General features: G+C 35.7%; 1 protein-coding gene and 2 long non-coding RNA genes across 3 annotated transcripts; all 3 read left to right on the top strand.

Moving 5' to 3' along the window:
* Nucleotides 1-5,123: 5,123 nt before the first annotated feature.
* LOC147079903 (uncharacterized) lies at nt 5,124-22,718 on the top strand. The gene is made up of 3 exons (XM_085948759.1): nt 5,124-5,282; nt 17,847-17,999; nt 20,258-22,718. The coding sequence occupies exons 1-3, from the start codon at nt 5,226-5,228 to the stop codon at nt 20,366-20,368; spliced, it is 321 nt and encodes a 106-aa protein (XP_085804885.1). The 5' UTR covers nt 5,124-5,225; the 3' UTR covers nt 20,369-22,718.
* Nucleotides 22,719-25,810: 3,092 nt separating this feature from the next.
* Nucleotides 25,811-33,175, top strand: LOC147079902 (uncharacterized). The gene is made up of 3 exons (XR_015070873.1): nt 25,811-26,061; nt 27,599-27,751; nt 33,054-33,175. It is a non-coding gene; the product is annotated as an uncharacterized LOC147079902 (long non-coding RNA).
* Nucleotides 33,176-38,600: 5,425 nt separating this feature from the next.
* LOC147079901 (uncharacterized) lies at nt 38,601-44,941 on the top strand. The gene is made up of 3 exons (XR_015070852.1): nt 38,601-38,851; nt 40,389-40,541; nt 42,796-44,941. It is a non-coding gene; the product is annotated as an uncharacterized LOC147079901 (long non-coding RNA).
* The last annotated feature ends 27,148 nt before the right edge of the window (nt 44,942-72,089 follow it).

The following is a 72,089-nucleotide window of genomic DNA, read 5'->3' as shown; positions in this document are numbered from 1 at the left end:
AACTGTCACTTTGACTTTTTTTGTTGAACAGTGGCTCTTCAAGGGGGACTCAGATCTTAGCTTTCATACTTCGGACATCGATTCACAACATTGCACTATTGTGGCCTCTGTGCCCTCATGCGACCTCGTGCGGTGTAGTTAATTAGAGCTCTTTTGTATTTTTTTTCTTTTGTGAACTTTCGTCGATATTAACTTTCTGTTTTGGAACTCAAATTTGGTGTGAAATCTTTTTTTCTTCTTTTGTGTCTTTATTGAATGATAACCCTTTATGTAAGGGAGTGATACATTGATTAACTTTATATATAAAATTATTTTATATTTTTTTTTTATAAAAAAAATTCTGACTTTATTGGAACAATATACGATTTCTCAAGTGACTATCGTGTTTTGATTTTATAACTACTTTCCTGAAGATCACCACGTTGCCCCCCTATTAGATGACCTCCACTTCCACCATCAGATCTAATCGAGGGATTCGGAGGCTAACACTAAACGTAACAAATAATCCAGTATATCAGCTATTTTCAAAATTTGTTTGCCGCTGGCTTCCTGTAAACCAACAAGAACCGTGTTTTATTTAGACATGAATTTTATCTCAGTACTATACGACCCGGAGAGGTTCGACGGTCGTTAATATACGACCATGTAATATTTCCGGTACATTTACGGTGAAGCGTGATACGGCGAACTGCATACGTATAAATTTCCGGACACGCAATAATATTAAACAGTTAGTTATGTATAAAGGCTGGGAATAATATGTTGATTAAAACGAAAAAATCATTATATTTGCTGTGTTTATTAAATTCGTAACATTAATGTACCTAAATAATATGGGCTCTATGTTACGACGCTACTCTCTGGGTAAACGTCATTTTTTTTTCTTCTACACTTGAAAGTATCTAAATGCCATTTTTTGAGCATAGACAACCATGGCTATCCAGCTATTATAATCGTAGACAATAAAAATAACCGCTATTATAAGCGAAGACAATAATTACGGTCACAGAGAACAGTGAAATATTAATTAACTTAATACCTAATTAACAATACAATTATTATTACGTTGGCTACAATACTTGTCGTTTATTTCTGTAATTGGGGCCCAAATCATGTCGCTGAAATGGATAGATGATATCCTCACTATGGGCTTATCTCTCCAAGAATGTAAGATACCTAATATCTCCTTTTATACAGATAACCAACTCGCCCTTCCGTTCAAAGACTGGACTCAAGTTGAAGACCTCTATTTATGCGAATAGTCCCACAGACTAATGTTTTTCACCAGCCAACCCGACACTACTGTAAACTGCCCAGGTGCTGGAGTTTATTCTGCTGTTGACCACGATTCAGTCACACGAGCACTAGGTACGCCTTGCATGTCCTCGCCTACCACGAACGACCTCACCCACTTCTTCTTCCACACCGGTCACTCCGTTGACCTCCTTTGTGTCCGAGATGGACCAGGAAGTGGGTCCTCGGGCGTGTCGACACCCGAGTCCATACGAATGCGTAATCCTGCTCTGATCATCTGTTCCAAAGGCCTCCATTTCAGCGTGAAAACAGGCTGGAATCAAAACAATATTCCACTTTAGTAAACTGAATTTATTCCTTGGGAAACACGGGCATTGTCAAAACGTTCGATTAATTTATATAAATTATATTTGGTGATTAAATTATTACCTTGTGACGTATGTATTAGTTTATAATAGACTACCTTTGATTACACAAAAGTGTCAAAATTACAAAAACATTCAACATTCTTAACATTTATCTTTTTATTTATGATTTTGAATATATCAATGTCAGTTGCATACGGGAAAAGCAGTAATTAATAATTATTCTTAGGTACCTACTGTTTTTTAACAATATGATCCGCAATAAAAATAAATAAGTTATAAGAATACAATTAGGTATGCATATTTTTGAAAAATGCAATATATTTTTATGCAACGATATTTTCTTCAAAAGATAATATTGGAATGACATTTATATTTATTTTGTATATAGGAGTTACCTTGCAGGCACTTAACTCTTCCTAATAATATTTGCATAGGTATTATGATTTTTTTCTTTTTCTCTGTTTCTCCAGATGGTGCAACGTATGCTTGTAGTTCTGGTAGGTATTATGTTAGGAGAGAAGTGTTAGACAAAAACTTCATATTATACTCTTCAGAATCGATATCAAATGAAGTTTTGTAGGTAAGTTATTGCCTCTGACAGCTTCGACAATTGTTTCACGCAAATGGTTTTCTTCTGAATGTGTGAGTTTATGAGTTCTTAAACAACGTACCGACATACATATCTGTTTACATTTATATTTAAATTCATCACGTTTATGAGTTTTTAAATGACATATTTGTTTGCATTTAAAATGAAATAGATCACACGCAAATGGTTTTTCTCATGTTTCGTTTTATGAACTTTAAGATAATGTTGTGCCGAGGCTCCGTATAGGTAGTCAATTTATTTAAAAGGTTATTCACCATTAAGTATCTTTACATGTGTTTGACGATTACTCCGTCGCGAGCATCCAATTGAACATACATTGCATTTATAAGATTTTTCACGAGTATGTTCTATATATGTAAATATTCATTTCATGTGTTTTAAGACAACTAAGTCGCACGGATTTATATGAATATACATCGCATTTTAAAGGTTTTTTACCAGAATTGGTCATTTGTTTGTTTTTAAGATGACTAAGTTGCGAGCATCTATATGAGCATACATTGCATTTATAAGGTTTTTCACCAGTCACCAAAAATGCCGGCGCAGCTTAAGAGTTGGCCTATTGCGTCGAGGGTCTCAGGTTCTAATCCTCGGTCTAGCAAGTACGCATATTATTCGCGAGAATCTATATGAACATACATTGCATTTATTAGATTTTCTTCAGAATGCGTCATTGTGTCTTTAAAATTTAATTCGCGAGCATCTATATGAACACAAATCGCATTTGTGAGGGTGTGCACCAGTATTAATTGTCATTCAACATATTTTAAGACTACAAGGTGTTTTAAATGACATATTTGATTACATTTCAAATCACAATCATCACACGCAACTGGTTTTTCTACTGAATGTGTAAGTTTATGAGTTCTTAAACAACGTATTCAATACATTGCTGCCAAAAGTTAGTAAGTCGATAGTTTAGGTATTTTGAGCTTACCACGGATAAGATGTCTTTACTTATATACGTTTGCTAGAAAAAAAAATCAAGATCATCCGATTTTGAGAACATTGTATTTTTAGCTATTCATTATGTTGATAAAAATACGTAACTCTTGATTTTTCAATTTCCCAACATCAAAAGACTGTAGAGATGTTTACAGTATATAGAATAATGTAATTACATTATTTACAACAGAAGGTATATCGAAGAAATATCAGAAACATTATCAAATTACATAAACTTATTCAATGAAAGAACTTAAAGTTCTAATGTGTAAGTTCATAATATGAACTTACACATTCAGGAGAAGACCCATTTGCGTGTGATGAATGTGATTTCCAATATAATCAAATATGTAATTTAAAAATACCTAGTAAGCTTAAAACATATTATGGAATGGCAATACTGATAAAAAAAACCTTATAAATGCGATTAATGTTCATGTAGATGCTCGCAAATTAGTTGTCTTCTCCTCTCTTCCATCAATAAACGTACAATATCATAGATAAATTATTTCTCTTACCTTATTGAATCCCGTTCACGAGAATTCTCTCTCACTCTGGAGATGGTTGGATTGATAGTTATTAACTGAAATTGGTACTCATAATCCGGCATTGTTACTTGCATACTTATTATTCTGCCGATAAGTTTCCATTTTTGACAGCTTGCAATACTGTTCAATATTGATAGGTAGGCCCATAGACTAAGGTTGGCCTCCGCCACGACGTGAAGTTATCGGCAGAATATTATAATATATATTTATGTATCCCTTCGCCGGCCACGGCCGATTAATAACGATTGATCGTTTCAATAATAATATATAGTAATATTTTGTTATCATGTCGAAGCGTAATGAAATATGCAAGTTCCTATTTCTTTCGAGCGTTGATTATATTTTGGCTTTGATTTCTTTTTAAATAAAGCTACGTCTTTTTCAACCTTGTAAATGGCTAATTTTGAAACAATAATAATTAATGTCGTCCACGAAAGCCGACGATAAGCGCGGTTGCAATGCAGATACGTTTCATAAAACACTTATTTACATATTCCAAAGTTTTTTCGTCGGCCTTCAAGACAAGTAATAAGATAGTAGTTATAATATATTAAGTTGTAGTCTACCCCTAGGTTGAAAGCATAACCGAGAAAATTAAGATTTAAAAAAATTATGAGGTTAGTTTGGTATATGTAATATGAAAACACGCTTCATGAATATTTATGATAGGTATATTATACCGAAAGGTAAGTTTTAAGTAGGAAAAGTGGCATTTTAATGAAAACCAGTGACGTTTAATTTCAATCAGTGCTAGCCGTTTTATCGAGGCTATTTGACCGGGCCATTTGTTTGTGGAGGCGAAATGTTTTTGGGGCTCATAAACTGGAGCCTGTTTTATTTATTATACATTTAATTAAATGAATACAAATACGGAATACTGACTATGGATAAATATTATTATCTTATAAAAACAATCACTAATCAAAGAGTAAATAAATGCCATTCGATGGCTCATTTCATCTCACTCGTATTTCTTATTTTATTGATTAAATTTGAGTCGGAATAATCTGAAATAATAACAATATCGTTTATTTAACACGGCTAAATTATCTATAACGTTATTTTGAAAAATTTTCCTTATTTTCGCATACTTACCTACCTATTTTAAGCGTTTTTATATGAAGGTTTAAGCACGAGTGTCTTTGTGTCGAAGGTTACTTTATAATTATTTAAATTTTATGAAATGCATTGGCGAACTCTAATATGCTATACTGATTTTTGTAATCTAGTTTTCATTGTAAAAGATTTTTATATATGTACTTATAATAGCGTGTTACCCATATAATAGCATTTTTTCAAAGATTGTCTATGCTCAAAAAGTGTCACTTAGATGCTTTCAAATATTGAATAAAAAAATCTGACGTTTAACCAGGGAGTACGCCAACGTTAATATGGACATAAAAGAAGAAGCAAAAGACGAGGAATGTCTTGTAGGAGTCCAGCGATCTGGTCCAACTTGGTTTGATGTGTCGATAAAGCGTTCGGACTCTCCCGTTGGACATGTTTATATACCTAAAGCAAGAGAACGTTGACGGCATTCACACAGCTACGTTTGAGGTAAGTTATTGAAAACAAATTTAGAAACCTCGTAATTGATATTTTTAAACGTTGAAATTGCAATGAACGCATACCACACCAGTTTACGCAATACAAATTAATATATTTGCTCAAGCTATCCATGATATCCAAATAAGACGATGGCGGTTGCCGGAATTTATCTATTGAGGTCTTCTAATTGAGATGATAATTGAGATAAAACATAACAAAATTTATTGTAACCCAGAAATAAACAAAAACCCATTTGTTTCTGGGCTTCTCAGTAGGAAAACGTCGATGAAATTGAGATACTTTACAAGCTGCTTGTTGGCGAATTTGAAAGCGGGCGAGTCAGCTAGTGAGATTGTGATATTGATACACAAAACTTTCCACTCGCTCAGAAGCCAACAGGCTAGCGAATTGAAACCGTCATTTTTGGTACTATTTTGACAGGACGTATTGAGTAGTTCGCTTTTTTACCGAGAGGTCGCCACTATCGCTCTACTGCGCAGACGCATATCAGCCCACACGCCAGCGTGTAGCGTGTAAAGTAGTCCGGCTTTCGTCTTTTCTCGGTAGATTGTTTACAATCTGCTTGTTAGCTTGTTCGATGATGACATTGGGCGAGTTTACAAGCAGATTGTAAATTCGTTGGCTTGTAGCTTGTAAAGAAGCTTAATGTCGAGCCAAGTTTAGGACGCAGATACAAGATTGTTTATAGAAAAAAACACGCAATCCTACCGTCTGCTAACTGTTTCGATTACTTCTGTCATCATGTTTAGTTTTCATGAAAACATATTGACCATTGCCGGCCACAGACGGACAGTTCTCGTAACAGGTTGAACAGTTATCTTTGGTAGATAATCTGCTGCGCCCATAGACGGACACTTTTCGACCTTTCAGATGTTTGCCATGTTCAAACTGCCAGCGACCCCCTACTCCCGTGTTTTTGTAAAACTGTTGGAATTTCAACTAGCCGAAAGTTTTCGGGTGACGTTAGATGTTGGTAACGTAAAGTAGAATATACCGCGCGATACAACTTCGGCTGGTGTTGCTTGTTATAAAATACAAATTCATTTATTATTAAAAATGTAATAATATTATGTACGCGGAGATCGCAAATATTATATTTTATTTATTTTTACGAGAGTAAAACAAAGTAATAGTTATTTATGTAAACATATTATTTTATACAATATAATATAAATGTTAAAATGAAAGGAGTTTTACCTACCATTAAAACTCTTATTATTCTTGTTGACTCTGAAGTCCCTTGAGATGTTGATCGTATTTTTGCCTTGTGTTCTTCTGCGCTGGCCCCTTTTTACCCCCTTTTCTTCTCGATTATTTACCTCTCTGGTTGTTCATCTTGTTTTTTACCGGCTGGCAGGACTGACGCTTGTATCGCGGCGTGCTTTGTCTTTGGTATTCAATTTGATATGTCTCAAGGAAACCAGGTAGGTGTTCTCTGGACTTCAGAGTCAACAAGAATAATAATGGTAGGTAAAACTCCTTTCATTATTCGCTATTGACTCTGAAGTCCCTTGAGATATCTGTTTGTTATCACCTGGTAAAGCAAGATAGATCCTGCAAGATAAGGTGGATGAACCTAACATGAGAATTAGGTATAACATCTCCTTGCTTTTAGGCTCAGTGTACCGGGCTGAATAGAGAGGTCAACATATTTTGTTCTCCCGCTGTAGAAGTCTGTGTGTCTATCGGTCTCTGGTAAAATGTCTTAAAAGTAGCTTCTTGGCGCCAATTACCTCTCTGCAGGATGTCATCTATGGGGTAGTTCTCTAACCAATTTAGAGAGGCGACTGCTGATCGAGTACTGCCTGGTGATTCCTGTACCCCTGCATCAGCGAGTACTGACTTCACCCAATTTCCAATGACTGCTCGAGTCGCAGGTTTTGGGGAGCCTCTTGACGAGATAAATAATGCCGGAATATTACCACCCTCTTCTCTTCTCTCATTGGAAACGCAGATAAGTTTTCGTAGCCAAAAAACTGGATCGATGTTTTGGCAACTGGAAGCGCTTAATTTCCATCCAGATTGGCGGTGCCTTGATGTGTCCGTCTTGGAACCAAACACTGGCCATAGAATTATATGGTCGCCATTATCGACTAGGCCATTATCCGCTATACTGAGTAGGGTAAGGTCATGAACCCGTCGTCCCGATGCGAGTAATAATAGTATAGCTGTTCTGCGTGAAACCTCATATAGGTTGTGTACTAGTGGTGTTGTTTTCTTGAGGTAGTCCACGATTATTCTAGGATCCCAAATCGGTGGTTTTGTAGGTCTAGTCTTGCGGGTGGATATGGCTTTTAACATATGACGCACTACTATGTTACTGCTGATGTCTTTACTGATCATAGGTTTGCAAAAGGTAGCTATGGCTGACTTATGTACAAGAATAGTGTTATATGAAAGACCTTCCTTATTGTATAAGTGACCCAGGTATCTAGCCACTTCAATCGGCTCGGGGGTATTATAGCTTATCTTGTTGGCCATGCACCATGTCTTCCATTTGTCCCATGCCGGTCTATAAGTCTTCAAAGTGGATGGTCGCCAGCCAGAAGTGAGAAGTGATCTGTCCTCTACCGACCAGCTAGAAATTAACTCTGCCCACCCAAAATTATCCATAACTGGAGTGATAGGTCCCGGACTTGTGGAGGTGGATGGTTTGTCACTGTATCCACTAGAAATGACTCCAAGTGCGGGATCGGGTAGGGGGGTTCCAGTGATCTCTGCTGTAGGTCTGCGCTCCAAAAACACTTCTTCCACCATGGGGCCACTAGTAAATATTTTCCCCTTGCCATGTTCAGGTGTGCCAATACTTGTGGAATTAGATTCGGTGGCGGGAATATCCAGGCTAGTTTGAAGTCCCACTGTCGACTGAAGGCATCGTGGAACAGTGCAAGAGCATCGTTCGGATTTCGTGAGACATAGGTTGCGACAACATGGGCTGTGTTGGACGCGAACAGGTCTACGTCTGGGAGTCCCCATCTTTGAAATAGGGGAGCTGTAGCCGCCATAACTAGGTGCCATTCTGGGATAATTTTGCTGCGTGAGAGATGGTCTGCCACGCAGTTGTATTTTCCTGGAAGGTATTGTGCAGTCAATGATATACTGGCCTGGTTGGCGATTTCCAGGATCTGTCGGCAAAGACTTAGTAGGCTTGCGGACTTTGTGCCCCCTTCGTTGTTGATGTAGGCCACCACTGTTTTGTTGTCGGTTTGTAGGAGTAATTCTGATCCCCTGAGCGTTTGTTCCCGGAGTTGTATGGCTGAAAGTACCGCAAACAGCTCTTTTCGGTTGGAGTGCCACGTGGATTGGCGTTTTGTCCATGTACCTGATAGGTGGTACTCGTCTAACTGCGCTCCCCAGCCTGAATCGGCTGCGTCTGTGGTGAGGAAGTGATTGTAGGTTGCCCTGTGAATCTTTCCTGAGGAGCCCACCGCTCGAATCCACCACATGATGTCCTCTCGAGCTTGTGGAGGAATCGATGCTGATTTGTGAGGGTGGCTCCTCGATAATTGAGCGCTCGTACGTTGTAGACGTCGGCAATGCAACCTCCCCTGTGGAGTGACGAAGGTTGCAAAGTTGAGTCGCCCGAGGAGGCGTTGGGCCTGCCTGAGCGACCAACTGCCTTTTTGGATCTGCAATTGCAGGTGGTGACGAAGTGATGTGCACTTCTCTGTTGATAGATATTTCCGATTGTTGTGAGTATCCCACGTGATACCCAAGAACTCCCGCTGTTGGCTTGGAATCAGACAAGATTTTTTCTTGTTGATTATCCAGCCTAGAGCTTGCATGAAATCTATCATATAAGTCAGTTGCGACAGGAGAATCTCTCTGGACTGATTTGCCATGAGAAAGTCGTCTAAGTAAGTGACGATTCTCATACCCTTTCCCCGGAGGTGTTCGGCCACCCAGTTTGTTAACGAGGCAAACAGTCTTGGTGCTGCCGACAGTCCGAATGGAAGGCACGTGAATTGAAGGAGTTCTCCTTGGTAAACTAGCCGAAGAAATCGGCGATGTTGTATAGCTATAGGTACATGTAGGTACGCTTGGCTTAGGTCTATTTTTACTAACCAGTCTTCCCTTTGCAGGAATGTTGGGACCTTGAAGTGGTGGAACAGTTTGAACGGCCTTGGTTGTAGGAAACCGTTTAGGCGTTTTAGGTTGAAGACGGGTCGTTGACTGCCGTCTTGCTTCCTTACTAGGAACAGGGTTGAGAGGAAGCTTGGAGATGGTTCTGCCAATTCCAATACTCCCGATTCCTTCAGTTCCGCGATTTGTGAAGTGATCTCCGGCGATTGTCGCGTTTGGAAATCCTTCTGGAATTGCACGGAAGGCATTATTAGAGGGGGTTTCTTTATAAACGGAATACGGGTTCCCGTTATTATTTTTAATAATGGTGGTGGTGCACCCTTGGCCTGCCAGATTTCCTGGAAATGCTGGAGGCGTCCCCCTTTGAACGTGGTGAGGGAGACCCGGTCACCTGCGTCTTGGGTAAGTGCCCCTTGCACCACCTCGGTTATCTCTGGGAAAACCTCGGTTGGATGGGCGTGGGCCTTTCGGCAGGCCACCCCTAACCTGGTCTGGTATCCTCCTCGTATATCCCTGCCTCCGAAAGGTGTCCTTGCGTCCACCTGACGAAGTGCTAGGTTGACTCTCCCTGACCTGGTCAACCACTTTGGTGGTCTGATCGAAGACCTTCTCCCGACCCCCACCTCTCTCTAGGAATACCGCCAGTTTATCTTTATTGAAAATGTGTTCGGCGCTAGGTGGGATCTTGTTAAGAGCCTCTCGGGTGAAGGTGTCTCTTATACCGGAGAGGATTTTCTTCCGCCTCGTCTGAACTAACTCTGCCCGCTTTCCACAAAGGATTCGGGTGACGTCCTCAGACACTTTGTTGAGTGCTGAAGAGGGCCCGAACTCCTTTACGACCGTTTCAAAAAGAGCCGTACCGATGGTGTGGTCGCTGACAGAGTCGACCACTCGCTGCAACGCGTCCCGAATACACTCTTTTTGAGCAAGCATTGCATTTTGGAGGCCGGCAATCGTACGCTCCATTAAATGTATTGTTTGCGATGAATGGTCGTAGGGGCGTAACTCATCGTTGAGTCCCAACTCAACGAAAGACGGGGCCGCCAAATATTGTTTTTGGGTTTCAGCGTAGCGAACCCCCGCCCAATTATCTGTGTCGAACAGTTGGAGCCTGGTAAGTTCCGCTACCCGAGCTTTGTCTGGCGTCGGAAAAGCAGGCTCCTGAACTATGACGCTAAATACAGGCAACGGAATCCTGTTGGGTTTTTCCGCTGTCTCAGGCCTTGCGGGCGGCCGTAAAAAACTTACCGGAGAGTCGATGTTTACCATCGGATTCTGCGGAGTAGGCACCACTGCAGGCAGACCCTGTTGGGTCAAGATTGAAAAAATTTGTGATACCTTGTTGTCCAGGGATCTAACTGTTTCCCTTAGCTCACCCACTGGATCTTCCAACAGCAATTCCGATTCATTCGAGTCGGTCTCCATCGCTAGTCCCTCCGTGACGTTACTGGCTTCATTACGCTCCATTATTGCACAATTTTCACAATTTAACTGCACTGACAAAAAATTTTCGCTTTCGAACAAAGCACTACAATCAAACAATTGAATACCAAAGACAAAGCACGCCGCGATACAAGCGTCAGTCCTGCCAGCCGGTAAAAAACAAGATGAACAACCAGAGAGGTAAATAATCGAGAAGAAAAGGGGGTAAAAAGGGGCCAGCGCAGAAGAACACAAGGCAAAAATACGATCAACATCTCAAGGGACTTCAGAGTCAATAGCGAATAATGAAAGTTATTGTGAAAATATAGACTAATAACTCAGTACTCAAATTTTGTTTATTGTATGTAGTGAATATTAAAACTTATTAATTTAAGACGTTCACAACATAAATTAATATACCTAATTGTGAATGACAATCTCGGTAAATCTAAATAAAATTTAAGTATATATTTTAATAATATCATAGTAATTAATTATTATACTGATAATTGATGTAAATATAATTTTGTGGCATGTTTAAATTTATTGTAGGTATATAAAATCAATACCTTTATAAATATTACCGTTTTCTATTACAATATAATATAAATGTTAAAATTTTAGAGAGCATTATAAATATTAAGTTATTGTGAAAATATAGACTAATAACTCAGTACTCAAATTTTATTTATTGTATGTAGTGAATATTAAAAATTATTAGTTTAAGACGTTCACAACATAAATTAATATACCTAATTGTGAATGACAATGTCGCTAAATCTAAATAAAATTTAAGTACCTATATATTTTAATAATATCATAGTAATTATATAATACTGATGATTGATGTAAATATAATTTTGTGGCATGTTTAAATTTATTGTATATAAAATCAATACCTTTATAAATATTACCGTTTTCTTACTTAATTAATACTGTCCATTAAAGGGAATAATTTATTCAAAAGAAAAGATTACATTTTATATTTACACGAATGTGTATATTATTCGAATTTGACTTTGAAGTCCTTGAGATAGGGTTTGCTCTTTCTTCTTCGCGTGAGGATATATTCTACTAATTTATTTTACCTTTTCTTGTCGTTGGTCGTTCCTGTTTTTATTTACTGGTCATACCCGCGCGTAAATTTTTTATGTATGTAATTTGGGATTCTTTTGTCTTCATTATGGATTAGCCTTTTGACAGTTTCAGATGTAGCCTATGATTTGACGTTTCTAATTATCAAAAAAATTATCTTGGACGCACGTTAAGTGATAGTTAAGTGAACGTTAAGTGATCAGTGATTATGGCGCAACATCTGAATTACCGTGAGGAGGATATTCTAAAAGCAATGGACACCAGACGGCGCAGCAGAACTGCTACAGGAGGAAAAGTTCAACGTACGAGCGTCGATTAAGATGCTAATGTTTGAGGTATCCTCGTTACGTACCTTATTTCAGCAGGGGGACCAGCAAGGAGTGGCACAACGCCCAAAAAACAATTCTTGCCCCTACGGTCGTAGAGTTAGGTCTAAATGACAAGTTGCGTCGGTGCGACCACTCGTCATCAACTAACCATCTGACGAAGAGGACCATCGCGACCCTCCAGAATGCGATGTTTTCCCATCGGGACAGCTTCTGAAAGGGTATGCAAGGGTTAGTGGATTGGGCAACCAATCCTCAAAAAATCATAACAGCGATGAGCCTGTACCAAAAAATCGAAGGGGGTTTTGGGGACAACACATAATAAAATTTGCGAGAACATGACTCAGATCCTTACCGGAAGGATACCTTCACTCGGGAGGCACTATCAAGGATTCCTCCGAGCTTAAAGTCCCGGAAGGCCCTCGAACTCAAATTATGGCCGGGGTACTCCCAAGGGGCGACGTCCTGTGGGAAGGGAGTTCTCCATCGGAGGTACGGGCTCCACCAGGGATCCGTACTCTAAGCGAAGGTGACCGCATCTGGACGACCAACAACATTGGGGACCGCCTAAGAGACTTTCGGGGAGTTTGGATGGCGTAGTGTACCCCCCCCCCCCCAACATTGGTAAAAAATAATAGCCGTAGCCCGCATACCTTTTGTGCGGATACCACTATTGGTAAGTCCTTCTTTACTTTTACGGAAAGATTTTAAAACGCAACAATCAGCAGAGGTCACTCTCGAGATCGAGGACTTAAAGAACTCAGGGGTTCTAGAAGAAGCGGGTCAAACCCCCAGTTTTTCTCTCAACCCTGTTTCTGATCAAGAAAAAAGACGGGGCTCTATGCCCTGTTTTCAACCGAAAGCGTTTGAATGCGTTCCTACAGCCAAAGCCATTCAAACTAATTCACCATTACGAGGTTGCAGCCGTCTTACAAACAGAAGACTGGCTAGTAATAATAGATCTAAGCCAGGCGTCCCTCCAGGTACCAATGGCTTCTCAACATCGTCGATTTGTTCGACTAGCCTACCAAGGGGAGCTCCTACAATTCACGTGACTCCCGTTCGTGCTGCCAACCGCTCCGATTATGTTGGCATCCCTGACCAATTGGGTTGCCGAACGCCTACGAAAGAATGGCTGAGAATATTCACTTACCTAGACGACTTCTTAGTAGCCAACCAATACGAGAATCAGTCTCGGTTCAGGTGGAATACAGGATAACCTTCCTACAGTCTTTAGGGTGGTTAATAAATATTAAATGATCCTGTCTGAACCCAAGCCAACAATGAGGGTCCTTGGACATCACGTAGGACACACACACCAAGCGGAGGTTCCTGTCGCCGGAGAATTGTGTAGCATTCCGTCACCATCTGCTAATGCAGGTACAAAAAGGCAGTTGGTCCCTCAGACAGGCACATATCCAATCCCTTCTGGGGTGACTCAACTTCACATCCTACCTCCACGAGGAAGGTTGCATTGCCGACGGCTACAATGCTCCAGTCATCAATATGGCCGAGGTCCCATCCTCGCCAATTGATGACAATCCCACCACAGGCCCAACGGGACATCACGTGGTGGCTCTAGGCGATAGGATCCTCAGAGTTGACATAACGCAGGTACAAAAAGGCAGTTGGTCCCTCAGACAGGCACATATCCAATCCCTTCTGGGGCGACTCAACTTCACATCCTACCTCCACGAGGAAGGTTGTATTGCCGACGGCTACAACGCTCCAGTCATCAATATGGCCGAGGTCCCATCCTCGCTAATTGATGACAATCCCACTACAGGCCCAACAGGACATCATGTGGTGGCCCTAGGTGAAAGGATCCTCAGATTTGACACAACGCAGGTACAAAAAGGCAGTTGGTCCCTCAGGCAGACACATGTTCAATCCTTTCTGGGGCGACTTAACTTCGCATCCTACCTCCACGAGGAAGGTTGCATTGCCGACGGCTACAAAGCTCCAGTCATTAATATTGTCGAGGTCCCATTCTCGCCAATAGACGACAATCCCACCACAGGCCTAACAGGACATCATGTGGTGGCTCCAGGTGATAGGCTCCTCAGAGTTGACACACATCAATCACTTCCTGATGACAGACGCAGCTGACACAGGCTAGGGAGCCCAACTGAATGAACACCACCTATCAGGTACGTGGGAACAAGACCAGTTACCATGGCATGGCATTCCAACAGGAAGGAAATGTTTGCAATTCAATCTCAGGTACAATCAATCATAGGATCAGATCTGCTTCTGCAGACAGACAACAAAACAGTGGTGTCATACATCAACAACGAGGGCGGCACAAAATCTGTCACCCTCCTAAACCTATGCCGACAGATACTAGTATTTACCAGTCTAGCCAACATCATGTTTACTACATTATACACAACTGCGTGGCAGATCATCTCTCCCGTAGACAACTCATTACCGAATGGCACCTCATCAACACCGCAACCACCCCCCTGTTTCTGTTCCCGAGGTGGATTTATTCGCAAGCGAAACAGCACATGTCATTGCAAGGTATGTGTCACGAGACGTTACAGACAGTGGCACGCTGTTTCACGACGCCTTCAGCCGAGTGTAGGACTTCAGATTGGCGTGGATATTTCCCCCACCAAACTTAATTTCACGAGTCCTAGCGCACCTGAACTCAGAAAAAGGGAAGTACTTACTAGTGGCACCGAGCTGGAAATAATGCTTTTGGGGAGTGGACTTACGAAAAAGGGCGATAGTACCTCCTTATACAATGCCGCACCTACATACGACACTAGTAGGTATGGAGACCAACCGTCCACCTCCAAGGACCCAGGACCTGTTCCTTTAACTATGGCTAATTTCGGGTGGGGTGGAAATAACATCAAATTGAATGGTGGAAGAAAGGGCACTCCTTACTTTCAGATGGCGGCCTTCGACTCTAAAAACTTACAAACCAGCTTGGAACAAATGGAAGACAATGACATGACTAACAAGAACCTAATGGATCATAATAGCCCTCAACGAATGGAATTGGCCAGATACCTAGGCAACATGCACAACAAAGAGGGTTTGTCGTACAACACCATCCTGGTGCATTAGTCAGCCATAACCACTTTTTGCAAACCGATTATCATTGTAGATATCAGCATCAACGTGGTAGTACAACACAATATGTTACAGGCAATTTCGGTACATAAAACGAAACCCGTCAAACCACCGGTTTGGGATCCAGGACGAGTGGTAGATCATCTTAGGAAAACAACACCGGTGGAGTACAACCTATTCGAAACCTCTCGCAGGACAGCTACCTACTCGGCTGCTTCTCGCATCGGGACGAAGGGTTCATGGCCTCACACTACTCAGTAATAGTAGACAATGGATTGGTGGAAAAACGTGACTACATAATTGTATGGCCAATGTTTGGCGCAAATACAAATACCAAGCATCGTCAATCGGAATGGAAGCTAAGCGCTTCCACGTGTCAAAACATCGACCCAGTATTATTCTGGTTACGGAAACTCGTCTGCATGTCAAACCCTAGGAGAGGGGAAGGTAGGGATATTTTGGAATTATTTATATCTTCAAGAGGACCACCAGGACAGTTATAGGGAATTGGATAAGGTCAGTACTACTGTTGGAAGCAGGGGTACAACAACCACCAGGCAGTATCTGCTCAGTGGTGACTTCCTTAAACTGTACATATACCCAATGATAATCTTAAAGAGACGTATCTGGCGTAGTGAGTCAACATTTCACGACAACTACCAGATAACGATGGATACACCACCATCAGAAGGGGAAAAGAACCCATTAACTTCTCTATTCAACCATATACATGGAAAGTCACGATGGTCTTTTACCTCGTCAATGAATCATTGTCACATACAGGAATTTGGCATACCCAACACCAGGTGATAACAAACAGATATCTCAAGGACTTCAAAGTCAAATTCGAATAATGAAAGGAGTTTTACCTACCAATAAAACTCTTATTATTCATGTTGACTTTGAAGTCCAGGTAACTTCTACCTGGTTCCTTGAGTCATATCACAATGAAGACAAAAGAATCCCAAATTACATACATAAAAAATTTACGCGCGGGTATGACCAGTAAATAAAAACAGGAACGACCAACGACAAGAAAAGGTAAAATAAATTAGTAGAATATATCCTCACGCGAAGAAGAAAGAGCAAACCCTATCTCAAGGACTTCAAAGTCAACATGAATAATAAGAGTTTTATTGGTAGGTAAAACTCCTTTCAATATTGTTTCGGTGAATCGATAAAATACACAATCCACTAGCGAAATCATGATTTATTTTACCAACGTCATAGGTGTGTATTTTATGTCAATTTGTTTCTAATAAAAACAATTATAACCATAATAAATTCAAAGTTAAATTATTCGTGGTTCAAGTATACCCTACCTAAAACTAATTTAAACAATACCCCTGTGTATTATCTCCGCGAACATAACCTCCATAGTTTTTGACACTTGCTCTGCCACGGACAATAACTGTACGTATATGGGCACGTCTGTTGACAGTTCGACAGATTTAAATGGGGTAGTTAAACTGATCTGTGGTGTGTCCACTAACGTACAGTTATTGAACAGTTATTGTCTGTGCCATGTTCAAACTGCTACGAAAACTGTCCGTCTATGGCCGCCTCATGTCCGATCCTAAGAAGATCATTATATGGGCCTCCATAGAGTGGAGGTTTTTTTTAACAGATTTTTGTTTTTACGAGAAATGGATCTTAACCACTTGTTAAACCTGTTAGATTCATACTCTGACTCAAAAACAAATTGAAAAACAATATGTATAGGGACCCACGACGTTAAGTCAACGCGTAAGCCGCTCGAACATCGTAGGCGTTGTATGATTATGATTTTTAATTGTTTTGCATAGTATTTTACATTAAAAAGTGTGAATTACGGGTCGTTTTTGAAGTTATTTTTGACAAATGGAGTAGGTACCTGCTGTATTTATACAAAAATTTAGTTGTGTTTGGAAATTTGTATGTTCCGTATAACACAGTTTTCTGTTGTAACAGAAACTGATGGCCTTATAACATTTAGATCAAATTTATGTTTAAATAAAACATTCAAAATGATTTATAAAAACCACCGGAATACAGAGGTTAAGTGCTCCTTACCCAGAACAGTTTAATAAATAGAATTCTGATAGGCTCCCTAATACACTACATTTTTACGTAGGATTTTGAATTTGTGAGTCTTCTACGAAAATGAACCACGCGTTGTGCAATAGTGTGTGTTTCAACCTTCAAATACACCAATATTGAATAAGTGACAGTGCATAAAACGATAGCAGTAAAGTTGTCAGAACGAAGGACAGCTTAGAATGACGCATTCTTGTCACGTGTTTAAGTTTATCCCATATTATTCCACATTCGAGATGGGTTGCTTGTAATTCCACACACTTTAGGCATTTCCTTTATTTCTGAGTTACCTGGCTCCTAAGTATCAAGTCGTACCTATCAAATATCTGATAATATGGACAGCATTATTATTTATATAAATATATACAATGTGGTTTTATTTTTAATTTATTTACCTACCTATTTCTTCTGTTTTTCTGTTGTATACTGTTTGTTTTTATTTCGTACTCATTGTTTATTTTTTTAGAATACTACAGCAGGCCCCAACATCAAATCTGTAGATTTGCAATGGCAACATTGGAAAGCCGAAATGACAAAAGATGCATGTCTGATAAAACATGAAAAATCGTTTGATAACGTCGAAGAATACTCATCATCTAAGCCTATGCTAACATATCAGGTATTATAAGTATTTTATAGGTACCTACCAGTGGTGAAGGGTGGAGGTAGTCTGTTAAGATTCGACATAAATAGTGCACACTAAACTTACTCAGACATTATACCCCATTTACACGTGCATGGATTTACTTTGCACAGTAAGACAATGTATGGGGAAAAATGTATTATTGTGCAGTTGGCAAGATTGCGTGCATGAATCAAACAAGTTTAGAAGCTTCTGAATTATGCTGATTTTTTATGCGCAAGTAAGATCTACGTCTGCGCAGTAGAACGATAATGGCACGTAGTACTCATTTTGACGTTAACCGATTTTCAACACGTCCTGTCAAATAGTAGTATAAAATGACAACATCGCGTCTCGCTTACTCTTGAAGAATGAGATTGGAGAGACAGTCAGCACTTTTACGTGTAAACTAAACAGTTATTGTCACGATAATTTAAAATAAGCACTATTGCCGACAGTAATACCATGCACGTGTACAGGTGCTATACGTATTTGTTTTCATTGAACTAATAATACAATTTGAATATAGTGTTGGTTAGTTTTTAAAATTCATATAAACATTGCGTAATCCATGAAAAATTAAGATTAAGAAATCACACATTATTGTATGTTCTTACAGCTCGTGCTTTTGGATTCCCGGGTCATTTCGTGACTGAGTTAATAGGATCATGCTTTTTTGTAATTAAACTATACTTAAGGGGACGTTCTACAGAATTGGCCTTGAGAATTGAAAATATGATTTTTTAACATGTGGTCCATAATATCTGGTCTACTAGTTAATATAAAAAGGTCGTGTCAAAGTTGTTTGTGTCAATAAATTTGCTCTATGACTCGATCCGACTCATATTTCATCAGGGCTGTCGAAGACATAAATCATAAATATTTATAATTTTAAATTTTTATTTATAATATAATGCCGGGTCCACACTGGCAACAAGTTAAGTTGCTGGCAACCTCGTTAGATTTTACGATAATTATGATGATTATCGTAAAATTTCTTAAGCAATTATGATAAGTATCGTAAAATTTAATGAAGTTGCCAGTGTGGAAATGGCTGAATATCCACAGTGGTTCACGCGGTGGCATGGACCTGGGGTTAACTAATTCAGTAATGCAACACCCATGATAGAATTTTTTCCAGTTTTGGTTGCATTATATTCCAAAACTCTTCTGTAAAAATCGTTTCCGATTTTATAAATATAAATTTCTCGGTGTACATAGTGTAAACAAACCTACGAATAAAGAAAGACAAGAAAGAACATCTTGATTCATCGCAGTAAAATCTGGCAATCAAATTCGCCATTTTGAAAAGCGACGATTTTGCGTAAACAAATATCACGTGGTTTGTACGTGTGCGGCAAACTTCGAATGTGTTTGTAATTTTGTGTATAACGCATTGTCGGCCATATTTGCCGGCCTTTCTGATTGCAGTGATTTGTACACATTTTCCTTCCTGTCTTTTTTTATTCGTAGAAATAAACAGTATTTTTTATTAGTTATATGAAGTTGGCCTTGAATCTGTAATAAAATAATACACAATTAAAAGATTTTGAAATAGAAAAAAACACATTTCCAAGCTTTCAGCCGTGCGCACTCATGAATGTCATTTGTCATTTAGATAAGTATATACACATTTTGATGTTATCTTGCAAAGTGCGAATGTAATGTTTTCAAATACTTAATTGATATGGATTAATTATAAAATCGTATTATTTTCTCGAAATCATAAACATACTATAATAGTATTTAAGTATCAACCAATGTTCAATTTGAATTGAGTTATAATAATAATTTACCCGTATATATATCGATAGTATGTTTGCTACAAAATCCACCCAAAAGTTATCAGTAGGTACTTGCACAGGTTTGATTAAAAACTATGATGAAATTAACATTTAAAAAATATTAATTCATAATATTATTTTGACAGCCCTGTTTTCTGATCGGCGTACATCTTGCAGGTGTTTATAAAATAATAATAATGTTCAGCGGCACACAATATCAATAACAATAATAATGTTTCTTGAAATAAAATCTCCGATGATTAGTGATTTTCGCGAAAAGATCGATTTAAATTAACGTACTTATGACACCGAGGTCCTTCTTATACTAAATTATATTGAAATGTCGAGCTCTTCAGCCCCCCTTAAGTGTGTTACAAACAGTTGATTTTGTTCCACTTCATAACTTGTATGATAGTTGTGTTTGTGGAGTTATTCCAAATGATGTTTAATTAAATGTATCTTTTGTTTTAGAGAACATTTATTAAAACAGAAGTCAGCAGTTCTTCTTTGAATGCTCTCGAAACAAAAGAAATATTGCCAAACCATGAGATTTTATTCGAAGACAAAGTGATAAAAAATTAAATAACTGAATATGAATGACAGTCAATACGCAGTACCTGGCTGTAGTGGAAATCCACTGAAAGCAAGTGAAGCAAAAGAACAAATTGCAACCTCAGAAATATCGGTTGATGATAATGAGTTGAGTGCCCATAGTAAGATATCTAAAAAAGAAACGCCTGAAGTCGAAATTATTATTACTAAAGGCACAAATGACTGTACAGAACAGCCGGGCGCGATGGAGACACATCAAGACATTAAAAAACCTTTTAAGTGTGATGCATGTGACTACAAATGCAAAAATTTGGCTTATTTGAAAAGTCACAAAGTAATCCACAGCGAAGAGAAGCCTCTAAAGTGTAACTTATGTGAATATAGATGTAGAAAACCGTTTAACTTGAAAACGCACGTATTGGCGCATTCAAAGGAGAAACCTTACGAATGCGATGTGTGCGAATAGAGGTGCACGAAAGCGACGAATTTGAAACAGCACAAGATGACCCATGGCTCGGATATGCCGTTTAAGTGCGCGTTGTGTGAGTACGCTTCAACAAGTCTGTCTAATTATAACAGACACACTATGAAACACTCCGGCAAAAAACCGTTCAAATGCGACGTATGCGATTTTAAAACGACGAATATTACCTCGTTACGCCAACACATGATGGTTCATTCGGGTGAAAAACCTATTAAATGTGGTGAATGTGATTTCAGATGTATTAATAATAGTAGTCTTAAAAAACACAAAATGTCACATACCGGCGAAAAGGCGCTTCAGTGCGATGAATGCGATTATGCGTGTAGCAAGCCACTTTATCTTCAACGCCACAAGTTGAGCCACGTCGAAGTAAAATCTTATAGGTGTCAAACTTGTGATTTTAATTGTGCGAATTTCGCTGCGTTAAAACTCCACAAAATTACGCATACTAGTGACAAACCCTATAGTTGCAGTGAATGTCAATTTTCTTGCAAATTACCGGCCAGTTTGAAGTTGCACAAAATGACGCATATCGGATCTAAGCCGCCGTATAAGTGCGTTTTATGCGATTTTAAATCGAAGAGTTTAAGCAATTTAAATTCTCATATAATGATACACACCGGTGAAAAACCTTATGAGTGTACTTTGTGTAGTTTTAAATGTACTACATCTACAAGTCTGAAAAGGCACAAAATGACGCACGGCAGTCAGTTCATGTTGAAATGTACGTATTGTGATTTTAAGTGCAGGGAAGCTAGTGTGCTGGAGGTTCATCAGGTTTCACACGGAAAAGAGATGCATTTTAAATGTGATGACTGCGAATTTTAATGCTTTAAATCTACAGAGTTCAAGTCGCACAGATTGACCCACAATGACGAAGAACCGTTTAAATGTGACCAGTGTGATTACAGATGTTCAAACATGTATTCGTTGAACCTGCACAAAATAACTCATTCGGGTCAAAAGCCATATAAATGCAACGAATGCGATTTTAAATGTGCCATATATGCATTATTAAAGGTACACAGACTGACGCATGGTAATGAAAAAGTAAACCCTACAAGTGTCCAGCACGTGATTTAAAAAGTACTACTAGCAATTTAAACGCTCACAAATTAATTCACTTTGCTGAAAAACGATGTAATTGCCGTGAATTGAGCTGTAAGTGTTTCCAGCGAACGAATCTAATAAAGCACAAAGCGACGCATTGCGGTGAAAAAAGTTTTGAAATGTAAAAAAAGCGAATTTACTTGTGTAAGATTGAACGTGTTGAAGATACACTAGCTATTCATGGAGGAGATATTATGCCCTTTCAATGTGACAATTTTGATTACATGTCTACTAAAGAAATTGATTTAAAACAACAGAAATTGAAGCACTTAGATAGAAAACCGTATAATTGTGATGACTGTCGTTACAAGTGTAATAGTTTTCCTTCGTTAAAAACACGAAAAAGACTCATAGCGGTGAAAAACCATATACGTGTCTCATATGTGATTTTCGATGCGCCTCTTCCGCAGGTTTAAGAGTGCATAGGATGACTCGTCGTAAGATGACAGTCGTGAAAAACCCTTTAAATGTAGATGATGTGATTTTTTTTACGTAGAACAGCCTGTAATTTAAAAACTAAAAACTTTATAAGTGTGGACATTTCGAGTTCAAATGTTCGCAACATATGAATTTGAAGAGGTATAATTTGAGTCATATTGACAAAACGAAATGCATTAATGTAGGCATGCCCCACACATCCTGAAGCGGGCCTCCAGGCTAGGATCTTTGACGTGCCCCCTACCTATCGCTAAAGATAAAGGCAGTGTGACGCTCTACAGTAGCGTTTTTCAAATAGTGTACGCCAGGGGTTTCCAACCTTTGTGTACTCTAGAGCACATTCTAAAATATCGGTAGGGTGGCGGGCACCACCTATTTTTAATTGACAAACTCCTTCCATAACTACTCATTTTCCCATAATTTATTTTCTTATATTCATAATTTATTAATAAATAATAAACAAAAATGTTTCAAAATAATAAAACTATTATTCAAATTGCATACACACAGAGAAATTTATTTACAAAACGTAAACAAAAAACACAAATACAAAGAAAACATTTTATAAAAAAATAGAATATCAATATGTCAATGTGATCTTTGGCATTGCATATCATTGGCCAGTAACTCATAATTAGGAGAGTATGACGATAATCCTGTTAGCTAACAATCATAAAGATGCTCATCAGTGAGTGGAGATCTATATATTGATTTTATTAATTTTATGTTTGAAAACAATGATTCGCATAAATATGTCGAACCGAAAAATGATTCAATTTTATATGCCGCTTTTTTCAAAAATGGGAACTTTTCTCTGTCCACTGTATTCCAAAAGTCCTCTGATATTAAGGATTTAATAAAGTAAGGAAGTAAATACATAAGTAATTACATACATCGCATTTAAATGGCCTTTCTCCAGAATGAGTCATTTTATGTACTTTCATGTCACTTGACCTTGCAGTTGAGTAATTACATTCATCACATTTAAATTGGTTGTCTCCCGAATGAATTATTTTATGTTTCTTCATGCCACTGTACACATGAGTAATTGCAGACATCGCATTTAAACTTTTTTTCACCTGAATGACTTATTTTCGTCGATGTATTTCCATGTAATAATTTGTGAAACTTCAGTAGGTCGAACGATCCGAAATAATCAAAACAAATAATAAGCACAAAATTATTTTATAAAACGATTTATTTTCTAATTTCATAACAGCCTCTAATAGTTCAGGGTTTCCCACATTCGATTGAGAAATATCACGATTAGCAGCCGACAAGCGTTTATATCGCTAAACCTTTCTATGTATTCTCGGACATCTTTCTTAATATCCTGTTCGTCAATCTGTATGTCCTCCCAAGTATCTTGTACATCAGTATTCTCCGTCAATGATTTGCGTCTCGCAATGCTGGCAGTTACTGAGCTTCCAGCGGCAAACTAAAAAGAAAAATATTGAAAGTATCAGTTGGTGAGATGACATATTATTTAATTATAAATTATTACCAAACGGAGACTCGAGAGCCAGCCCTGCACTAGTCAAATTTGTCAATGGAATGTCAGCAAAGCGAAATGGTGAAAGTTGCGAGTAAGTATACACACCCACAGCGTGCCAAGGGAAATAAATAAAATAGCGTTGATTACCTTTCTTTATCTCCAATGCTCAGTCTAGACACATGACAATATCTTCATATTATGTATCATAACATTTGAAATATTTTATCATAGGAAGTAAAAATCGAAATAACGAATACAACCTGACACTCCACCTACTGTTTATTGATTTTAAGGTGTGAGACAAGGGCATGCACTATCCACTATGGTATTTAACCTTGTGGTGGAATCCATAGCTCGTGAAACCAACATAAGATGTTTGGTAGATAATAGTACAACGCGCTTATGCTGACGACAAAGTAATTACAAGCAAATCCAAACAGAAGATGATCGACTATGGTGGCGCCATGAAAATAATAGCAAAAAACGCCGGGCTGCAAATAAACCAGCCAAAAACTAAGTATATGGTCAGCACACGCGATCAGGTACCGCTGCAGAATATAGAAACAGCCTAAACACCCAAAATAAGACAGGAGAGGTCATAAAAATCCACCTTATCTCCGGGAATAAATGCTGGCATGCCATGCAAGCAATTGGTGGGGTCGAAAATTCTAGGCCGAAGAAGTAAACTTCTTTTATATAAAACAATTATAAGGACGGTGGTCACGTATGTCTGTGAAACTTGGTGCTTAACTCAAAACGAGGAAAGTAAATTAGCTGTCTTCGAGCGCAAAATACTCCGCAAAATCCTTGGACCCACGTTAGAAAATGGGAACTACAGAATAAAAATGAACCATGGGTTGTTGGAAGAGCTGATTGGACAGCAAACAATCATACGATACTGTAAGTCCCAAAGGCTACGACGGGCGGGACATGTTGAGAGAATACCTGAAGTTAGAAATATTTAAAATTGAATAAATTGATTTCTAATTGTAGCGTAAATTGAAACTATTCTAGGTCGCTTAATATTGTAAAATATAGGGGGAAAGCAAAAACTGTGAAATAAAAACAAAACTCTACTTCGTACTGCTGCATGAAATATTCGTCTTCTTCCTTCACATACCGGTTGAGAATGGGAATTTCGACATTTCTGTCGTACTCCGAAGTATTGTGGATATTTTGTTTCGTCTCGCAATCGTAATTGTCCAATGGTTCCTGTTTTATGTACATAATTTTGATGTTGTTCAGCGCCTACGAACATTTTGACATTGTTATTTTTTCCGTGGTCGGAAGTTGCCATTGCCACAAACACAATAGTTTTATTAATTAAAAAAACGTTGATTTTGATTTTGGTATTGTTTTTATAATAAATTTCAAATAATATACGTCTTGTAAAATCAAATTGTTTTAATGAGTTTTTTTATTCATCGATATTTTTATTATTACCTCATGACTACATTGTCTCTGCTAACAAATATCTACAATAGAAAAGTTTAATAAAGCTATAAAAACAGTCCGTTTTAATGTTTGTTTTTCTTGTTTTTAACGCCTGTCGTACTAAAAAATCTATATAATTTTATATATTTAACTATATTCATTTACTTTTTTATTCAAATATATACAGATAAGGTGTTTATCACTAACAAAAGTATGTTTTATCTGTATTCATATACCGCTTTTGGCAAAGCTTTTTACAAACCTTATGGTATGTAATATTTTGTTTTAATACTATTGAAAAATTAATAATATCAATTAAAAATTATTTAACTGTCCTTTGGGTATTCTGTACATAAATATATAATTAATAAGCATGTCGTCTTCATATAATAAATACGAATATACCTAATTTAAATAAAATATACATTTATAAAATATTATTGTTTATGAAATAATATTATGATCTTGTTCTATTTATATGCTCTATGATTGAAAATGGCAGAGCCTCGTATTTGTCTTGCAGCTATTGGTCAGCTGTTACGCAGACATGAAGTAAATATAACAGTAATATATCGTTATAAAACGTTAATATGGACATAAAAGAAGAAGAAAAAGACGAGGAATGTCTTGTAGGAGTCCAGCGATCTGGTCCAACTTGGTTTGATGTGCCGATAAAGCGTTCGGACTCTCCCGTTGGACATGTTTATTTACTCGTACCTAAATCAAGAGAACGTTGACGGCATTCACACAGCTACGTTTGAGGTAAGTTATTGAAAACAAATTTAGAAACCTCGTAATTGATATTTTTAAACGTTGAAATTGCAATGAACGCATACCACACCAGTTTACGCAATACAAAATAATACATTTGCTCAAGCTATCCTTGACATCCAAATAAGACGATGGCGGTTGCCGGAATTTATCTATTGAGGTCTTCTAATTGAGATGATAATTGAGATAAAACATAACAAAATTTATTGTAACCCAGAAATAAACAAAAACCCATTTGTTTCTGGGCTTCTCAGTAGGAAAACGTCGATGAAATTGAGATACTTTACAAGCTGCTTGTGGCGAATTTAAAAGCGGGCGAGTCAGCTAGTGCGATTGTGATATTGATACACAAAACTTTCCACTCGCTCAGAAGCCAACAGGCTAGCGAGTTGAAACCGTCATTTTTGGTACTATTTTGACAGGACGTATTGAGTAGTTCGCTTTTTTACCGAGAGGTCGCCACTATCGCTCTACTGCGCAGACGCATATCAGCCCACACGCCAGCGTGTAGCGTGTAAAGTAGTCCGGCTTTCGTCTTTTCTCGGTAGATTGTTTACAATCTGCTTGTTAGCTTGTTCGATGATGACACTGGGCGAGTTTACAAGCAGATTGTAAATTCGTTGGCTTGTAGCTTGTAAAGTAGCTTAATGTCGAGCCAAGTTAAGGACACAGATACAAGATTGTTTATAGAAAAAAACACGCAATACCGTCTGCTAACTATTTCGATTACTTCTGTCATCATGTTTAGTTTTCATGAAAACATATTGACCATGTCCGATCCTAAGAAGATCATAATATGGGCCTCCATAGAGTGGAGGTTTATATTAACAGATTTTTGTTTTTACGAGAAATGGATCTTAACCACTTGTTAAACCTGTTAGATTCATACTCTGATTCAAAAACAAATTGAAAAATAATATGTATGGGGACCCACGACGTTAAGTCAACGCGTAAGCCGCTAGAACATCGTGGGCGTTATATAATTATGATTTTTAATTGTTTTGCATAGTATTTTACATTAAAATGTGTGAATTACGGGTCGTTTTTGAAATTATTTTTGACGAATGGAGTAGGTACCTGCTGTATTTATACAAAAATTTAGTTGTGTTTGGAAATTTGTATGTTCCGTATAACACAGTTTTCTGTTGTAACAGAAACTGATGGCCTCATAACATTGAGATCAAATTTATTGAATGAGTGTCAGTGCATAAAACGATAGCAGTAAAGTTGTCAGAACGAAGGACAGCTTAGAATGACGCATTCTTGACACGTGTTTAAGTTTATCCCATATTATTCCACATTCGAGATGTTTTGCTTGTAATTACACACACTTTAGGCATTTCCTTTATTTCTGAGTTACCTGGCTCCTAAGTATCAAGTTGTACCTATCAAATATTTGATAATATGGACAGCATTATTATTTATATACATATATACAATGTGGTTGTATTTTTAATTTATTTACCTACCTATTTTTTCTGTTGTATACTGTTTGTTTTTATTTCGTACTCATTGTTTATTTTTTTAGAATACTACAGCAGGCCCCAACATCAAATCTGCAGATTTGCAATGGCAACATTGGAAAGAGGAAATGACAAAAGATGCATGTCTGATAAAACATGAAAAATCGTTTGATAACATCGAAGAATACTCATCATCTAAGCCTATGCTAACAGATCAGGTATTATAAGTATTTTATAGGTACCTACCAGTGGTGAAGGGTGGAGGTAGTCTGTTAAGATTCGACATAAATAGTGCACACTAAACTTACTCAGACATAATACCCCATTTACACGTGCATGGATTTACTTTGCACAGTAAGACAATGTATGGGGAAAAATGTATTATTCTGCAGTTAGCAAGATTGCGTGCATGAATCAAACAAGTTTAGAAGCTTCTGAATTATGCTGATTTTTTATGCGCAAGTAAGATCTACGTCTGCGCAGTAGAACGATAATGGCACGAAGTACTCATTTTGACGTTAACCGATTTTCAACACGTCCTGTCAAATAGTAGTATAAAATGACAACATCGCGTCTCGCTTACTTTTGAAGAATGAGATTGGTGAGACAGTCAGCACTTTTACGTGTAAAAACAGTTATTGTCACGATAATTTAAAATAAGCACTATTGCCGACAGTAATACCATGCACGTGTACAGGTGCTATACGTATTTGTTTTCATTGAACTAATAATACAATTTGAATATAGTGTTGGTTAGTTTTTAAAATTCATATAAACATTGCGTAATCCATGAAAAATCAAGATTAAGAAATCACACAATATTGTATGTTCTTACAGCTCGTGCTTTTGGATTCCCGGGTCATTTCGTGACTGAGTTAATAGGATCATGCTTTTTTTGTAATTAAACTATACTTAAGGGGACGTTCTACAGAATTGGCCTTGAGAATTGAAAATATGATTTTTTAACATGTGGTCCATAATATCTGGTCTACTAGTTAATATAAAAAGGTCGTGTCAAAGTTGTTTGTGTCAATAAATTTGCTCTATGACTCGATCCGACTCATATTTCATCAGGGCTGTCGAAGACATAAATCATAAATATTTATAATTTTAAATTTTTATTTATAATATAATGCCGGGTCCACACTGGCAACAAGTTAAGTTGCTGGCAACCTCGTTAGATTTTACGATAATTATGATTATCGTAAAATTTCTTAAGCAATTATGGTTAGTATCGTAAAATTTAATGAAGTTGCCAGTGTGGAAATGGCTGAATATCCACAGTGGTTCACGCGGTGGCATGGACCTGGGGTTAACTAATTCAGTAATGCAACACCCATGATAGAATTTTTTCCAGTTTTGGTTGCATTATATTCCAAAACTCTTCTGTAAAAATCGTTTCCGATTTTATAAATAGAAATTTCTCAGTGTACATAGTGTAAACAAACCTACGAATAAAGAAAGACAAGAAAGAACATCTTGATTCATCGCAGTAAAATCTGGCAATCAAATTCGCCATTTTGAAAAGCGACGATTTTGCGTAAACAAATATCACGTGGTCTGTACGTGTGCGGCAAACTTCGAATGTGTTTGTAATTTTGTGTATCACGCATTGTCGGCCATATTTGCCGGCCTTTCTGATTGCCGTGATTTGTACACATTTTCCTTCCTGTCTTTTTTTATTCGTAGAAATAAACAGTATTTTTTATTAGTTACTAGCTGAAGTTCCCGGCTTCGCACGGGGTCGCTTCGTGGTTATATTTATCTTAGATATTTGAAAAATAATAAGAGGTAATTATTTCTTTAATATTAAAATATCTGTGTAATACAATATGGCAATATGAAAATAATTATAATAGGAGTAAAGGTCAAACATAAGAACACTAAATTAAAATCGAATCCAAAATATGAAAACGTTATTAATGTTATAAATATGTAGTAAAAAAAAATCAAAATTGGATGGAACAAACAAACAACAAACTTTGTATGTTATATAATAATAATTTAGAAACCGCACACAACTGACAAAAGTTTCATCGCAATCGGATGAATGGTATAGGAACGCATACGAATAGTAGAAGAAGATGATTTTCTAATCCAGAAACCTTCGTGGGCATGCGCATGACAACTCACCAAAGTTTCATTGCAATCGGATTAATGGTATAGGAACGCATACGAATAGAAGAAGAAGAAGATGGTTGTACTAATTCAAAAACCTTCACGGGCTTGCGCACAACAACTGGTCAAAATTGCATCACAATCGGATGAATGGCATAAGAACGCATACAAATAGAAGAAGAAAAAGATGATTGTAGTAATTCAGAAACCTTTGCGGGCAAGGGCACAACAACTCACCAAAGTTTCATTGCAATCGGATGAATGGTATAGGAACGCATATGAATAGAAGAAGAAGAAGATGGTTGTACTAATTCAGAACTCTTCGCGGGCGTGCTCACAACAACTGGTCAAAATTTCATCGCAATCGGATGAATGGTATAAGAACGCATACAAATAGAAGAAGATAGAATAGAAGAAAAAGAAAATAGTTGTAACAATTCAGAGACCTGTGCGGCGTGAGCACAACAGTTGATTAAAATTTCATTGCAATCGGATGAATGGTATAGGAACGCATACGAATAGAAGATAGAATAGAAGAAGAAGATGGTTGTACCAATTCAGAAACCTTCGCGGGTGTTGGCACAATTACTGACGAAAAATTTGTTGCAATCGGATGAATGGAATAGAAACGCATACGAATAGAAGAATATAGAATAGAAGAAGAAGAAGATAGTTGTACTAATTCAAAAACCATTGCGGGTGTTACCACAACAACTGACGAAGGTTTCATCGCAATCGGATAAATGGTATAGGGACCATACGAATAAAAGAAGATAGAATGAAGAAGAAGAAGAAGAAGATGGTTGTACTAATTCAGAAACCTTCGCGGGTGTAGGCACAATTACTAACGAAAATTTTATTGCAATCGGATGAATGGAATAGGAACGCATACGAATAGAAGAATATAGAATAGAAGAAGAAGAAGATGGTTGTACTAATTAAAAAACCATTGCGGGTGTTACCACAACAACTGATGAAGGTTTCATTGCAATCGGATGAATGGTATAGTGACCATACGAATAAAAGAAGATAGAATGAAGAAGAAGAAGAAGAAGAAGATAGTTGTACTAATTCAGAAACCTTTGCGGGTGTTGGCACAATTACTGACGAAAATTTTATTGCAATCGGATGAATGGAATAGGAACGCATACGAATAGAAGAATATAGAATAGAAGAAGAAGAAGAAGATGGTTGTACTAATTCGAAAACCATTGCGGGTGTTACCACAACAACTGATGAAGGTTTCATCGCAATCGGATGAATGGTATAGGGACCATACGAATAAAAGAAGATAGAATGAAGAAGAAGAAGAAGAAGATGGTTGTACTAATTCAGAAACCTTCGCGGGTGTAGGCACAATAACTAACGAAAATTTTATTGCAATCGGATGAATGGAATAGGAACGCATACGAATAGAAGAATATAGAATAGAAGAAGAAGAAGAAGAAGATGGTTGTACTAATTAAAAAACCATTGCGGGTGTTACCACAACAACTGATGAAGGTTTCATTGCAATCGGATGAATGGTATAGTGACCATACGAATAAAAGAAGATAGAATGAAGAAGAAGAAGAAGAAGAAGATAGTTGTACTAATTCAGAAACCTTTGCGGGTGTTGGCACAATTACTGACGAAAATTTTATTGCAATCGGATGAATGGAATAGGAACGCATACGAATAGAAGAATATAGAATAGAAGAAGAAGAAGAAGATGGTTGTACTAATTCGAAAACCATTGCGGGTGTTACCACAACAACTGATGAAGGTTTCATCGCAATCGGATGAATGGTATAGGGACCATACGAATAAAAGAAGATAGAATGAAGAAGAAGAAGAAGAAGATGGTTGTACTAATTCAGAAACCTTCGCGGGTGTAGGCACAATTACTAACGAAAATTTTATTGCAATCGGATGAATGGAATAGGAACGCATACGAATAGAAGAATATAGAATAGAAGAAGAAGAAGAAGAAGATGGTTGTACTAATTAAAAAACCATTGCGGGTGTTACCACAACAACTGATGAAGGTTTCATTGCAATCGGATGAATGGTATAGTGACCATACGAATAAAAGAAGATAGAATGAAGAAGAAGAAGAAGAAGAAGATAGTTGTACTAATTCAGAAACCTTTGCGGGTGTTGGCACAATTACTGACGAAAATTTTATTGCAATCGGATGAATGGAATAGGAACGCATACGAATAGAAGAATATAGAATAGAAGAAGAAGAAGAAGAAGAAGATGGTTGTACTAATTCAAAAACCATTGCGGGTGTTACCACAACAACTGATGAAGGTTTCATCGCAATCGGATAAATGGTATAGGGACCATACGAATAAAAAAAGATAGAATGAAGAAGAAGAAGAAGATGATGATTTTTCTAATTTAGAAACCTTCATGGGTGTGCATACAACCACTTACCAAAATTTCATTGCAATCGGATGAATGGTATAGGAACGCATACGGGACAGACACACAGACAGACAGACAGACAGACATTCATTTTTATATATTAGTATAGCCTATACTCTTCCCGCAAGTGCAAGCAATAAGTTTACAAAGTTTTATCGCAATCGGATGAACGGTATGGCTGCGCATTAAATACGAACAAACAAACACACAAATATTAATTTTTATATATTAGAAGATATGAAGTTGGCCTTGAATCTGTAATAAAATAATACACAATTAAAAGATTTTGAAATAGAAAAAAACACATTTCCAAGCTTTCAGCCGTGCGCACTCATGAATGTCATTTGTCATTTAGATAAGTATATAGACATTTTGATGTTATCTTGCAAAGTGCGAATGTAATGTTTTCAAATACTTAATTGATATGGATTAATTATACCATCATATTATTTTCTCGAAATCATTAACATACTATAATAGTATTTGAGTATCAACCTATGTTCAATTTAAATTGGGTTATAATAATAATTTACCCGTATATATATCAATAGTATGTTTGCTACAAAATCCACCCAAGTTATCAGTAGGTACTTGCACAGGTTTGATTAAAAACTATGATGAAATTAACATTTAAAAAATATTAATTCATAATATTATTTTGACAGCCCTGTTTTCTGATCGGCGTACATCTTGCAGGTGTTTATAAAATAATAATAATGTTCAGCGGCAGACAATATCAATAACAATAATAATGTTTCTTGAAATAAAATCTCCGATGATTAGTGATTTTTGCGAAAAGATCGATTTAAATTAACGTACTTATGACACCGAGGTCCGTCTTATACTAAATTATATTGAAATGTCGAGCTCTTCAGCCCCCCTTAAGTGTGTTACAAACAGTTGATTTTGTTCCACTTCATAACTTGTATGATAGTTGTGTTTGTGGAGTTATTCCAAATGATGTTTAATTAAATGTATCTTTTGTTTTAGAGAACATTTATTAAAACAGAAGTCAGCAGTTCTTCATAGAATGCTCTCGAAACAAAAGAAATATTGCCAAACCATGAGATTTTATTCGAAGACAAAGTGATAAAAAATGAAATAACTGAATATGACAGTCAATACGCAGTACCTGGCTGTAGTGGAAATCCACTGAAAGCAAGTAAAGCAAGAGAACAAATTGCAACCTCAGAAATATCGGCTGATGATAATGAGTTGAGTGCCCATAGTAAGATATCTAAAAAAGTAACGCCTGAAGTCGAAATTATTATTACTAAAGACACAAATGACTGTACAGAACAGCCGGGCGCGATGGAGACACATAAAGACATTGAAAAACCTTTAAAGTGTGATGCATGTGACTACAAATGCAAAAATTTGGTTTATTTGAAAAGTCACAAAGTAATCCACAGCGAAGAGAAGCCTCTAAAGTGTAACTTATGTGAATATAGATGTAGAAAACCGTTTAACTTGAAAACGCACGTATTGGCGCATTCAAAGGAGAAACCTTACGAATGCGATGTGTGCGAATAGAGGTGCACGAAAGCGACGAATTTGAAACAGCACAAGATGACCCATGGCTCGGATATGCCGTTTAAGTGCGCGTTGTGTGAGTACGCTTCAACAAGTCTGTCTAATTATAACAGACACACTATGAAACACTCCGGCAAAAAACCGTTCAAATGCGACGTATGCGATTTTAAAACGACGAATATTACCTCGTTACGCCAACACATGATGGTTCATTCGGGTGAAAAACCTATTAAATGTGGTGAATGTGATTTCAGATGTATTAATAATAGTAGTCTTAAAAAACACAAAATGTCACATACCGGCGAAAAGGCGCTTCAGTGCGATGAATGCGATTATGCGTGTAGCAAGCCACTTTATCTTCAACGCCACAAGTTGAGCCACGTCGAAGTAAAATCTTATAGGTGTCAAACTTGTGATTTTAATTGTGCGAATTTCGCTGCGTTAAAACTCCACAAAATTACGCATACTAGTGACAAACCCTATAGTTGCAGTGAATGTCAATTTTCTTGCAAATTACCGGCCAGTTTGAAGTTGCACAAAATGACGCATATCGGATCTAAGCCGCCGTATAAGTGCGTTTTATGCGATTTTAAATCGAAGAGTTTAAGCAATTTAAATTCTCATATAATGATACACACCGGTGAAAAACCTTATGAGTGTACTTTGTGTAGTTTTAAATGTACTACATCTACAAGTCTGAAAAGGCACAAAATGACGCACGGCAGTCAGTTCATGTTGAAATGTACGTATTGTGATTTTAAGTGCAGGGAAGCTAGTGTGCTGGAGGTTCATCAGGTTTCACACGGAAAAGAGATGCATTTTAAATGTGATGACTGCGAATTTTAATGCTTTAAATCTACAGAGTTCAAGTCGCACAGATTGACCCACAATGACGAAGAACCGTTTAAATGTGACCAGTGTGATTACAGATGTTCAAACATGTATTCGTTGAACCTGCACAAAATAACTCATTCGGGTCAAAAGCCATATAAATGCAACGAATGCGATTTTAAATGTGCCATATATGCATTATTAAAGGTACACAGACTGACGCATGGTAATGAAAAAGTAAACCCTACAAGTGTCCAGCACGTGATTTAAAAAGTACTACTAGCAATTTAAACGCTCACAAATTAATTCACTTTGCTGAAAAACGATGTAATTGCCGTGAATTGAGCTGTAAGTGTTTCCAGCGAACGAATCTAATAAAGCACAAAGCGACGCATTGCGGTGAAAAAAGTTTTGAAATGTAAAAAAAGCGAATTTACTTGTGTAAGATTGAACGTGTTGAAGATACACTAGCTATTCATGGAGGAGATATTATGCCCTTTCAATGTGACAATTTTGATTACATGTCTACTAAAGAAATTGATTTAAAACAACAGAAATTGAAGCACTTAGATAGAAAACCGTATAATTGTGATGACTGTCGTTACAAGTGTAATAGTTTTCCTTCGTTAAAAACACGAAAAAGACTCATAGCGGTGAAAAACCATATACGTGTCTCATATGTGATTTTTGATGCGCCTCTTCCGCAGGTTTAAGAGTGCATAGGATGACTCGTCGTAAGATGACAGTCGTGAAAAACCCTTTAAATGTAGATGATGTGATTTTTTTTACGTAGAACAGCCTGTAATTTAAAAACTAAAAACTTTATAAGTGTGGACATTTCGAGTTCAAATGTTCGCAACATATGAATTTGAAGAGGTATAATTTGAGTCATATTGACAAAACGAAATGCATTAATGTAGGCATGCCCCACACATCCTGAAGCGGGCCTCCAGGCTAGGATCTTTGACGTGCCCCCTACCTATCGCTAAAGATAAAGGCAGTGTGACGCTCTACAGTAGCGTTTTTCAAATAGTGTACGCCAGGGGTTCCCAACCTTTGTGTACTCTAGAGCACATTCTAAAATATCGGTAGGGTGGCGGGCACCACCTATTTTTAATTGACAAACTCCTTCCATAACTACTCATTTTCCCATAATTTATTTTCTTATATTCATAATTTATTAATAAATAATAAACAAAAATGTTTCAAAATAATAAAACTATTATTCAAATTGCATACACACAGAGAAATTTATTTACAAAACGTAAACAAAAAACACAAATACAAAGAAAACATTTTATAAAAAAATAGAATATCAATATGTCAATGTGATCTTTGGCATTGCATATCATTGGCCAGTAACTCATAATTAGGAGAGTATGACGATAATCCTGTTAGCTAACAATCATAAAGATGCTCATCAGTGAGTGGAGATCTATATATTGATTTTATTAATTTCATGTTTGAAAACAATGATTCGCATAAATATGTCGAACCGAAAAATGATTCAATTTTATATGCCGCTTTTTTCAAAAATGGGAACTTTTCTCTGTCCACTGTATTCCAAAAGTCCTCTGATATTAAGGATTTAATAAAGTAAGGAAGTAAATACATAAGTAATTACATACATCGCATTTAAATGGCCTTTCTCCAGAATGAGTCATTTTATGTGCTTTCATGTCACTTGACCTTGCAGTTGAGTAATTACATTCATCACATTTAAATTGGTTGTCTCCCGAATGAGTTATTTTATGTTTCTTCATGCCACTGTACACATGAGTAATTGCAGACATCGCATTTAAACTTTTTTTCACCTGAATGACTTATTTTCGTCGATGTATTTCCATGTAATAATTTGTGAAACTTCAGTAGGTCGAACGATCCGAAATAATCAAAACAAATAATACACACAAAATTATTTTTATAAAACGATTTATTTTCTAATTTCATAACAGCCTCTAATAGTTCAGGGTTTCCCACATTCGATTGAGAAATATCACGATTAGCAGCCGACAGGCGTTTATATCGCTAAACCTTTCTATGTATTCTCGGACATCTTTCTTAATATCCTGTTCGTCAATCTGTATGTCCTCCCAAGTATCTTGTACATCAGTATTCTCCGTCAATGATTTGCGTCTCGCAATGCCGGCAGTTACTGAGCTTCCAGCGGCAAACTAAAAAGAAAAATATTGAAAGTATCAGTTGGTGAGATGACATATTATTTAATTATAAATTATTACCAAACGGAGACTCGAGAGCCAGCCCTGCACTAGTCAAATTTGTCAATGGAATGTCAGCAAAGCGAAATGGTGAAAGTTGCGAGTAAGTATACACACCCACAGCGTGCCAAGGGAAATAAATAAAATAGCGTTGATTACCTTTCTTTATCTCCAATGCTCAGTCTAGACACATGACAATATCTTCATATGTATCATAACATTTGAAATATTTTATCATAGGAAGTAAAAATCGAAATAACGAATACAACCTGACACTCCACCTACTGTTTATTGATTTTAAGGTGTGAGACAAGGGCATGCACTATCCACTATGGTATTTAACCTTGTGGTGGAATCCATAGCTCGTGAAACCAACATAAGATGTTTGGTAGATAATAGTACAACGCGCTTATGCTGACGACAAAGTAATTACAAGCAAATCCAAACAGAAGATGATCGACTATGGTGGCGCCATGAAAATAATAGCAAAAAACGCCGGGCTGCAAATAAACCAGTCAAAAACTAAGTATATGGTCAGCACACGCGATCAGGTACCGCTGCAGAATATAGAAACAGCCTAAACACCCAAAATAAGACAGGAGAGGTCATAAAAATCCACCTTATCTCCGGGAATAAATGCTGGCATGCCATGCAAGCAATTGGTGGGGTCGAAAATTCTAGGCCGAAGAAGTAAACTTCTTTTATATAAAACAATTATAAGGACGGTGGTCACGTATGTCTGTGAAACTTGGTGCTTAACTCAAAACGAGGAAAGTAAATTAGCTGTCTTCGAGCGCAAAATACTCCGCAAAATCCTTGGACCCACGTTAGAAAATGGGAACTACAGAATAAAAATGAACCATGGGTTGTTGGAAGAGCTGATTGGACAGCAAACAATCATACGATACTGTAAGTCCCAAAGGCTACGACGGGCGGGACATGTTGAGAGAATACCTGAAGTTAGAAATATTTAAAATTGAATAAATTGATTTCTAATTGTAGCGTAAATTGAAACTATTCTAGGTCGCTTAATATTGTAAAATATAGGGGGAAAGCAAAAACTGTGAAATAAAAACAAAACTCTACTTCGTACTGCTGCATGAAATATTCGTCTTCTTCCTTCACATACCGGTTGAGAATGGGAATTTCGACATTTCTGTCGTACTCCGAAGTATTGTGGATATTTTGTTTCGTCTCGCAATCGTAATTGTCCAATGGTTCCTGTTTTATGTAGATAATTTTGATGTTGTTCAGCGCCTACGAACATTTTGACATTGTTATTTTTTCCGTGGTCGGAAGTTGCCATTGCCACAAACACAATAGTTTTATTAATTAAAAAAACGTTGATTTTGATTTTGGTATTGTTTTTATAATAAATTTCAAATAATATACGTCTTGTAAAATCAAATTGTTTTAATGAGTTTTTTTATTCATCGATATTTTTATTATTACCTCATGACTACATTGTCTCTGCTAACAAATATCTACAATAGAAAAGTTTAATAAAGCTATAAAAACAGTCCGTTTTAATGTATGTTTTTCTTGTTTTTAACGCCTGTCGTACTAAAAAATCTATATAATTTTATATATTTAACTATATTCATTTACTTATTTATTCAAATATATACAGATAAGGTGTTTATCACTAACAAAAGTATGTTTTATCTGTATTCATATACCGCTTTTGGCAAAGCTTTTTACAAACCTTATGGTATGTAATATTTTGTTTTAATACTATTGAAAAATTAATAATATCAATTAAAAATTATTTAACTGTCCTTTGGGTATTCTGTACATAAATATATAATTAATAAGCATGTCGTCTTCATATAATAAATACGAATATACCTAATTTAAATAAAATATACATTTATAAAATATTATTGTTTATGAAATAATATTATGATCTTGTTCTATTTATATGCTCTATGATTGAAAATGGCAGAGCCTCGTATTTGTCTTGCAGCTATTGGTCAGCTGTTACGCAGACATGAAGTAAATATAACAGTAATATATCGTTATAAAACGTTAATATGGACATAAAAGAAGAAGAAAAAGACGAGGAATGTCTTGTAGGAGTCCAGCGATCTGGTCCAACTTGGTTTGATGTGCCGATAAAGCGTTCGGACTCTCCCGTTGGACATGTTTATTTACTCGTACCTAAATCAAGAGAACGTTGACGGCATTCACACAGCTACGTTTGAGGTAAGTTATTGAAAACAAATTTAGAAACCTCGTAATTGATATTTTTAAACGTTGAAATTGCAATGAACGCATACCACACCAGTTTACGCAATACAAAATAATACATTTGCTCAAGCTATCCTTGACATCCAAATAAGACGATGGCGGTTGCCGGAATTTATCTATTGAGGTCTTCTAATTGAGATGATAATTGAGATAAAACATAACAAAATTTATTGTAACCCAGAAATAAACAAAAACCCATTTGTTTCTGGGCTTCTCAGTAGGAAAACGTCGATGAAATTGAGATACTTTACAAGCTGCTTGTGGCGAATTTAAAAGCGGGCGAGTCAGCTAGTGCGATTGTGATATTGATACACAAAACTTTCCACTCGCTCAGAAGCCAACAGGCTAGCGAGTTGAAACCGTCATTTTTGGTACTATTTTGACAGGACGTATTGAGTAGTTCGCTTTTTTACCGAGAGGTCGCCACTATCGCTCTACTGCGCAGACGCATATCAGTCCACACGCCAGCGTGTAGCGTGTAAAGTAGTCCGGCTTTCGTCTTTTCTCGGTAGATTGTTTACAATCTGCTTGTTAGCTTGTTCGATGATGACACTGGGCGAGTTTACAAGCAGATTGTAAATTCGTTGGCTTGTAGCTTGTAAAGTAGCTTAATGTCGAGCCAAGTTAAGGACACAGATACAAGATTGTTTATAGAAAAAAACACGCAATACCGTCTGCTAACTATTTCGATTACTTCTGTCATCATGTTTAGTTTTCATGAAAACATATTGACCATGTCCGATCCTAAGAAGATCATAATATGGGCCTCCATAGAGTGGAGGTTTATATTAACAGATTTTTGTTTTTACGAGAAATGGATCTTAACCACTTGTTAAACCTGTTAGATTCATACTCTGATTCAAAAACAAATTGAAAAATAATATGTATGGGGACCCACGACGTTAAGTCAACGCGTAAGCCGCTAGAACATCGTGGGCGTTATATAATTATGATTTTTAATTGTTTTGCATAGTATTTTACATTAAAATGTGTGAATTACGGGTCGTTTTTGAAATTATTTTTGACGAATGGAGTAGGTACCTGCTGTATTTATACAAAAATTTAGTTGTGTTTGGAAATTTGTATGTTCCGTATAACACAGTTTTCTGTTGTAACAGAAACTGATGGCCTCATAACATTGAGATCAAATTTATTGAATGAGTGTCAGTGCATAAAACGATAGCAGTAAAGTTGTCAGAACGAAGGACAGCTTAGAATGACGCATTCTTGACACGTGTTTAAGTTTATCCCATATTATTCCACATTCGAGATGTTTTGCTTGTAATTACACACACTTTAGGCATTTCCTTTATTTCTGAGTTACCTGGCTCCTAAGTATCAAGTCGTACCTATCAAATATTTGATAATATGGACAGCATTATTATTTATATACATATATACAATGTGGTTGTATTTTTAATTTATTTACCTACCTATTTTTTCTGTTGTATACTGTTTGTTTTTATTTCGTACTCATTGTTTATTTTTTTAGAATACTACAGCAGGCCCCAACATCAAATCTGCAGATTTGCAATGGCAACATTGGAAAGAGGAAATGACAAAAGATGCATGTCTGATAAAACATGAAAAATCGTTTGATAACATCGAAGAATACTCATCATCTAAGCCTATGCTAACAGATCAGGTATTATAAGTATTTTATAGGTACCTACCAGTGGTGAAGGGTGGAGGTAGTCTGTTAAGATTCGACATAAATAGTGCACACTAAACTTACTCAGACATAATACCCCATTTACACGTGCATGGATTTACTTTGCACAGTAAGACAATGTATGGGGAAAAATGTATTATTCTGCAGTTAGCAAGATTGCGTGCATGAATCAAACAAGTTTAGAAGCTTCTGAATTATGCTGATTTTTTATGCGCAAGTAAGATCTACGTCTGCGCAGTAGAACGATAATGGCACGAAGTACTCATTTTGACGTTAACCGATTTTCAACACGTCCTGTCAAATAGTAGTATAAAATGACAACATCGCGTCTCGCTTACTTTTGAAGAATGAGATTGGTGAGACAGTCAGCACTTTTACGTGTAAAAACAGTTATTGTCACGATAATTTAAAATAAGCACTATTGCCGACAGTAATACCATGCACGTGTACAGGTGCTATACGTATTTGTTTTCATTGAACTAATAATACAATTTGAATATAGTGTTGGTTAGTTTTTAAAATTCATATAAACATTGCGTAATCCATGAAAAATCAAGATTAAGAAATCACACAATATTGTATGTTCTTACAGCTCGTGCTTTTGGATTCCCGGGTCATTTCGTGACTGAGTTAATAGGATCATGCCTTTTTTGTAATTAAACTATACATATGGGGACGTTCTACAGAATTGGCCTTGAGAATTGAAAATATGATTTTTTAACATGTGGTCCATAATATCTGGTCTACTAGTTAATATAAAAAGGTCGTGTCAAAGTTGTTTGTGTCAATAAATTTGCTCTATGACTCGATCCGACTCATATTTCATCAGGGCTGTCGAAGACATAAATCATAAATATTTATAATTTTAAATTTTTATTTATAATATAATGCCGGGTCCACACTGGCAACAAGTTAAGTTGCTGGCAACCTCGTTAGATTTTACGATAATTATGATGATTATCGTAAAATTTCTTAACCAATTATGGTAAATATCGTAAAATTTAATGAAGTTGCCAGTGTGGAAATGGCTGAATATCCACAGTGGTTCACGTGGTGGCATGGACCTGGGGTTAACTAATTCAGTAAGGCAACACCCATGATAGATTTTTTTCCAGTTTTGGTTGCATTATATTCCAAAACTCTTCTGTAAAAATCATTTCCGATTTTATAAATAGAAATTTCTCGGTGTACATAGTGTAAACAAACCTACGAATAAAAAAAAACAAGCAGAAACATACTGATTCATCGCAGTAAAATCTGGCAATCGAATTCGCCACTTTAAAAAGCGACGATTTTGCGTAAACAAATATCACGTGGTCTGAACGTGTGCGGCAAACTTCGAATGTGTTTGTAATTTTGTGTATCACGCATTGTCGGCCATATTTGCCGGCCTTTCTGATTGCCGTGATTTGTACACATTTTCTTTCCTGTCTTTTTTTATTCGTAGAAATAAACAGTATTTTTTATTAGTTATATGAAGTTGGCCTTGAATCTTTAAGAAAAAAATACACAATTAAAAGATTTTGAAATAGAAAAAAACACATTTCCAAGCTTTCAGCTGTGCGCACTCATGAATGTCATTTGTCATTTAGATAAGTATATACACATTTTGATGTTATCTTGCAAAGTGCGAATGTAATGTTTTCAAATACTTAATTGATATGGATTAATTATACCATCGTATTATTTTCTCGAAATCATAAACATACTATAATAGTATTTGAGTATCAACCTATGTTCAATTTGAATTGGGTTATAATAATAATATACCCGTATATATATCAATAGTATGTTTGCTACAAAATCCACCCAAGTTATCAGTAGGTACTTGCACAGGTTTGATTAAAAACTATGATGAAATTAACATTTAAAAAATATTAATTTATAATATTATTTTGACAGCCCTGTTTTCTGATCGGCGTACATCTTGCAGGTGTTTATAAAATAATAATAATGTTCAGCGGCAGACAATATCAATAACAATAATAATGTTTCTTGAAATAAAATCTCCGATGATAAGTGATTTTCGCGAAAAGATCGATTTAAATTAACGTACTTATGACACCGAGGTCCTTCTTATACTAAATTATATTGAAATGTCGAGCTCTTCAGCCCCCCTTAAGTGTGTTACAAACAGTTGATTTTGTTCCACTTCATAACTTGTATGATAGTTGTGTTTGTGGAGTTATTCCAAATGATGTTTAATTAAATGTATCTTTTGTTTTAGAGAACATTAATTTATTAAAACAGAAGTCAGCAGTTCTTCATTGAATGCTCTCGAAACAAAAGAAATATTGCCAAACCATGAGATTTTATTCGAAGACAAAGTGATAAAAAATGAAATAACTGAATATGACAGTCAATACGCAGTACCTGGCTGTAGTGGAAATCCACTGAAAGCAAGTGAAGCAAGAGAACAAATTGCAACCTCAGAAATATCGGCTGATGATAATGAGTTGAGTGCCCATAGTAAGATATCTAAAAAAGTAACGCCTGAAGTCGAAATTATTATTACTAAAGACACAAATGACTGTACAGAACAGCTGGGCGCGATGGAGACACATAAAGACATTGAAAAACCTTTAAAGTGTGATGCATGTGACTACAAATGCAAAAATTTGGTTTATTTGAAAAGTCACAAAGTAATCCACAGCGAAGAGAAGCCTCTAAAGTGTAACTTATGTGAATATAGATGTAGAAAACCGTTTAACTTGAAAACGCACGTATTGGCGCATTCAAAGGAGAAACCTTACGAATGCGATGTGTGCGAATAGAGGTGCACGAAAGCGACGAATTTGAAACAGCACAAGATGACCCATGGCTCGGATATGCCGTTTAAGTGCGCGTTGTGTGAGTACGCTTCAACAAGTCTGTCTAATTATAACAGACACACTATGAAACACTCCGGCAAAAAACCGTTCAAATGCGACGTATGCGATTTTAAAACGACGAATATTACCTCGTTACGCCAACACATGATGGTTCATTCGGGTGAAAAACCTATTAAATGTGGTGAATGTGATTTCAGATGTATTAATAATAGTAGTCTTAAAAAACACAAAATGTCACATACCGGCGAAAAGGCGTTTCAGTGCGATGAATGCGAATATGCGTGTAGCAAGCCACTTTATCTTCAACGCCACAAGTTGAGCCACGTCGAAGTAAAATCTTATAGATGTCAAACTTGTGATTTTAATTGTGCGAATTTCGCTGCGTTAAAACTCCACAAAATTACGCATACTAGTGACAAACCCTATAGTTGCAGTGAATGTCAATTTTCTTGCAAATTACCGGCCAGTTTAAAGTTGCACAAAATGACGCATATCGGATCTAAGCCGCCGTATAAGTGCGTTTTATGCGATTTTAAATCGAAGAGTTTAAGCAATTTAAATTCTCATATAATGATACACACCGGTGAAAAACCTTATGAGTGTACTTTGTGTAGTTTTAAATGTACTACATCTACAAGTCTGAAAAGGCACAAAATGACGCACGGCAGTCAGTTCATGTTGAAATGTACGTATTGTGATTTTAAGTGCAGGGAAGCTAGTGTGCTGGAGGTTCATCAGGTTTCACACGGAAAAGAGATGCATTTTAAATGTGATGACTGCGAATTTTAATGCTTTAAATCTACAGAGTTCAAGTCGCACAGATTGACCCACAATGACGAAGAACCGTTTAAATGTGACCAGTGTGATTACAGATGTTCAAACATGTATTCGTTGAACCTGCACAAAATAACTCATTCGGGTCAAAAGCCATATAAATGCAACGGATGCGATTTTAAATGTGCCATATATGCATTATTAAAGGTACACAGACTGACGCATGGTAATGAAAAAGTAAACCCTACAAGTGTCCAGCACGTGATTTAAAAAGTACTACTAGCAATTTAAACGCTCACAAATTAATTCATTTTGCTGAAAAACGATGTAATTGCCGTGAATTGAGCTGTAAGTTTTGAAATGTAAAAAAAGCGAATTTACTTGTGTAAGATTGAACGTGTTGAAGATACACTAGCTATTCATGGAGGAGATATTATGCCCTTTCAATGTGACAATTTTGATTACATGTCTACTAAAGAAATTGATTTAAAACAACAGAAATTGAAGCACTTAGATAGAAAACCGTATAATTGTGATGACTGTCGTTACAAGTGTAATAGTTTTCCTTCGTTAAAATACGTAAAAAGACTCATAGCGGTGAAAAACCATATACGTATCTCATATGTGATTTTCAATGCGCCTCTTCCGCAGGTTTAAGAGTGCATAGGATGACTCGTCGTAAGATGACAGTCGTGAAAAACTCTTTAAATGTAGATGATGTGATTTTTACGTAGAACAGCCTGTAATTTAAAAACTAAAAACTTTATAAGTGTGGACATTTCGAGTTCAAATGTTCGCAACATATGAATTTGAAAAGGTGTAATTTGAGTCATATTGACAAAACGAAATGCATTAATGTAGGCATGCCCCACACATCCTGAAGCGGGCCTCCAGGCTAGGATCTTTGACGTGCCCCCTACCTATCGCTAAAGATAAAGGCAGTGTGACGCTCTACATTAGCGTTTTTCAAATAGTGTACTTCAGGGGTTCCCAACCTTTGTGTACTCTAGAGCACATTCTAAAATATCGGTAGGGTGGTGGGCACCACCTATTTTTAATTGACAAACTCCTTCCATAACTACTCATTTTCCCATGATTTATTTTCTTATATTCATAATTTATTAATAAATAATAAACAAAAATGTTTCAAAATAATAAAACTATTATTCAAATTGCATACACACAGAGAAATTTATTTACAAAACGTAAACAAAGTAAACAAAAAACACAAATACAAAGAAAACATTTTATAAAAAAATAGAATATCAATATGTCAATGTGATCTTTGGCATTGCATATCATTGGCCAGTGCCTCATAATTAGAAGAGTATGACGATAATCCTGTTAGCAAACAATCATAAAGATGCTCATCAGTGAGTCGAGATCTATATCTTGATTTTATTAATTTCATGTTTGAAAACAATGATTCGCATAAATATGTCGAACCGAAAAATGATTCAATTTTATATGCCGCTTTTTTCAAAAATGGGAACTTTTCTCTGTCCACTGTATTCCAAAAGTCCTCTGATATTAAGGATTTAAGCAAAATATCATTCTCAAGCTCCAAAACTCTAGTTCTTCATTCTTACCTTGAACAAAATCTGCAATACATGCGCCCATTTCCATTACATTTATTTGGCAAGTAAAAGGATTGATACAGAAGGAAACAATTGGCTCGATATCTGTAAACTGCAAAAATCTCTCTTTAAATTGTTTTTTTAAAACTTGAAGATGCTTAATAAATAATGACCCGTTTAATTCATTGTTACCTAGCATTTTATTCATATGTGGGAAATGCACGAGAAAATTGATCTGCAGATGTGATATCAACAAATCCAATTTAGCTTTAAATGACTTTACAGAGCTTATCATTTCAGCTATGTTTTTGTCTTTCCCCTGCAACTCCGAATTTAAAGAATTCAATTTTTCCATGATGTCTGTGAGAAATCCCAAATCATTCAGCCAGCGAGAGTCAGCGTATGTTCTGAATATATTATAAATATCCTCACCCCTCGTCTGTCCTTTCATAGGTAATATTTGCAACATATCCTCTTTTACTGTGAAGTTACTAAATACCATTCTCACCATAACTGCTAACTGTGTGGTGTCTGATATATCTGTTGACTCGTCAAATTGTAGCGAGAACTAGTCACATATTTCCAAGGCAGTTTTTAACTGAGTTTGTATGTCTGTTGAAATTGCGTGTATTCTTCTTGTGACGGTGTTATTTGACATTTGTAAGTCTTATATTGCTGAGACAATCTCACATTTGTTAGAAAATCCATCAAACAAACAATCGGCACCAGTCAAAAATAGTTTTTTAAACAACCCACCATCAACGAAAGGTTTCTTCATTTTTTCCATCATATTTTATTTTCAAATAGGAATAATTATAGGTCCCAATTTAAAAAGAAAAACATTTAAAAAAAAAAAACAAAATTTCTAAGGTGTTATAAATCATTTGATGTGTATGAAATTGTACGCATTCGTAGGTACATATTTTTTGTTAGATATTTACCCAAGACCAACTATATTCAAGCCGTGATACTGAAATGCAGATTACGATGGTAGTGCTAGTTATTGATTATATTCGAGTGCAATGCGGCAACTTGTTTGCAATAAATGAAGATTTTCGATTGCATATTATTGCGTTGAAAACAATCGTCAATTTCTACAAACAGTATCTAATTCTTCCTCAGCCACATCCTTCCCTTAGTTGGAGAATATGGACACCTCGCGGCACCTCCTCGCTATTCAGTCTTCTTGCATCGTTCCAGGTCATACTAGCATCACGTAGCTCCGATATATACACTATATATAACATTTAGCAGTCTTTCAGAACGCCGGAATCCGGTTGGCTTCAAGATTAATTAAAGCCATGCTGAGGTTCACCAGCGCGTAGCCGAGCCAGGTCCAACTCGCCTCTTCAGCGTGATGAGAGGGTACTTGGTGCTGCGTTCTCTTATCTCATAGATACTTCTAAAGTCATACAACCGCACTCCCAGTATCCGTTGCAAATATCTATTCTCGAACCTCAGTATACAATAATTGCTCTGATCCACGATTCGCTACCCTAAAGCAGCACTGTCGAAATGCAAGCGCCGAATAAGCAGAATAGGCTGTATTTGGTTTACCATATTGTATTCGAGGTATGAGTAATAACTAACACTACCATCGAAGTCTACTGATCGTGTCACGGCCTGACTATAGTGGTTCTTGATTTTTACCATACTGACTTATTGTGTCTTATTGACTTTTGAAATTAGACGCCTCATCCTTGTATCTAGATTAAGTTTATTCAATAATACAGTTTTATCACGGAAGTAACGTGTTATTATATTTAAATCACAGGTTAATTATATCTAATCACTTGATAATATATCTTGCTTAAAAAGCAACTTCACTTGATAAGGACACTCGATGATAATGAAATTCGTCGAGGGATTTTACTATTTTTGCTACATGTTCAAGCTTCTTTCGGAATAAGGATAATAACGTATGTGGCAATATCACACAAATCCGTTTAGATACTACTTTAATCCAGGTTTGTCTGGCGACAAGCTCAATGTCTCAAAAACTTATAGTATTATTATAGTTACATGCTTAGTAGTCAGGGGAAATGACTCACTTAAATTTGAACATAAGCCTGCACGTCAGTGAAATATCATGTCTCGTTCTTACCGATTGGGTCATTCGAGTCACGAATAACAAAAAAACGCTCTAACTCGCTTTTGTATTAATTTAGGCCTACTGCGCATGGACGATTACATAACCGGCCGGTAGCATTCGGACAATCGCTGGTTTGCTCGCGCATGATCCAAATTATTACCGGCCAGGGGCTCGATTTCCTAACTATCATGTCGTCTGGTGCCACACGACACGATAGTTAGGAAATCGTGCTGCAGTATGTTTGAGCGCGCATGGCGTGATATAGATCGGAGGCAATGCGCGCGCACTGAAGATATGCTTCCGCACCGAAAAATGGCGGACGCAATATAAGAAACGTCAAAATGGATTTTGTAGAGCTTATATTATATAATATATAGAGGTTTTGTATAGATTATCAAATTGTTTTAAAATGTGGGTGTATATATTAATAATTTATGAAGAAAGAAACTGAAAAAATGGGACTGGTACGCGCATGCAAAGCCAATAGGTACGCATCGATGAACTGTCAAGTCAAATGTGGCGGTTCGATGTATGCGTGCGCTACATACGACCGCGTCACTTGTGCGTGCATGTATGAGTGCACTCTCGGCCGGCCATGACTTGTCATGTGCGGGCTCTCATTTAAAAGCATTGCCAATGAAACCCCGGCCGGTTCGAATCGGTGTAAAATTTTGTGTCTGAACACAGATTTTCAATTCGGCCGTTCGCTCGATCGTCCATGCGCATGGTTGCATTGCAATACGATGGTTACAACTCCTCGATTGTTGACCGTACGATAGGAAATCGTTCATGCGCGGTAGGCCTTAATCTTCAGAGCGTTCACTAACCTACCCTATGAATCGTTCCTGCCTCCACAGTGTTCGTGAAAGATGTTGGCTGCATGGAAACATAGTTTTTAGCCATGACATCTGAATCAGTCATTGATATACTACTAGATGAGGAGTTCCCGTACAAGTGTATTTTTAAATATGTACCACAAAAGAAGATATTACGAATATCGCCTTATAATATTTCCTTGTAGGTATAATGCGTTAAGACCGTTAACATGGATTCCCGAATTTCACCCGTATTGCCCTGGCTGTAAAACTAAATTTGCATTCTTGGAATAGTGACCCTAAGAGTGTCTGCAACCCAAAGCTTGCAAGCTACCAAAAATTCATGTCTGAGCGGACAGAACAAGTCGTCACACGATGACTATTAATTAGAATAAGCGGGCTTTCAGACGGGATTCCGGTGTCGAGCCACCGGCGTGGCTCGATTCCGCATTTACACATAACTAAATGGGAGCGTGCAGACGGAAGATACTCGTGTTTACGAGAATCGCACACTTTTCCGTTGCCCGCCACAATGTCAAGCCGCTTGAACTCATTATTATTTTCGCAGCGCGGTTTAAATTACCATTTTTTATTAATTTCCTCGGCCGAAACTCCGGCGATCGTAGTAATAATAATAATTCAAACAAATGCCGCTTTGATGCGATACGTATGCTATTATTATTTGTAAAATTGAATTTAGCATTGACACATAATTAATATTAAAGGGCATGTTTTTTAGCTAAATAGGAATTTCTTCAAAATATAAAGCATAAATGAAAACAGTGTTTAATACTGATCAAGATTCTGAAAAAAAAAAAATATTATTCTGTTTTCAATAAAAAAGACATTTTACAGATGGTGTTAGTGAGAAAAATTCTTACGATCGATTTGATGAAATTCATTATTGACAATAGTTTATAATCAAATAGATCAGTTTGGCCGAGCATCTTCAAAATACCTACTTAAGTAGGTATGTAAAGAAATAAATACTAACAAGATTTTTCTCTCAATGTATTTGCGATACTTTGTCGGGTAATTATTTGTATTGACGAAACGAGGTCTAACTATCTATTGTCCATTCAGGAACTCCTCGGCGCTACTGGAAGGAGTGCTATCATTTATTTTGTAAATTTTAATTTATCATTGACGCATAAGTAATATTAATAGCCATGTTTTTTAGCTACATATGAATTTCATCACAATAAAATGCATATAGCCTTGAATTCACTAGGGGACAAAATGTATCGCAACACGACGCCCAACATTGAGTCTACGTGCCGGCGCAACGTTGCGCTCTGTCGCCCATCGTTGCACGCAACATATGCGGCTTTTCTACGTGACGCGAGACATGTTTCACGATGTCGCTTCGCTTGTGCCCTGTACTCACTAGGCGACAAAATGTCTCGCAACATGGCGCGCAGCTTTGAGTCTACGAGCTGCCCCAACGTTGCGAACTGTTCCGTACGTTGTACGCAACATAGCGAGGCTTTTCTACGTGATCCGCGACATGTTGCGTATGTACGCTCCACGAGCGAGCGCAAGGGGGCAACCCATCGTCATTCGTGCGTAGGAATTGGCAAGTGCGATGGTATGGTCCAAACTGCGTGATAGGGAATTTTTATGAATTTTCACACAAACGGTGAAATAATAAAATTAATTTAATAACAATATTAAAATATATCGAAACTCTATCGATGAAAAATAATTATGTTAATTATATTATTTTTGTTGCCGAGAAAAAAAATCAATGCAAAAAAAATGTTTATTTTTATTTCGATTTTTTATGAATTATTTTGATTCATATTTGTTAATAAAGAAAATATTATCGACCTGTATATTCAAAAATTAATATATCCATTATTTAATTTTTGATATTCTTTGTTGTATCCATTACAGAAAAATAACTAAAATTTACTATTTTTAATTTTAGAACATAAAAATAATTACTTGATAGATAATATTATTCAAAAAAAAATATAGTGATCAACATAACTCCGTGATACTCTAGTGCAAGTCTAACTTCTTTATTCATTTCAGACTGATAACACCATCTTTAGGTAGGTACCTATAATTAGTTGGATTGCAATAACTTGCGATGTTATTTTTATCTCCGTAAAATAAAGAAATTAAAACACCAATTTTCATAAGCTTACTATTTTCTATGGTAATGACGACATTACCTACACAACTCAGCTTCACCGTTGAACGGAATGAGATGGGTGAATGGCTAACCATTCCTCTTGAAAACTGTTATATATATATCTGTTGTAAACTGTCTATATAATTACACCTCTGTGGAAGCCCATATGCGTAGGGGTGGAAATGGTAATTTCCATTCTTATATAGATACCTACCCATATATTTATATATGGCACCCACCATGGCCTAGTTAGTATAGCACCTGTCTCTGGTAAGATACGGGTTCGATCCCGCGGCTGGCATAGCATTGTGTTTTTTCAATGTTTGATCAAGTTCAAGGATCTAGTAGATTAGGCGAATGGCTAACAACCATTTCTCGTAATATTAACTTCAATATTTCGTACAGTGTCTGCTAAATACTACCTCACTTTTTTAAATAGGTACATTCATACATACATAATAGGGACGTCAACTAACATAAGAAAGAAAAACATATCAAGTATAGAATATAGATGCTTATTGCTTGGTATCTATATCGATACTTGCAAGTGTCGATAATATCAAGGACCAAAGTATTAAAAATTTTAAATATTTTCTTGAAAAACAACAAAAGAAAATGTTATTTTGAGACCCGTTTTCAAATATCGGGTGAAATTGGTGAGTAAATTTAAAATAGTTGTCGTTCGTTCACATCTCCGAAAACATTACTTATTCCGAGAGAAATAAAACGAAAAATTCTTATTTAATAACTTAAATATTTATGAACAAGGTAAAACATGTAACACAGCAAGGTTCCAATGAATTCGGCGAATGGCTGATAACCATTTCTCGTAGATAATCGAGTTTCTTAATATAATCTATATAATATGGCAATATGTGGTCCGCGTACTATACGATATAAAAATGTATATTGGTAGGTATATCACAGCACATCCTAAATTCTATAATTTTGAATATCGTAATTAAATATTAATAGTATTATTTATTATATTTTCGACAAAATTATTTTGTCGCCAATAAATAATACATTCCAGATTCGCGGTTTGGCTCGACAATAGCTTACGTCATATATGTTATTACAGCGCCTACCTACTATAGTAGACCTACTATTTCTATCATATTATTATAATATAAATAAATATTCGCCATTACGACCGAGTTCGAGCATGTACATATTGTATTGTATTTGAGCGCAATTTCAGATACCTACATCTAAAAATAGACCTGACAGAAGTAGACAAGTATGTATTTTGCAAACCTGCACGTGTCTCACCGACCACCAAAGTCGAAACGGGGAAGACCAGACGGACGAAAAATTACAGTCCTGTCAAACCTTTTATATTAATTAATTTATTTCTATATCCACTTTCAATACCGAATATATCGGTATTGTCTGATTTTTAAAAGCGGTATTTTCATATCGAAAAATACCGGTATACTGGTTTTGAAATACAGGTATTGCAATCTCTACGCTGTATGTATGTTTGTATGTGGCTATGTAAATCAATATCTCAACAACCGCTGCATTGATTTCGATGCGGTTTTCACTATAAAAATTATTGATATTCAAAGAAGGTTAATGATTAGAAAATAAATTGGTGATAGTGTTATTTTATTATACTAAAAACAGTCAATAAAAATAAGAAATAGCGCCGGCCTATGACATTGTGGTACCGTTGTTCATTTCTAAGCTAAATTATTCTGCCACGAAACACTTCCTTGTGTACTCATGAAATATTCAGCGAATTCTGAAAAAAAATAATATATAATAAACTATTATCATATTTTTAAATACGTGGATGTATATAATATTATAATTAACATTTCAAAAAAAATGCGGTTGTTCGTTACTAAACATTTAAAAGTTTTCGATTATTGTTTTTTCAGTAGTTCAGCATTTTTAAAGGTTAATTTTGAATGTTAAAAATTCACTGTTTTTGTGAAATTCGGGATTTTTACATATTGTAAAATGAAAAAAAAAAATCGGCGTCTGGGTAGGCAATTATATAGATCTTATTTGTCGGGCTACGTCTTATTTATGTTCAATTGCATAATATTTTCGATATTTAACTTCGCGTGTACCTATAATAAAATCAACAGTTTATAAATTTACACTCGTTTACGTAGGCATGTGTAGACAAGATCTTTCAACATGCATACATCATGTCAATTCACTTACACTAAAAACGTTGTGGAATCGCCATCAAGTGTTATGCCAAGTCCCAAATTACAATAAGTCTCCTCGTAAATAAATAAACATTTTAAACACTGTTTTAAAGTTGCATATCAATTGTTTGCGAATATTTGTATAAAAAAATCATACTAAGTATTTTAAACAAATGTGCACATTTTTTGTGTTTCTGACGGTTGGAAAACGTATGAAAACGCACGTGTGGACGTGTTTATAAATATTTTGTTTCACTAAAAGTAACGCCGTGTGGTCTCGGCGAATGTTGTTTTGATTAAATCTCGCACATTTGTATGATATGGACTGCTTAGACTACATTTAAATTGATGACAATGTTTGCAGTTCAGTACGTGCGTAGAGTTTCAAATGTTTGAAACGTGCAATTGTGAAGTGATATAAGTTTACAAACAATTAAATAACTTATTTGCTAGCAGATTATCTTATTATGGAGTGGGTATTCTACAAAAAGATAATACAATAATATCTTCTGGTTATAATCTAAACAACTCTGTGCAGGTTCTCAATTTCATTAAATATATTACAATATATACATTTAAAAAGGTGAAGTGCCACTGGCTCCAACGGCTTGTCGGTAAAAAGAATAATAAAAATTGTCTAGACACCATCACATGACAAGGCCTGAAAGACAAAAATGTGCTCTAATGATATTGCAATAAGAGTCACTTTGGCGGCTATCGCATTTCTGCGACAAGTACAACATATTCTGCGACGTTGCGTAGTGTGTACATATGTGTTGATGGATATCAAACGCCGTAAAGTCCACATATTGAAAAAAATTACTTTTGATATACGTTTAATAGAGTATGCAAATCTACACCTTATGGTATACTGCAAACCCCCAAAAGTCCACTGTTTACGTATGAAATCACGTTTCGAAAGATCAATATTTTTTCAAACCACCTAAAGTCCACAAGTGTATTTTATCTAACCCCATAAAGTCCTTACGGACCAATCACTGACAAGCTAGCGCCCTGTCATGGCCGCCATTCTTCTACTTTCAAGCTAAAGGTGAACGACGGCACCTATCATTTTCCTTAATTTCTAAACAATTATTACATAAAATGGATGTAGAAGTGGATTTTGTGGATCCAGACAAAGCCAGAAAGAGGTCGAGCACCGAAGCTAAGAAGAAAAGTGCCGCCAAGACACAGAATTTTTGAGTTTACTTGATACTGAGTTCAGTTTTTAACGTTGCAGTATGTTGTAACTTGTGAGACAGGGCCGTATTGGAGCAATGCGAATTTACCCATGTAGTTAATCAAGTCTATGTACTTAAAATTAAGAGTAATATTGCTTTAATTATTCAATGAACAAGGTTATTACCTAAATATATTTTATAATAATTACTACTACTTAAGATTCCGCTCAATTCAACATTAAATAAATTAAATTCTAATGGATTTAAGTATTCTACTATTTCATTTGAGTCGTTTTTTGTGATCCGGTTTTTGCCTTTCGGCATCTTTGGGCACTATGCGCACTTATCAAGTACACACTGACAACGAATACAGTTAATTCTCACTTAACAGTAAATTAATACAATAACGTATGTAAAAACTTTATCACCTACCTATTAAGTCAAGGATCACGATAAAAATGCAACAAACAATTAATAATAATTATGAATAGTTGAAGTGTGGCAGCATGAAAAAAAGATTTTACCACAAACCATCTAAAAATATAGGTATACATATCTCATAAAACATAATACGTGATTTTTTATTTGTGCCTCAAAAGACTTGACTTTTTTATTAATATTTTGACCATTAGGAAAATTATGACACATGTTTCAGTAGCCATTACGACGACAGCATTCGAAAACGTATTTTAGTTTAAATTTTCTACCAATTTACTATTTGTGACATAAACCACTTACCTAAGTTCGATAATAAATAAACTTGTTTTGTTTTTATTGATAATTCCAATAAACATACTCCTGGATACGTCCCTTTGAAAATAATAAAAATGGCCGCCCGGATACATATCGAACTGCAATAAGTCCATGCAAAGTTTTTTCAAACCGCTTAAAGTCCAACTGAAAATTTATCAAAACTCATAAAGTCCACCTGTATTTTATCTAAACTGCTAAAGTCCAAAATAAAAACATTTTTTATAAATGTTGCACTGAAGGAATACCTTCAGGACTTCCTTGTAGCCATCGTGGGTATTAGATTCAATTATCTTACAATATCTCACATGTAACAACCATTTGTATTACAAGATATGATAAAACTGCATTTTTCTCAGTTTGACATTCAGTGGACTTTACGACGTTTGATATGTGTCAACACATATTTTGAACAAGAAACATGTTCCGCGGCTTCGTTCCCGAAACATCGACGTAGATGTTGTGCGTCATGTTGCACGATTTGTCGCCTAGTGAATTCAAGGCTTAAATGAAAGCATTTTTTTGAACTTATCGAGATTCTGAAAAAAAATTGATATTATTCTGTTTTCAATAAAAAGACTACAATTTACAGATGGTGTTGGTAGTTTTTAAAATTCAATGAAATCATGCGAAACCAAGCCATAATAACTTTTAGTCAAAAAATATTCGTCCATCTAAAAATATCTAAAATTATGTGATTAAATTATAGGTAGGTACTTACATAACTTTGGATATTTTATAGATATGATATAACTTTTTATTATTTGAATAGGCAGACCATGATGATTATAATGATAATGAATGAATAAAAAAGTGCGAGTTTTTATCTACGAATCGTTCAGTACATAATACAAATGCACCTTTGTTAGAATACATTGAAATTTTGTCATTGATAGGGAACCTTTTTTTAATACCTACGGTAGGTGAATTTTAAACACTGCAAAATTTCTGTGGTAAAGTTACGCTATTTCATAATGTATATAAATCAGTAATTTAAAAAATAAGTAAAAATATCACCAACAAGTTAGTATTAATTCAAGTAAACAATTGAAACCCATGTTCTCTATAATTGTTTTTTTATTCAATAAGATGTACCTATATTTTTTACTGTTATCCAATTGAAAATTTACGCTAGGATAAAAGCGCTTGTATATCAATATTATGAAAGAAAATGTGGGAAAAGTAGAATAAAGTGTTTTTTGAATGAAATATGTAGCTAGGTACCTGACGTTGCATGTCATGAATCATGTGTCTTTCCACTTTATATGTATTTAAATCAAATAATAATACCTCATTAGCGAAGGGTGGAGGTAGGCTGTTATGATCCGCTATATATAGTGCATACTAAACTTTATCAGGTATTAGTATTTTTTTCATTGAAATAACACCACAATTTACAGATGCTGTTGGTTCGTTTTTTTAATTCAATTAAACCCTGCGAAACCAAGCCATAATAGATAATAGTCAAAAAATACTCGTCTATCTATAAAATATCTAAAATTATGCAATTAAACCATACATAACTTTGAATATTTTATAGATAGAATAATATTTTTTATCTTTTAGACAGGGCTTAAAGAATTTAAAAAAACAACCAACAATATGTGTAATGATATTTATTCTTAATCCAACGAAAACAAATAAGTATGAATGAAAAGGTGTGCACAATTTTGTCGTATCGCCTAAAACATACCAACATTATTATGGGTTGGTTTAGGCAGGGTTTAATTGATTTTAAAAAACTAACCAATAATATCTGTAAATTGTTCAATAAAAACAAATACGTATGACTAAAAAAGTTTAATGTGCACTATTTATGGCGGATCTTAACAGCCTACCTTCACTCTTCGCTTCTGTAATACCTAAATACATGATTGAATATAACGGGCGTGTGTTCTTTTAGAAATTAACGTTAGCGTGCATTTTACCTACTTAAGGTCTTATAACTAATTTAATCACGGTAAGTGGTATAGTGTGGCATTTCGGATTAGTAGCTATAAAATATTCTAAATCTAAATAACTTAACGTTTAGTATATTTTAGTAAGTTATATTATTACTTTATGTATGTATTAGTACTGCGCAAAAGCTATTATATATAATATAATTATTAAACAACGTATTCTTTACTCATTGTATAAAATAAATGGTTTGTTATTACTGCATTGTCGAATGAACATTTTTATTGCCGCTCGTAATTTGTTTGATTTTCACCGCACAATGACATGTCATTGACACCACATAATAATAATAATACGATTGTATTCGTCGACCAACAGTTGTTTTTTAATTAGATGGTCGTTATGAAAAACGCACCATTTCAACTAAACTGCCCCAACGCAAAATTGGTTTTACCTTTCACATTTTTGTACTGTGTTTTCGAAATATATTTAGAAATTGGACGATCGTTTAACTTATTTTGATAACTTATAGATATGAAATTTTCGGTACATGCAGGGGAAGGGTGTACAAAATGGCATTGTGTTTAGTTTAATGAGAAAAAGAATATCAAAACGTATATTTTATTATAAAAATGGAGCATGAATATAAAGTAAAACTACTTAAAAAAAGGAGTAAAAACGTGTAGGTAAAAATCGTTTTACCCCTCCGGGTGTACAAAATGGCATACGACATAAATAGAAAAAAATATATTATCAAATAAAAATTGACGTTCAATTTCCACTGGAAAAGTAGTCATAAATCTTCCAATATGTTTATCTCCGTTTTAATTTATATTTTAAAAAATGCCTTCTTAAAGTTGTTTGCGTCCATTCTATTTTCACAGCTAAAACTGCCTGATTCATTTTCATTGTATACATGACTCTTACAGAGTTTTACGTAGGTAATTTCGGAACATAATCTTTCAGAAACAATAAAATCATAAATCACATAATATGCCGTTTTAGTCTACCATAATGTATGCCATTTTATCCCAATCAAATGAATTCGGCAAATTCGTTAAAAAAAAAAAGTTTACACTTCAGTAATTATGATAAATTTACATCGTACATGAACACTAATAACGGCTACTTAAGCTGGTTTATATATATATACATTTAATAATATAAAATACATGTAATATTACCTTTTGTCGACAAGCTGCAAAAATATTCGTTTGGTTCACAAATCTTTCCATTGTATGATCTTCTTGTACGGCTGTTTTGAGTAAACTCAATATGGCTGAATATTTAAAAGAAGGGTCATCCATTGTTCCTGAGCTAGTTGCATCATGTTAGACTGCACCATTTCGCCAGTAGAGCAAAAGTTTATTTTTCCCCACTATGCCATTTTGAACACATTTCCCTTACTATGAATGATAGACTATTAATCCTTACAGCGCTGACAGCACAGCTGTTGTATCCTCATTTGGTGGTCATTACATATAAATAGCATGTTATTTAAACGTGGTATTTAAATAGTAATTAAATGTTCTGCGGTGAAGCGGTTAAACGTAATAATTAACTCAAATCATATAATTTGCACTTGTGGCGATTTAGTTGTGATGGTGCGATATGAATTCAGTGGCTGCCATAGCCACTGCAGTGGCTACCATAGCCACTGCAGTGTAGAGTGGCTGGATTCTTCGGTGGCTTGACACCGGAATCCCGTCTGTGAGAGCTCTAAGATGCAAGCTAGATCGGGCATACTCATAATTATTGCCAAGTCATTTTCGAGACATATATTAAGTGAGCTTATATCGAGTTAAGTCCGCTGATATTAAAACAGAAGTTTTAACACCGGCCGAGTCGCTGAAAATCGGGCGTCATTTTAAGAAGCATATGATTCATCCAGTAGTATATCAATGGAATCAGTAGATAATAATGCACATGAAAGATGGTGCACGGGCAGCCTCTGACTTGCATGTTTCAAGTCAATCATAAACAACGCTTGTCTTTTCAAAATAAACGTCATTACCTATCGATTGTAAAATTAGAATGAAAATTTATATTTATATCATTGTCATCATCATTCATCAGCCCAGATAGATCCGCCTCTAGATGAAAGCCTCACACTGGTTCTTCTATTCTTCTCGGTTCCTAGTCCTTCGCTACCACGTAGATCCCCTGAAATTGATGAGATCGTCGATCTAGCTGTTTTACAGCGCCTTTCGTATGAGTTAAACTTGCAACAAATACAACTAACAAAATGAGACATAATGACAACAATTTAGCTTTATGAAACATTAGTATAATAGTAGCAATCACACAGTCCACACTTTTGTAGTTTTTTTTTTTTTGTGTAAAGATAATAGGTACCAAGGTATACCATAAGTATACAGAAACTATGAGTAATAATTTCAAAAAAACTTCTAGACACGCTCGAAAAAACGTAGGTACTGAACTACATTCGTAATTCAATTTATAAAACTTTAAAAATAAACAAAATTTATACAATAAATTTTTTATTTTAGTAAATTTTTCAAAATGTAAATTTGGATAATAAAATATTTTGAATGGCTAATTATTTTATAACGTATTGACTAACGGCTACAAAATTTCCATTCCAGTAAACTCTATCTATTTGTCTATGTCCAATAAAACTATTCCTGGCTATCTACATCGGATATACAGACTCAACGACATTTTTTAAATACGAGTATATAATTCCGCCAATCTTTATATGACATGATTATTGATAGGTATCTATATAAGTAGCTAATTGCAATATAGTATAATTTGCATTTTTTAATTAAAAAATTACGTTTTATGACTCGACTGCTACGGAAACAACAAAATTCGGTATCGTATTCTGTCGGGCAGTGGCGAAGGCTGGAGGTAGGCTATTAATATCCGCCATAATTAATGATGCACACTAAATTTCGTCAGGCATACGCATTTGTTTTCATTGAAATAAGACTAATTTACAAATGGTGTAGGTTAGTTTTTAAATTCAATTAAACCCTGCGAAAACCAAGTCATAATAGATAATAGTCAAAAAATAGTCGTCTATCTATGAAATATCTAAAATTATGCAATTAAATCATACATAACTTTAATTATTTTTTAGATATAATAATATTTTTATCTATTATAGTTTGGTTAGGCAGGGCTTAATAAATTTTAAAAAAATCGTAATATAATCGTAGTATAAATGAAAAAAAGTGCACAATTTTGTCATCTCGTCCAAACTATGCCAAAACTGTTATGGTTGGGTTAGGCAGGATTTAATTGATTTTAAAAAACTAACTATGACCATCTGTAAATTGTAGTAGGTATTAGTTCAAAAATCGGTGTGTGTACTTATGTACGCGCGTTAATACTTCTTTGGTACCTACTTTGGAAGAAAAAAATCTCAAAACATGTGTTCGAAAAATTTAGCAAACCGCTATTTCGACCATCTTTGCTTAAACAGATGACTGTAGGTAAAATTATTTTCGTTAAAAATAATAATTTATTATAAATCAAAAGTAAACCATAGCATAGTTTATGGTTTAACTGAAACGTGATATTGGCTTTTGTGATGCTGATGAAACATAATAATTATTATTGTCTTCAATTATTATAAACCGCTAATAAATACATTGACATGGGATATACGACAAATATTATCCTAAACCGTAAAAATATGTATTTTTTTGTATGAAGTGTCTAAATATTGTAAATTTACAACATACCATTGTTTGAATTATTTACCAACACAACATTCACAAAATTTATTTATTTATTGATATATAATGTTACTCATAATAATACTTACATAAATATAGCCTGAAATCTTGATACACAACCTTTACAATGAAAAATAAATATTCTCCAATATAAATACAGTTTTATGAATATAAATTAATAGTGTAGAATGTTAGTCTCTAGAAATTTATTTATAAATATATATTTTTATTATGACACAATATTGGTTATGTTTATCACACATGCTGTTTACTTGTATTGTAGGTATTGAACGGCTATGCGCATTTGGGGTTATGCGCATAGGGTTATTTAAAAAAAAAAAAATCTATTGGGTTCAATTAGATATATACCTACCTAATTATGAATTGTTTTTTAAAAATGAAAAATAATTGTATCTCGTGATTATTATTTTTAAGTTACTCAGTTCAGTCATAGACAAAAATAATTTATATCATGTTATCATGCAGTCATTATTGTCAGTTTTAGATATGGGAAATGAGTCACTTAATGAGGACTCCGACCGAATAGCTCAATTACGGATAGTGATTTGTTCGGACTAATTAGGTCAATTGTGTCTTTTGTTGCCGTAATAAAATGTATAGTACTAGTGCGTACGAACACCCACGTTTCTTCCTATACTGCGCGCGCACTCTAGTTCAACGGAACGAAATATTCAGTTCGTCTGGCAGCGTGTCCTTCGCACCCACGTTTCTTCCTATACTGCGCGCGCACTCTAGTTCAACGGAACGAAATATTCAGTTCGTCTGGCAGCGTGTCCTTCGCACCCACGTTTCTTCCTATACTGCGCGCGCACTCTAGTTCAACGGAACGACATAATTAGTTCTACTAGTTCTACTAGTTATTTTGTAATATGTGACAATCTAATTCACTGTGAATTGACACATATAATTTTAAATCGTCTGCCAAGTGTAAAAACTGGATTCCATTGATAACATTGACAATGTCACAAGATTTGATATAATACACGTGATATGATATAAGAAAATAAAATATAATCGCTAAGACACTTCGCTTTCTTCCATTTTTTGTGATGCAAGTGCTTTAATCGTATGTTTTTAATTAAATCAAAATTGAATCATTTTGGGTAGCGACGCGAAGAGCCCGATGATTTTTTTATAAAGAATGACTTGTCAAATACATTATATATACATTGGTAAAATACCTTCACTGCAGCATTGACGCCACTAATCAATCCACTTTCCCAATCAATATTCTGAAATTCGTAATACATATGCAATAGGTCGCCCTTAAAGAAGTTCCACAAATTATTATTAATAAACTTCGATTCAGTACATTCACTGTCTCCATTTCCAACATTATGATGTTGAATACGACTATTTGTGAACCGTAAAGAATTTAATGGCAAATCTATTGAGAGTGTAGGGTGATATTATGCATCTTCAGGTATGAGTGGGTCGGCACAGGCATGTACCGGTACACAACAATCTGAATCCGCCATAACTAAGTCTAAAATTCGCGATTTCACATTTTGATACATCCCTGTTACAGGCGGGCTTCTCCCGGTGTAAAATAATCATTTAGTAGTCATAAGTCGAAACGTAACCCTGACCTCTAGAAACGGCTTCATAAAACATCTAATCTGATTCCTTGCTCAACTACATAATTTTTTTTTATTCATAAGTAAACGCCTTCGTTCGGTGTGTGAAAATCACATACTGGGCGGAGGTGTAATTAAGATAAATTTAATTTGATTTAAAAAGTTTAAATGATGATGGATGAGAGAGATAATTTTAAGACTAAATATAAGTATTCATGTATAATAAATTTTGCCGTGCTTGCCAGCAACGTTAAAATCTCCACGCGCCTGCGCCGGGGTGGTCCTCGTGATTCGTCAAATCAAAAGCATCACGCGATAAAATTTGGCCAATCACGAGAGTCCTTTTTGCTGGACGGCGTGGGTACCGGGAATTTGAAAAAGAAAGTTAGTAAGCGTCCTTTGTAAACCGTGTACGGACCTGTGTAACTAATTGTAAAAACAAAATATGTAATGGACTATAAAGTAACGTTGTCCAACCAAATATTAAAATATATAACGCTAAGACCGCACCAGAAAGACTTAGTGTTTTATTTAATTTTACCAACATATATAAATCCTTTTTTTATCTTTTTTTTGTGAATCCGGGGTTCGATGGACACCTGAGCTAGCCGCTGGAACCCCGGGTATCTCAATTTCTTATCTCTGAAAACTGCTTGAGATTCATACAGGATAAAAAATGAGATGAATACAAATTGAAATCACCAATGATGGTTATACAATTATCAACTGGCAAGTTTTCAAAGTATGAAAAGAACGAATTATATGCATCGCGAGACGATCGCGGTGGAAAATACACGCAACAGTGAAAAATGACCCATTTCACCGTAATCGAATAATAACGACGTCAATAGCTGCAGCAAAGTGACAGTCAACAACAGATATACTGTCTGGTCGGTCGGAGCGTACAGCAATGAGAACGCCACCACCTCTCTGCCCAAAATAAAAATTGCATTATAGTGAATTTTTTTTAGCTTTATAAGCTGGCGACCCCACAGAAAACCCGTCGCGTTCCGAGGTTGGGAACCCTTGGTCTAACAGTCATCTCGCTCGAAAGTTTGGCTTTGCCAAGAAAAGTGCTGTTAAAACATAGCACTTATTGTAACAATTACAACAATTGTATACAAACCTTCCTTAGATAGCAGCGGGAAGCGTCTTGCGTACATAGTCTAAGGAATAGACACGCTGGATCCAAACACATGTTTGTGAAAAATTGTTTAGGTTTAGGAATCAGGTTATAGAAAGTATTGAGAATACTAGACGTGTTGAAAATAAATCTTGGTGAATATCTTCACCTTGGAAGTGAATAGAGGTAATCCACACAAAATTCAAAAACGTTTTTATTTGACCAAACAATTTTTGAAATACTTATTGGTTATAATTATTATTATGGTGAAGAAAAATAACTGATTTTTTTACAGGAACATGTATTTCCATCAAATTTGCTAAACAATCTAATACACAAATGACATCCGTGAAGCTCTATTCACTTCCAAGGCGACGATATCAGGAAAACATGTATAATAAAATAAATAGTAAAACGCATGCGTAGATTAGAAATGCTTTTTATTATCGCTCAAGTCCGACAATTCTAGGAATATATTCTGGAAGAATTGCCAAAGAAACCAAAATAACCACTAAATAAACTAACTATATATGGTATATAATTATATAAAAAAGTTCCACTAGTTATTTTCATTAAAACATTTTAGAATATAATAAATCATTGGTTACATTGTATAGCATTGTAAATTAATAATAATTATGAGATATCGTTATAACCATAGAACACGAAAAATCTGAAAACCATCGTGAAAATCCCCGAAACAAGTATGGCATGCATAAACAGCTACAAAAGAAGTTGTTTATTCTAATGAAGTATATATAATAAGCAATATTATTGAAGTTAACCCACGAGCCATTACGTGGCCCTACATTGGTTGATGTGAAGCATCTAGTTCAGTCTTAGGCTGGGAATGCCCTAGGAAAAGATACCCAGGACTAAGGTTGCTACGCTCAAAGTGAGCTCTGACTGAGTTTAAAGAAGTTACTTTCTAATGCAAAGTTCCGGGGAGAGAAGAGCGCAAGGAAATTATTAAAATAAAAATAATTCTATTGTATATATAAAAAAATAATGAAGCTAATCATGCGAACAGCAAAAATTACGTGTAGAGATCTTCACGCCCGCAGTAAGACGCCACAAATTTTTTAAATGCAGGATAATTGGCCTTAGTAGCAACCAAGTCGGACGGCCCGATGGGCCCAACAGCTAGTTGGACCGACCTGAGCATCTCCTCCCGTTCGGGAGCACATTCTAAGACATTCCCAGAGGATGTGGTTGGCATCCTGAATTACCCCTCCGCATGGACATGTCGGACGGCTTACAAGTCCAAGCTCAAAGAGCTTGCCAGCGAACCCACCGTGTCCAATCACAAATTGATCGGTGTGATGGTCAGGAGTCAGATATTTGGTTATCTCCAATCGCCATTTAATGTCTGGAAAAAATTAAAATGTGTGCCGGCCCTTGGTTGATTCATTCCACCGTCACTGCCAGGTCTTCTATGCCGCGTCAAGCGTCAATAGACGTATAGTCAGGTTACTTTTTCAGCAACAAGGTATTCAGGGCAAGGTGAAATTCACCAACAACGGCCTCCTCACCTTTGAGGAGCTTCGTTGACGGACCGCTGACCTGTATGTGCAGGTCAAGTGGAAGAATGCGGCCAGGACCGGAAGTGCGTCCGTTGAAGTTGATCGGTAGGCCTTTGTGATTTCTAAGAGCGCACTACGTAGTCTATCAGTTTTATGGATACGCGAAATTCCATGTCCAAATGTCAAGGAAAACTATGACATATTTATTGCGAGAATTATATCAGAAGTCAACATAAATTACTTTTTTATTTTCTTCGCTTTAGTTTGCAAATTATTTAATATAAACTCAGGTTCGCGAATTCTCATACCCCGTTGGATACGGCTATCAGCTAATTCTGGAAGAAGGCAATCATTATAAAAACTTATCAAACGCGGTAGAACACGTGTCTCAAACTGTGGATCTGGCAAAAGTCGTATAATTTCGATTCCACTGTCGGCATATACAATTAAATCACAGTATTCCTTCTTCGCAATGTACAACTGTCCCTGTATTTGAAACCAATAATTATGTGATTCTTTTATGTGAAGTACGGAGTTCACAATAGTTAAACATAATATATTGTTTTGTAATGCTGCCTCTAAAATTGGTTTGGAACCGATGGACGGAAGACATTTAACTTCTATCAACCCATTTTCCCCAATTAAACCGTCGGGGCTTGCTCCTAAAAATGGGAATTCCGTTCTTACAAGAAGACCACAAGGCATAACAGTGTCTTTGTTTTTTGCTTCATATAAGGCAATAGCAGTGCGTTCATTCTTCCTGCCATACATTATATCCTTTGTCACAATATCACTTAGGAAAAGCATATTTTTAACAGTATTATGCCGTGGTGTCGTATTTCTCATTTTGAAAATATTCCCAAACTTAGATGCTGTCAAACGTTTATGCCTGGCATCAATCCACAAATAATTTTCACTTTGCCCTACTGTCGCCAACTGCAATTGCTAACAATCTGTATCGCAAGAAACCCCAGCCTGTAAAGATTCCATAATTTCTTTCATTTTCTCCTGTAAGTCCAACTGTGGAATATCTGAATCGGCAGCATGCGGGCCATATTCACAGTCAGCTTGGTTGCTTACAGGGACAGTTGGTTTTTTATACCTGGAAGTTAAATCTAAACGTCTCGCCTTAAGACGATTTTGACGATTTAGCCGACTAATAACAACACTTTTAATTATTTGACTAGGAGACATACCGGTTATATTTTTATGCATACCTAAAATATGTGCTGACCCCAGCGAATGAGCTAGTCCAGCACCATAACATCTACCCTTATAACTACTGCCTCTGGAGAAATCAACTCTTTTTCCACCTGTCAATTTGCTCACCAATGACATATAATTTTCTGCCGAGTTTGTGGTAACATTCGTTACCAGTCTATCAGCTTTTTGAATTATTCCGTCTAGATGGAGGCGTATACCTTTCATCATCAAAGATTTTTCCAAATATGGTACATTGTTTACATCAGGATGTGTCTTCTTGCAGTAATCTGCACGGCACTCAGAGTGTTCGCCAAATACATGATTGGGTCCATTTTTCAAATCCAACTTTAACTGAGTGATATTGCCTTCGCATCGTTTTATAGCGCATCGTGCAGCACTTTTGAGACGTTTAATCTCCTTCCGCAATAAGCTTCGGCTTTTCGTATCGTATTTTACGTTATTAACCATCGTATAAAGTTTGCTAGTGTAGCATTTGACCATGTGATTCGCGCATTCCATTTTTTTAATTTTATACCCAAACGGTGCTCTCTCACGCACCCTAGCAAATAAACTTGAATCACCATCCCCTATTAAAAATTTTACCCATACTTGATGTTTGTCAAAAATATAATTTAGTCCCTCAACTACAATGGTTTGCTCCATGCCTGTCGATGGTCCAGAAAAAGATATATTACACTCATGTTTCTTAGCTGGTTTTTTTTATTGGCTGCGATGGTACAAATGTGGCAATATTTGTTCTTAACACCTAGGTAAAGAAGTTTTCCTGTTCGTTTTCCGATGATGCATGCCACTCCGGATTTGGCAGAAAAACTATGGCCATAACTCCTTCTTGACCAACCTCCGTCAACAATGACCGTTATATAGGGGTGTTTTTCATCAATTTCATTATTTTCTATAGCCAACTGTTTCTCGATCTCTATATCCTTCGACATTTGATCACACAAATGAGTTTTCCATGACTGGCCAACTTTTTTTTCATGCCTTTGGAACGTTCCCGAAGACATGAATGGAATTCCCACAATACCGCATAATTCCTGTGCCTGACTGTAACCAATCCCGATATTTAAAGATCCCCAAACAAATGATGTATTAATCGTAGACGTTTGGGGTTCAGTTAATACTGACGCTGTTTTCTCACAACACCTGCATTCAAAATGCAATGTTGACTTAATACCGTCTCTTGTTTCTCTTTTTAGGACCATTTTTCCTCCAGTGCATTTTAACGGATGACTAAAGACTTGTTCCATCTGTTTAAACAGGTATCCAATGTCGACGATGCGTCTGCCAGAAGGCATATAGCTCTGGATGTCTTCGTCGACACAATTGTACTCAACGACTAAAGGTGGTAGATTGTCCGAATCATCTGTGATGGTTATATCCAAATCATTATATATTACCGGAACAGGTTCGATAACCGATGGTTTAGGTCCGGTCGTTTTCGAATACGTTTTCAATTTTTTCGGCCAACAGCTCTGAATGTCTTCACAACTCTCAAGTCTTACACAATAATTGTGCTCATCTGTCAATACTCGAATATTGTCTGGGTCATCCGAGATGGATACATCACTATTTATCACCGGAATTGGTTCACAAGCAACGGCTGTGTTGGATGATACTAACTTCCGTTTCCTAAAGTATTCATCACGACTTTCCATCAATATTTTGGTAGTTTTAGATAGTTTTGTATTTTTTCTAGTGTAGGACTTATATATTTTAACACTTACACATGGCACATCCATAATTATTAATAAAATATAGGTACTAGATCAATATGTCGTCGCTATAGGATTAGTTTCCCGAATATCCATTTTTGTCGAAATCGACATTTTAATGCAGTTCAATTTCTTTTATCGAACTCTACCGAAATCATATATAAAAACAATATATTTTTATCTAGGAACAGAGATATTTTTTAAAAAAACCCGAATACGCCATGTTAAGTTACAATTACTCCGTGGTTTTCTCCCGAATGTCCAAGTATTCGTACCTGAATATCCAAGTTAATTTCGGTCGTAATATATCTCTGGCTGAGTGTTTATTTCCCGAATATGACTTTAGCCAATCAAACCGCGCTCACGCCGTGCATCTCGCTCCCACATTCACGCTGTCTAGCTCTAAAACAATCACGCCCACTTTCATATTTTTCCGCCGTCTGGAGACTTCTTTCAAATTTCGTCTTATTGATATTGTTTTTAACGTTACTATTGTTTTAATAGTGAATTCATCAAATTTGAAGAGATCATTCATAGCTGATACACCACCAGTTCGCCCTGAACTTACAATAGAGTTGTGGAAGTGAGTATTTCAACCTAAATAACTGCATTTTGTTTTGATAAATGATACAAAATCCCAACGGTTATATGAATTCTACAGTATGACCCGGCAACTACTATGACGTAAAAAATAATTATTATTTCAAATTATTATTAATCAAACATTGTTTGTCTTTATTTTACTTTTAATCTAGGTATTTCTATGAAAATAAAGGCGATGCTATTATTTATTTTTGAATGCGCTGATAATTAATATTTTAATTTAATATGTATGTTAGTAACTATTTATTTGGTGGATATTATATACTTAGGGTATTGGTACCTACCTAATATTAGCAGCCAATGGTAATTAATTTATACATGCTATTATTTTGTGTTGTTGTTCCTTACAATAGTAAATATATAATATTTATTTGGTGGTTTGTAATAAGTTTAATTGTCAATTATAGAAATATATATATATATATATAATAATATACAGATATATATAAATAGATTTTTTTTTTGGAAAAAGTATTAATATAAAATTGTTAGCAAGAACGAGTAAGTACCGTCATAAAATATTGGAGAAATGACCGTGACGTCGGTTAGTAATTGAAGTAGTAGATACCTTATAATATATTTTCTCAGAAGTGATTTAAAAAAAATATGTAAGTGTGTTCAATTATTAGAATGGTACATTTTTAAATCTTGTGAAATATTCGTTCAATAAAAAAATAGTTAATTACTTAAAAACTATTTTATTACTTAATCCGAAAAAAAACCGAAAAAAGCGATTGCCGCGTGTTATTATTACATACGAACTTGGATAATTACGATCATTAAGTATTTAAATAGTAGAGGTAATTATTAACAATTATCGTGTAAATAAATATAACATTTGAGGCGCGTACTTTTTGACCACTCAGTAATCTGTGGGCCGTGCAGCAATACGCTACGGTCTTAAATCCCGAACGTCCATGTTTTGTCCGAATATCCATTATTCTAAGAGAGCGCTAAAAATTTCCCGAATATTCACAGTGAGTACTTGTAAATAAAACGCATTTTCTGTGCATTTAATGATTTATACCAGTATATTATTCTTGGAATCTATTCTTAGATAATGTTGCAATCATACAGTATAGAAAGAATGATTGTTACATCTACTGATATTAAAATATACGACAGTGAAATTTGTTTTTCGTCTCCTGTAAAATTGACATTTGGTCTATTCGGGAAACAAATCCTATAGCGACGATGTAACAAAGATTTATATTCACTTATCACACACCTCTGGTATTCACTATTTAATTAAACTACACTGAATATGAGATGTAATTTAAACACTCACAATTAATTTATCACAACAATATCACGTAATTTGCACTGAGTAACATAAATTATATAAAAATGCATAAAACAAGAATAACAACACGCTAAACGTCAGTAGCTACAACATAACCTAATAAAATAATTTTGGTTGCAGAAAATCATACAATGTGTGATTTCTTCACCAAAAATCAATCAATAATCACACGACCTACTTAGTAACGAAAATGTTACTGATTAGTCAATTAATTTATAATTAATTACAATTATTACAATTAATTAATAAAAAGAAAAAAATGATTGGCGGTTGCCGTAAGCACGTGGTGATTATTGATGGTGCTGCCATATGTCAAAATGCGAGATTTGTTTATTTTTATCATAAATAATGGTAAAAAACAGTTGTAATTTAAGCAAATACTAATTGAAAATAATTTTCAGTATCAAATTTTGAATATAGGCAGGTTCCTACGTATATTAAGTAAATATTGTAATTTTAATTTGTTAAGTTATTTTTATTCACATGGCAATTTCGCATAGAAGTTTAACACAAACTGATTTTTGCCAATCTTCAGAGAAAAATGTTATTTTGTCTTGTCTATGTGTGAGTTTCATTTTCAACGTCATGTTATGGTTGTGTGTGTATTTTGTATGAAGATATTTTATTTCCAAATAATTCCACGACGGCAGCACTATACGGCCAAGCGTCGGCTAAGTGTTGTCAGCATGTTGCCAATTCGAGCAATTATTATGGTTTCGATTTCTGTCGATTCGTTAATATACAAAAATACAAGATTAAATTTAAATAACTGCCGTAAAAATTAATAAATAATATTTTTAATAGAAACGCTAATCGTTTTTTGCGATAAATTGCGTCTAAACCGAGATATTTCGATTTTAATTGCATGCTTTCTAACCTCTAAATCGATGTTTTTTAAATTTAAAAAAAAAGATATAAGGATATAATAAATTCCAATTTACGTTTAGCGTTTTGCTAGGTAATAGATTTAGGTATATTTTTATCGTAATTTTGATAATAAATCTTATGTCATTCATTCTTACCACCCGATAGAAATGTACAGAATTTGACACGTATTTTTGGTATATAGAACTCCACGATACATCTTAATTTTTTATTTTATTTTTCTCATTACTTTTGAATATATATCTACCGATTAATAAACTTTTCTAGCTATTTTTCGATAACAACTTTACCTAGAGACATCACCTTGAGACCTATCAAGAGTCTGGCAAGGTATGGTCGGTACACTCTCAACTGTTATTGATTCAGAGAAATGTTTAATGCTTCTGTGGAAACACGAATGTGCCCGTGTGTTTTCTGATAGATTTACTCTACAATCCGACAAAGATTGGTTCGATAAAACACTTCTGACAGTCGTGGAAGATATGCTTGGCCCTGAATATAAAAAGATGTCTTTAGGGAATCCAGCATTTATTTGTAGATTTTATGAGGTAAATAACAATCTTTATTAACAATTTTAATCTATTTAGAGCTAATAATATTTCATCAACCATAGGAATTGCGATAGTGGTGGGTTTAATGACGTAGAGGTTCGACGTACTGAATAATTTTAAGCCCCCCCCCCACATAAAAAAATTAATAAAATACACTACTTACAATGTACGAGGGTCGTCCAAGAATTAAAGACCTTTATTCAGTTTTGGCGACGCGAATGTTATTTCTCAAAAGATGGCAGCACTGGCATGTAGCGTAGACTTTCCTCTCCAGAACGAGTGGTGAGCCGGCTTGGTAGCTGCTTTAGTATGACTTTTGCGTCCGTTTGAGATGGACGCTCCGGCATTCAATCATTTGGTCAACTAACAGGGAGTCCATACTATTAAAATCCATCGTTGTCTCACATCCAATTATGGTAAAGTGATGAACCAGCGGAATGTCAGGAAGTGGTGTACTGAGTTTTCGACTGGTAGAACGAGTGTTCATGATGAGGAGGGGAGAGGAAGAAGGTCCTCAATTGATGACGTTTTGTTGAAGAAATCAATGATAAAGTTCGTGAAGATCGCCGTCTGACAGTCCGTGAGCTCTCGCAATTTTGATCCCAGACGTCAGTAAGTCTACCATACAAACGATTTTATGGGAAAAATTGGGGTATGCAAAGGTGTGCTCGTTTGGTAGCCAAAATTACGGAAGCTCACAAACAAAATCGTGTGAAAAGCGGACGGTCCCGTATTTGACACGCAAGGGATTCACTCATCTAAGCACTCATTTTTCCAACTGCTAGGGACAATAAAGCCACTGGGAGTCTTTAAGCTCACCAAACACCGCAGGTGATTAAACACCCCAAGATAAAGGCCCATCGCTTAGGTGTCTTCTCGACCATGTTCGATCCTAATATGATCATATGGGCCTCCACAGAGTAGAGGTTTGTATTAACAGATTTTGTTTTCTATGAGAAATGGATGTCAGCCACTTGCTCAACCTATTAGGTCCATACTCTGTCTCATACACAAATTTAAAAACAATATGTGTAATTACTAGACCCAGGATTCGAGTCTGAGACCCAC

The sequence above is a fragment of the Rhyacophila brunnea genome, unplaced genomic scaffold, assembly GCF_057557595.1.
Source record: "Rhyacophila brunnea isolate RB1 unplaced genomic scaffold, BYU_Rbru_1.0 scaffold_1, whole genome shotgun sequence".
Classification (NCBI taxonomy): domain Eukaryota; kingdom Metazoa; phylum Arthropoda; class Insecta; order Trichoptera; family Rhyacophilidae; genus Rhyacophila; species Rhyacophila brunnea.
The sequence above is the reverse complement of the archived record's forward strand: the minus strand, read 5'-3'. Positions and strand labels throughout refer to the sequence as shown.

Bases quoted from the DNA above. Each gene is read 5' to 3' on its own strand.
- LOC147079903 (XM_085948759.1), top strand. From the start codon at position 5,226: ATGTTTATATACCTAAAGCAAGAGAACGTTGACGGCATTCACACAGCT. The intron at 5,283-17,846 runs GTAAGTTATTGA...TTATTTTTTTAG, and splicing joins TTCACACAGCTACGTTTGAG to AATACTACAGCAGGCCCCAA. The intron at 18,000-20,257 runs GTATTATAAGTA...CTTTTGTTTTAG, and splicing joins AGCCTATGCTAACATATCAG to AGAACATTTATTAAAACAGA.